This window comes from Lolium perenne, chromosome 3 (genome assembly GCF_019359855.2).
Source record: "Lolium perenne isolate Kyuss_39 chromosome 3, Kyuss_2.0, whole genome shotgun sequence".
Lineage (NCBI taxonomy): Eukaryota > Viridiplantae > Streptophyta > Magnoliopsida > Poales > Poaceae > Lolium > Lolium perenne.
The window spans coordinates 149092169-149164257 of record NC_067246.2 but is presented as its reverse complement, the minus strand read 5'-3'; the positions used below and the strand labels follow the sequence as shown (position 1 = coordinate 149164257).

The following is a 72089-nucleotide window of genomic DNA, read 5'->3' as shown; positions in this document are numbered from 1 at the left end:
AATATGTGGGAGCCATTATGGATCTCCAGATCCCGCTATTGGTTATTGGTCGGAGAGAAGTCTCAATCATGTCTACATAGTTCGCGAACCGTAGGGTGACACACTTAAGGTTTGATGTCGTTTAAGTAGATCTGGATATATGGAATGGAGTTCGAAATTTTGTTCGGAGTCTCGGATGGGATCCAGGACATCACGAGGAGTTCCGGAATGGTCCGGAGAATAAGATTCATATATAGGAAGTCATATTCCAAGTTTGGAAATGATCCGGTGCATTTATGGCAGGTTCTAGAAGGTTCTAGAAAAGTCCGGAAGAAAGGCACTATGGAAGGTGGAGTCCCGGAGGGACTCCACAAGCTTGGCCGGCCAAACCCTAAGGGAGGAGTCCCAGGTGGGATCCACCTGAGGTGGCCGGCCACCCCACCTCAAGGAAAGGTGGGAGTCCCACCTTGAGTAGGACTCCCCCCTTGAGTAGGTTTCCCACCTTTGGGAAGTTTTGGTGTTGGGGTCTTATTCGAAGACTTGGACTACAACTCTTGGGGCTTCCACCTATATAATGAGGGACAAGAGGAGGGTGGCCGGCCACTCTTGCCTCCAACCTTGGCTGCCCCCCTTTGTGGCCGGCGCCCAAGGCACCCCCTCTCCCCAAACCCTAGCGCCCCTCCTCCACTACTTCTCCCGCATATGCTTAGCGAAGCTCCGCCGGAGATCTCCATCGACACCGCCACCACGCCGTCGTGCTGTTGGGATTCCGAGGAGGATCTACTACTTCCGCTGCCCGCTGGAACGGGGAGAAGGACGTCGTCTTCATCAACACCGAATGTGTGACCGAGTACGGAGGTGCTGTCCGATTGTGGCACCGTCAAGATCTTCTACGCGCTTTTGAAAGCGGCAAGTGATCGTCTACCGCAACAACGAGAGCCTCCTCTTGTAGGCTTTGGAAATCTTCAAGGGTTAGTCTCGTTCATCCCCTCGTTGCTCCCATCTTCTAGATTGCATCTTGGCTTGGATTGCGTTCTCGCGGTAGGAAATTTTTTGTTTTCTATGCTACGAATCCCATCATAGACTCCAAGTGTCGTTGCTTGATGTCTACTCACACTTCTTTTCCTGTAGACAGTGTTGGGCCTCCAAGAGCAGAGGTTTGTAGAACAGCAGCAAGTTTCCCTTAAGTGAATCACCCAAGGTTTATCGAACTCAGGGAGGAAGAGGTCAAAGATATCCCTCTCAAGCAACCCTGCAATTACGATACAAGAAGTCTCTTGTGTCCCCAACACACCTAATACACTTGTTAGATGTATAGGTGCACTAGTTCGGTGAAGAGATAGTGAAATACAAGTGGTATGAATGTATATGAGTGGCAATAACAATCTGAAATAAATATGGCAGCGAGTAAACATGCAACAGAACAGTAAATAAACGGAGATTCGATGTTCGGAAACAAGGCCTAGGGATCATACTTTCACTAGTGGACACTCTCAACATTGCAATCATAAAGGAATATAAATAAGCACTTCACTATGCTATTCTAAATTACTCCCTGGCAAGATAACGAACTCTAATTCATCATGTAGGCAAACCTTAAAGATGTATTCCCAAGTACTAATAAACACCCCACGCTGTCACTGTGAGCATTCATAGGAGGTACTAACACACCACAATTTCATAGAAACATCCAACTCAAATCATAACCCAGTGAATAAGTATTCTGTGAAATATAGCCTAAGAGACCCACACGGTGCACACACTGTCACCTTTACACACGTGGGACAAGGAGTCTCCGGAGATCACATAAGTAAAATCCACTTGAATAGCATAACGACATCTAGATTACAAAGCTCATCATATGGATCTCAATCATGTAAGGCAGCTCATGAGATCATTGTATTGAAGTACATGGGAGAGAGAGAGATTAACCACATAGCTACCGGTACAGCCCTTAGCCTCGATGGAGAACTACTCCCTCCTCATGGGAGACAGCAGCGGTGATGAAGATGGCGGTGGTGTCGATGGAGATGCCTTCCGGGGGCACTTCCCCGTCCCGGCAGGGTGCCGGAACAGAGACTCCTGTCCCCCAGATCTTGGCTTCGCGATGGCGGCGGCTCTGGAAGGTTTCTCGTACCGTGGCTTATTCGTATCGAAGATTTAGGTCAGGGAGGCTTTTATAGGCGAAGAGTCGGAGTCGGAAGGGCCACGGTGGAGCCACACACCAGGGCCCCCCCCTTGGCCGCGCTGCCACCATGTGTGGGGCCCACCTGGCTCTCCTCTGGCCCCTCTTTGGTGCTCTGGAAGCTTCCTTGAAATATAAGATACTGGGCGTTGATTTCGTCCAATTCCGAGAATATTTCCTTACTAGGATTTCTGAAACCAAAAACAACAGAAAACAGGAACTGGCACTTCGGCATCTCGTCAGTAGGTTAGTTCCGGAAAATGCATAAAAATGACATAAAGTGTGTATAAAACATGTAGGTATTGTCATAAAACAAGCATGGAATCATCAGAAATTATAGATACGTTGGAGACGTATCAGCATCCCCAAGCTTAGTTCCTACTCGTCCTCGAGTAGGTAAACGATAACAAAGATAATTTCTGAAGTGACATGCTACCAACATAATCTTGATCCAATAATGATGTAAAGCATATGAACTGAGATCAAATCACTCAAAGCAAATGTCTATATTGATATAAGAGATGATAATGCAAGAGTTAAACAAGCTAGAAGTTTTCATGAACTATTGCTTTAAAGACATGAAACCGTACAAAGTTCATTAAAGATGTGTTAAGTATCCAGCATAGTAGTTCTATCCTTCAAGCATCAAGTAAATTTTCACAACATAAGAAGGATTCAGTCAAGTAAACATAAACATGAACGTCATGAATCAACTGTTTCGAAGTCTACTCAACCGGTGAGCGCAAGCATTTGGCATTGGCACCAGGATGTTATGGCATAAAGAACGTTAATGGGGGTTTGGAAGGCCAAATGGAAGAAATTCTTACAAAGCTATAAGTGATCATTAGACAAGAGGAAGTCTTATGATCGAAGCTATGCAAGGAGTAGTGATTGCCATGCAACGGATGCACATAGAGCTATATGTGTATGAAAGCTCTCCAATGGAACTAGTGGGGGTGCATCCAACTTGGTTGCTCACGAAGACCTAGAGCACTTTTGAGGAAGCTCATCATTGGAATATACAACCCAAGTTCTATAGTGTAAATTCCCCACATAGTTATACTAGTAAAACATGAAAACTCTCTCATGTGGAGTGTAGGTGCTAAGCATGAGCACAAATGATGACTATGAATACTGCAGGTGCTAAAACATGAGCACAAGTGTGGACAAAAGATAGTAATGCTGCCCCCTTTTCTTTCTTTTCTCTTTTTTTTTCTTTTTCTTTTCTATTTTTTTCTTTCTTTTCTTTTTCTCTTTTTGATGGCCTCCATGGCTCTTTTCACTTTTAGGGGCAACATCCTAATATGACAACACACTTTTTGGTACAAATAACTCATAATGAATAAAACATGATGTATAAAACTGTATGCCTCTGCCAGTGTAGCAGGATGTGCAATGATCTAGCGTAACATGGGTAAACCTCACATCAGCTGTATAGAATCATGCAAAGCAATATATAAATAATGAATGACAACATGGCATGTAATGTAAAATGGAAGTTGCATGGCAATATATCTCGGAACAGCTATGGAAATGTTGTGGTAGGTAGGTATGGTGGCTGTTTTGAGGAAGATGTATGGCTTATGTGTAGGAGAACAAGAGAAAGTCCTCCCACGGGTTTGGATGTACTGGCGAAGTATGCACAATTCTCAATGTGAGCAAAAGGCAATGCACAGTACCGAAGAGGCTAGAAATTTGGATGGTGGAAGTGCCAAAAACCGTAGCTTAACATTAGTCAAAAAGAATTCACAAGCTTATTGCAAACATCTAGCAGGTTCAACATTAAGTGCATGATTAAAATTTACTCCAAGGAGGGCCGTTCACGGTGGCACAAGTACCCCGCTAGCTCCCTCGACCTTCAGTACAACTTAGTTATTACGATGAACTCTCAGACATGGAAAGCTATCAAGTCCAACTACACCTTCAACTATTTAAATAGAGTTTGTAGTACGGCACAAGCTTAAAGACAACAATCCACTACTGATTTTAACTTATTTAAACAACAAGCCTTACCATCTGAATACCTCAAAACGTTTGCAAAGAATCAAGTTATCAAAGCTCAATGATCTACAAGATTATGCAAGTGTTTCATTATACCACTACCACATGCAACATTTCCTGAACCGACCAAATAACAATGAACGAAGCAGTTTCAACCTTCGCCATGAACATTAAAAGCTAAGAACACATGTGTTCATATGAACCAGCGGAGCGTGTCTCTCTCCCACACAAGCATTTATTCAGAGAATAAAAATAACAAAACTAAAATAAAAGCACACAGACGCTCCAAGTAAAGTACATAAGATGTGACGGAATAAAAATATAGTTTCAATAGAAGAAACCTGATAAATTGTTGATGACAAAGGGGATGCCTTGGGCATCCCCATGCTTAGACGCTTGAGTCTTCTTGAAATATGCAGACCACGGGGGCATCCCCAAGCTTAGACTTTTCACTCTTCTTGATCATATATCATCCTCCTCTCTTGACCCTTGAAAACTTCCTCCACACCAAACTCGAAACAAACTCATTAGAGGGTTAGTGCATAATCAAAAATTTACATGTTCAGAGGTGACACAATCATTCTTAACACTTCTGGACATTGCACAAAGCTACTGAAAGTTAATGGAACAAAGAAATCCATCAAACATAGCAAAACAGGCAATGCGAAATAAAAGGCAGAATCTGTCAAAACAGAATAGTCCGTAAAGACGAATTTTTCAGACGCACTGGACTTGCTCAGATGAAAATGCTCAAATTGAATGAAAGTTGCGTACATATCTGAGGCTCACTCACGTAAATTGGCAGATTTTTCTGAGTAACCTACAGAGAATCCTACTCAAATTCGTGGCAGCAAGAAATCTGTTTCTGCGCAGTAATCCAAATCTAGTATCAACCTTACTATCAAAGACTTTACTTGGCACAACAATGCAATAAAATAAAGATAAGGAGAGGTTACTACAGTAGTAACAACTTCCACGACTCAAATATAAAACAAAGTTGCTGTAGTAAAATAAAAAACATGGGTTATCTCCCAAGAAGTGCTTTCTGTATAGCCATTAAGATGGGCTCAGTAATTTCAATGATGCACTCCCAAGAAATAAGAGTTGAAGCAAAAGAGAGCATCAAAAAGAAAATTCAAAACAAATTTAAGTCTAACCCACTTCCTATGAAAAGGAATCTTGTAAATAAACAAATTTATGAAGCATAATGCAACAAGCATAGAAAGACTAGACAAGCGCAACTTCAAGATTTTCAGCAAAAAGAGAGGTGTTTTAGTAACATGAAAAATTCTACAACCATATTTTCCTCTCTCATAAAGATTTTCAGCAGCATCATGAACAAACTCAACAATATAACTATCAAATGAAACATTCTTATCATGAGCTACATGCATAAAATTATTACTACTCCCAACATAAGCATAGTCATTCTTAATAATTGTAGTGGGAGCAAATTCAACAAAGTAGCTATCATTATTATTCTCATCAAGTGTAGGAGGCATAGTATAATCATAATAAAATTTATCCTCCATAGTAGGCGGCACCAAAAGACCACTATCATTATAATCATCATAAATAGGAGGCAAAGAATCATCAAAGAAAATTTTCTCCTCAATGCTTGGGGGACTAAAAATATCATGCTCATCAAAACCAGCTTCCCCAAGCTTAGAATTTTCCATATCATTAGCAACAATGGTGTTCAAAGCGTTCATACTAATATTATTGCTACTAGCATGCAAATAAGGTTCCATAGGTTTTTTAATTTTCGCATCAAACAATCCATGTCTTAACTCAGGAAATAGCTTAAAAAGCTCACTGTTACTTTCCATTATGCCTAACTAGTGAAATAAAAAACAAGAAACAAAAAGATGCAATTGCAGGATCTAAAGGAAATAGCTTCGAGCACTTACAACGGCGCCAGAAAATAACTTAGTTACCTGGGACCGGAGTGTGAGTGCATTTTACCTTTCCTCCCCGGCAACGGCGCCAGAAATTTAGCTTGATGTCTACTCACACTTCTTTTCCTGTAGACAGTGTTGGGCCTCCAAGAGCAGAGGTTTGTAGAACAGCAGCAAGTTTCCCTTAAGTGAATCACCCAAGGTTTATCGAACTCAGGGAGGAAGAGGTCAAAGATATCCCTCTCAAGCAACCCTGCAATTACAATACAAGAAGTCTCTTGTGTCCCCAACACACCTAATACACTTGTCGGATGTATAGGTGCACTAGTTCGGCGAAGAGATAGTGAAATACAAGTGGTATGGATGTATATGAGTGGCAATAACAATCTGAAATAAATATGGCAGCGAGTAAACATGCAACAGAACAGTAAATAAATGGAGATTCGATGTTCGGAAACAAGGCCTAGGGATCATACTTTCACTAGTGGACACTCTCAACATTGCAATCATAAAGGAATATAAATAAGCACTTCACTATGCTATTCTGAATTACTCTCTGGCAAGATAACGAACTCTAATTCATCATGTAGGCAAACCTTAAAGATGTATTCCCAAGTACTAATAAACACCCCACGTTGTCACTGTGAGCATTCATAGGAGGTACTAACACACCACAATTTCATAGAAACATCCAACTCAAATCATAACCCAATGAATAAGTATTCTGTGAAATATAGCCTAAGAGACCCACACGGTGCACACACTGTCACCTTTACACACGTGGGACAAGGAGTCTCCGGAGATCACATAAGTAAAATCCACTTGAATAGCATAACGACATCTAGATTACAAAGCTCATCATATGGATCTCAATCATGTAAGGCAGCTCATGAGATCATTGTATTGAAGTACATGGGAGAGAGAGAGATTAACCACATAGCTACCGGTACAGCCCTTAGCCTCGATGGAGAACTACTCCCTCCTCATGGGAGATAGCAGCGGTGATGAAGATGGCGGTGGTGTCGATGGAGATGCCTTCCGGGGGCACTTCCCCGTCCCGGCAGGGTGCCGGAACAGAGACTCCTGTCCCCCAGATCTTGGCTTCGCGATGGCGGCGGCTCTGGAAGGTTTCTCGTACCGTGGCTTATTCGTATCGAAGATTTAGGTCAGGGAGGCTTTTATAGGCGAAGAGTCGGAGTCGGAAGGGCCACGGTGGAGCCACACACCAGGGGGGCACCCCCCCTTGGCCATGCCGGCACCATGTGTGGGGCCCACCTGGCTCTCCTCTGGCCCCTCTTCGGTGCTCTGGAAGCTTCCTTGAAATATAAGATACTGGGCGTTGATTTCATCCAATTCCGAGAATATTTCCTTACTAGGATTTCTGAAACCAAAAACAGCAGAAAACAGGAACTGGCACTTCGGCATCTCGTCAATAGGTTAGTTCCGGAAAATGCATAAAAATGACATAAAGTGTGTATAAAACATGTAGGTATTGTCATAAAACAAGCATGGAATCATCGAAAATTATAGATACGTTGGAGACGTATCATTGCTCAAGAGAGCATCGTACTCTTCTTGCATAGCCTGACGCCATTAGGGATCACGAAGAGCTATGAGATAATTAGAGGCAATAGGAGAGGAGGTTGTGGCTGAAAGATTGAGGCGTTCAGGTGGGTCGGTAGTTTGCTAGTAAGACGACAGGTGCGATGAATTGGTAATGGTGGTGGCAGCGTGGGAGAGGGTGTTGACAGAGGCGAGGTGTTCGGTGTGCTAGGAGGTGTATTGGGAGGAGTAGCACCATGTGTGATAGGTGAGGAAGGAGAAGTGGGTGGGGGCGAGAAGGGGCCGCGGTAGGAGTTGGTGTCGTGGTGGAAGGGCTAGGTATGAAGAGAGGGGTTTCAATGGTGACCAGATCAAAGAGATCAGAAGAAGAATCGATGGGAGGAGTGGTGGAGAGGGCATATGTAAAGGTTTTCTCATCGAATGTGACATGACGAGAGATGATGATGCGCCGGGTAGTAAGATCAAGGCAACGATAACCGCGATGACGTGATGGGTAACCGAGAAAAGACATTTGACGCCTCGAAGGGCTAATTTGTGTGGAGAGGTGAAGGAGGTGGGATAACAGAGGCATCCAAAAATGCATAGGTCGTGGTATCAAGGGTGGAATCCGTGAAGGAGGAAGAAGGGAGTGGTGGTTGGGTGCATATTGTTTGGTTGGATGTTTAGAAGATAGGTTGTTGTGTGTAGTGCTTCGGCCCAAAAGGAGGATGGAAGAGATGCTTGGAAAAGGAGTGTGCGAACTACATCATTTGTTGTACGAATTGCCCGTTCAGCCTTGCCTTTTTGTTGCGATGGGTAGGGACAGGAAAAGCGAAAGAGAGTGCCACACTACAAGAAAAGTTGCCATGGCCGACGAATTTCAAGTCGGGTCGTGGTTGATGCACCATCCCGACGATTTTTACTCTCTCTGTGGTGCATCTCAAAACTTTTTTCTCATTTTTGAGACCATCTAGCACCACGAAAACATGGAAAACGTCGTGTATGGTGGCCCGAGATGTGGTGCATGATTAATTATTGGGTGCGTTGGCCAATTCAACGCAAATCCGCACCGCCCAGGGCTGTAGGGCCCAGATGGAAGTGTCTCTAACGACAAATATTTCTTTTATTGGATTTTTTTACCCCTGATTTTTTGCTACTTATTTTTTCTTTCGATCCCGTGCCGCCTTGGAAACGTTGAGGACGCTGCTAGCTCATGGGCTCCACATGTCAGTCTCTCTGAACGATAAACCTTTTCTTTCTTGGATTTATTTTTTACCCCTAATTTCAAGCTACTTGACATTTTCTTTCGATCCCTTGCCGCCTTTGAAACATTGAGGTCACTGCTAGCTCATGGGTCCCACATGTCAGCCTCTAAGAACAATAAACTTTTCCTTTGTTGGATTTCTTTTTGACCCCTAATTCTGGCTATTTGCCTTTTCTTTCGATCCCCTGCCGCATTTGAAACGTTGAGGATGCTGCTGGCTCGTGGGTCCCACATGTCAGCCTCTATGAACAATAAACCTTTCCATTGTTGGATTTATTTTGACCCATAATTTCTGGCTATTTGCTTTTTTCTTTCGATCCCCTACCGTCTTTGAAACGTTAAGGACATTGTTGGCTCATGGGTCCCACATGTCAGCCTTTTGAATACTAAACCTTTCCTTTCGTGTATTTATTTTTGACAACTCATTTCTGGCTATTTGTATTTTTCTTTCGATCTCGTGTCGCCTTTGAAACATTGAGGACGTTGCTGGCTCATGGGTCCCACATGTCAGTCTCTATGAACAATAAAATTTTCCTTTATTTGATTTATTTTTTACCCCTAATTTTGAGCTACTTGCCTTTTTCTTTCGATCCCCTACCGCCTGGTTAACGATGAGGATGTTGCTGGCAGATCGGTCCCACATGCCAGCCTCTATGAACAATAAATCTTTCCTTTCTTAGATTTATTTTTGACCCATGATTTCTGGCTATTTGCCTTTTTCTTTGGATCCCCGACCGCATTTGAAATGTTGAGGATGCTGCTGGCCCATGGGTTCCACATGTCAGCTGATACGTCTCCAACGTATCTATAATTTCTGATGTTCCATGCTTGTTTTATGACAATACCTACATGTTTTGTTCACACTTTATGATGATTTTATGCGTTTTCCGGAACTAACCTATTGACGAGATGCCAAAGTGCCAGTTCCTGTTTTCTGCTGTTTTTGGTTTCAGAAATCCTAGTAAGGAAATATTCTCGGAATTGGACGAAATCAACGCCCAGCATCTTATAATTCCACGAAGCTTCCAGAACACCGGAGAGGCACCAGAGGGGATCCCTGGGGGCCCCACACGTGTGGGCGGCGCGGCCTAGGGGGGCGCGCCCCCCTGTTGTCTGGCCGCCTCGTCAGCCCTCCGACTCCGCCTCTCTGCCTATTTAAGCCTCCTGACCTAAAAACTTCGGGGGAATAAGCCACGGATTGACGAGACACCAGAAAACCTTCCAGAGCCGCCGCCATCGCGAAACTCCAATTCGGGGAACAGAAGTCTCTGTTCTGGCACCCTGCCGGGACGGGGAATTTCCCCCGGAAGCCATCTCCACCGCCATCTCCACCGCCATCGCTGCCTCCATGATGAGGAGGGAGTAATTCACCCCCGGGGCTGAGGGCTCCGCTGTAGCTATGTGGTTCATCTCTATCTTTGTGATCTAGTTGAATATCATCTATGTGCTACTCTAGTGATGTTATTAAAGTAGTCTATTCCTCCTCCATGATGTAATTGTGACAGTGTGTGCATCATGAAGTACTTGGTATATGCTATGATTGTGATCTCTTGTAGATTATGAAGTTAACTATTACTATGATGGTATTGATGTGATCTATTCCTCCTTTCATAGTCTGTTGGTGACAATGTGCATGCTATTGAAGGAGATATGCCCTAGAGGCAATAATAAAGTGGTTATTATTTATATCTTTATGTTTATGATAACTGTTTATATATCATGCTATAATTGTATTAACCGAAACATTAGTACATGTGTGATATGTAGACAACAAGAAGTCCCTAGTATGCCTCTTAAACTAGCTTGTTGATTAATGGATGATTAGTTTCATAATCATGAACATTGGATGTTATTAATAACAAGGTTATGTCATTGTATGAATGATGTAATGGACACACCCAATTAAGCGTAGCATAAGATCTCGTCATTAAGTTATTTGCTATAAGCTTTCGATACATAGTTACCTAGTCCTTATGACCATGAGATCATGTAAATCACTTATACCGGAAAGGTACTTTGATTACATCAAACGCCACTGCGTAAATGGGTGGTTATAAAGGTGGGATTAAGTATCCGGAAAGTATGAGTTGAGGCATATGGATCAACAGTGGGATTTGTCCATCCCGATGACGGATAGATATACTCTGGGCCCTCTCGGTGGAATGTCGTCTAATGTCTTGCAAGCATATGAATAAGTTCATAAGAGACCACATACCACAGTACGAGTAAAGAGTACTTGTCATGAGACGAGGTTGAACAAGGTATAGAGTGATACCGAAGATCAAACCTCGGACAAGTAAAATATCGCGTGACAAAAGGAATTGGTATCGTATGTGAATGGTTCATTCGATCACTAAAGTCATCGTTGAATATGTGGGAGCCATTATGGATCTCCAGATCCCGCTATTGGTTATTGGTCGGAGTGAGTACTCAACCATGACCGCATAGTTCACGAACCGTAGGGTGACACACTTAAAGTTGGATGTTGAAATGGTAGAACTTGAATATGGAATGGGGTTCGAATATTTGTTCGGAGTCCCGGATGAGATCCCGGACATCACGAGGAGTTCCAGAATGGTCCAGAGAATAAGATTCATATATAGGATGTCATTTTATGTGAATTAAAATGACGCGGAAGGTTCTATGGAAGGTTCTAGAAAAGTCCGGAAGAAACCACCAAGGAAGGTGGAGTCCACATGGGACTCCACCTCCATGGCTGGCCAACCCTAGTGGGGGTGGAGTCCCAAGTGGACTCCCCCTTAGGGGGCCGGCCACCCCCCCATATGGGAGGTGGAACTCCCACCTCTAGTGGGAGTCCTAGCTTGGGTAGGTTTTCCCACCATATGGAAGGTTTTTGGTTCGGGTCTTATTCGAAGACTTGGAGACCAACACTTGGGGTTCCACCTATATAATGAGGGGCCAAGGGGAGGGGGCCGGCCACCCAAGAACCACAAGGTGGCCGCACCCCTATAGTGGCCGGCGCCCCCTCTCCCCAAACCCTAGCGGCCTCTCTCCTCCACTAAATCCCGCACGCTTAGCGAAGCTCCGCCGGACTTCTCCACCACCACCGACACCACGCCGTCGTGCTGTCGGATTCAAGAGGAGCTACTACTTACGCTGCCCGCTGGAACGGGGAGGTGGACGTCGTCTTCATCAACAACCGAACGTGTGACCGAGTACGGAGGTGCTGCCCGTTCGTGGCGCCGGAAGCGATCGTGATCAAGATCTTCTACGCGCTTTTGCAAGCGGCAAGTGAACGTCTACCGCAGCAACAAGAGCCTACTCTTGTAGGCTTTGGAATCTCTTCAAGGGTGAGACTCGATAAACCCCTCGTTGCTACCGTCTTCTAGATTGCATCTTGGCTTGGATTGCGTGTTCGCGGTAGGAAATTTTTTGTTTTCTATGCAACATTTTCCTACAGTGGTATCAGAGCCGTGTCTATGCATAGATGGTTGCACGAGTAGAACACAATGGTTTTGTGGGCGTTGATGCTCTTGTTATCTTTAGTTTGAGTAATTTGCATCTTTGTGGCATAGTGGGATGAAGCGGCTCGGACTAACTTTACATGACCGCGTTCATGAGACTTGTTCCTCGTTCGACATGCAACTTGTATTGCATAAGAGGCTTTGCGGGTGTCTGTCTCTCCTACTATAGTGAAGATTCAATTTACTCTTCTATTGAAAACATTAGTATCAACGTTGTGGTTCATGTTCGTAGGTAGATTAGATCTCTCTCGAAAACCCTAAACCACGTAAAATATGCAAACCAAATTAGAGATGTCTAACTTGTTTTTGCAGGGTTTGGTGATGTGATATGGCCATAATGTGATGATGAATATGTATGAGATGATCATTATTGTATTGTGGCAACCGGCAGGAGCCTTATGATTGTCTTTAAATTTCATGTTGAGTAGTATTTCAAAGTAGTTGTAATAGTTGCTACATGGAGGACAATCATGAAGATGGCACCATTGACCTTGACGCTACGCCGACGATGATGGAGATCATGCCCGAAGATGATGGAGATCATGTCCGTGCTTTGGAGATGAAGATCAAAGGCGCAAAGACAAAAGGGCCATATCATATCACATATGAACTGCATGTGATGTTAATCCTTTTATGCATCTTATTTTGCTTAGATCGCGACGGTAGCATTATAAGATGATCCCTCACTAAAATCTCAAGATAATAAAGTGTTCATCCTTAGTAGCACCGTTACCATGACTTGTCGTTTCGAAGCATCTCGTGATGATCGGGTGTGTTAGAATCAACAAGTACATAAAACGGGTGCAAGACAGTTTTGCACATGCGGATACTAAGGTGGCCTTGACGAGCCTAGCATGTACAGACATGGTCTCGGAACACGTGATACCGAAAGGTAGAGCATGAATCATATGGTTGATATGATGAACACTTTGAGTGTTCGCCATTGAAATCACACCTTGTCTCGTGATGATCGGACATAGGTGCGGTGGATTTGGCTCGTGTGATCACTAAGACAATGCGAGGGATATTGTTTTGAGTGGGAGTTCACCTAGATTTTTAATTATGTTGAATTAAAATTTGAACTCAATTTGTCATAAACTTAGTCTAAACTTTTGCAAATATATGTTGTAGAGATGGCGTCCCCAATCAATTTTAACCAGTTCCTAGAGAAAGAAAAACTTAAGAGCAACGGTAGCAACTTCACCGACTGGTTCCGTCATGTGAGGATCTTCCTCTCTGGCGGAAATCTGCAATATGTGCTTGATGCACCGCTAGGTGACCCTCCTGCAGAAACTGAAACTGATGAAGTAAAAGCTGTTTACGAGACTCGGATAACTCGGAACTCTCAAGTTCAGTGTGCCATCCTGTGCAGTCTGGAATCCGATCTTCAAAAACATTTTGAGCACCACGATCCTCATGAGTTGATGAATGAGCTGAAAGCTATATTCGAGACTCATGCGGCCGTGGAATGCTATGAAGCATCGAAACATTTCTTCAGCTGTATGATGGAAGAAGGCAGCTCCGTTAGTGAGCACATGCTCGCCATGACCGGGCATGCGAAGAAACTCAGTGACTTGGGAATAGTGATTCCTAACAGACTGGGGATTAATCGTGTCCTTCAATCACTGCCACCAAGTTACAAGAACTTTGTGATGAACTACAATATGCAGAACATGAACAAGGAGTTACCTGAACTCTTTGGCATGCTAAAAGCTGCTGAGATTGAGATCAAGAAAGAGCACCAAGTGTTGATGGTCAACAAGACCACCAGTTTCAAGAAACAGGGCAAGTCTAAGGGAAAATTCAAGAAGGGTGGCAAGAAAGCTGCCACGCCTCCTATGAAACCTAAGAACGGCCCTAAGCCTGATGCTGAGTGCTATTATTGCAAGGAGAAGGGACAACCGGAAGCGTAATTGCTCCAAGTATCTGGCTGATCTGAAGAGCGGCCTTGTCAAGAAGAAGAAAGAAGGTATATCTGATATACATGTTATAGATGTTTATCTCACTGGTCCTCGTTCTAGTACCTGGGTATTTGATACTGGTTCGGTTGCTCATATTTGTAACTCGACACAGGAACTAAAGAATAAACGGAGACTATTGAAAGATGAAGTGACGATGCGTGGTGGAAACGGATCCAAGGTCAATGTGATCGCAGTCGGCACACTTCCTCTACATCTACCTTCGGGATTAGTTTTAAGCCTAAATAATTGTTATTTTGTACCTGCGTTGAGCATGAACATTATATCTGGATCTTGTTTAATGCAAGACGGTTATTCATTCAAGTCTGAGAATAAAGGTTGTTCTATTTTTATGAATAATATCTTTTATGGTCGAGCACCAGAAAAGAATGGCTTATTTCTGTTAGATCTCGATAGTAGTGATACGCATATACATAACGTTGATGCTAAGCGAATTAAATTGAATGATAATTCTACTTATATGTGGCACTGTCGTCTTGGTCATATTGGAGTGAAACGCATGAAGAAACTCCGTAAAGATGGATTACTTGAATCACTTGACTTTGAGTCACTTGATAGATGCGAAGCATGTCTAATGGGAAAAATGACAAAGACTCCATTTTCTGGTATGATGGAGCGAGCTACTGACTTATTGGAAATCATACATAACGATGTGTGCGGACCGATGAGCGTAGCATCGCGCGGTGGTTATCGTTATGTTCTAACCTTCACAGATGATCTGAGTAGATATGGGTATATCTATTTCATGAAACACAAGTCCGAAACTTTCGAGAAGTTTAAGGAATTCCAAAGTGAAGTAGAAAATCAACGTAACAAGAAGATTAAATTTCTATGATCTGATCGTGGAGGTGAATATCTGAGTTATGAGTTTGGCATGCATTTAAAGAAATGAGGAATACTTTCACAATTGACACCGCCGGGAACACCACAACGAAACGGTGTGTCCGAACGTCGTAATCGAACTCTCTTAGATATGGTTCGTTCTATGATGTCTCTTACTGATTTGCCGTTATCATTTTGGAGTTATGCATTAGAGACAGCCGCATTCACTTTAAATAGAGCACCATCAAAATCCGTAGAAACGACACCGTATGAATTATGGTTCAATAAGAAACCTAAGCTGTCGTTCCTGAAAGTTTGGGGTTGCGAAGCCTATGTAAAGAAGTTACAACCGGACAAGCTAGAACCCAAAGCGGAGAAATGCGTCTTCATAGGATACCCTAAGGAAACTATAGGGTACACTTTCTATCACAGATCCGAAGGCAAAATCTTTGTTGCTAAGAACGGAACCTTTCTTGAGAAAGAATTTCTCACTAAAGAAGTGACTGGAAGAAAAGTAGAACTCGATGAGATTGATGAATCTATACTCGTTGATCAGAGTAGCGCAGTACCGGAAGTTGTACCTGTACCACCTACACCGGCAACAGAGGAAGCTAATGATAATGATCATGAAACTTCGAACGAGGAAACTACTGAACCTCGCAGATCGACAAGGGAGCGTACCACTCCTGATTGGTATGATCCTTGTCTAAATGTCATGATTGTGGATAATAATGATGAGGACCCTGCGACGTATGAAGAAGCGATGATGAGCCCAGATTCCAACAAATGGCAAGAAGCCATGAAATCCGAAATGGGATCCATGTATGATAACAAAGTATGGACTTTGGTAGACTTACCTGATAGCCGAAAGGCTGTCGAGAATAAATGGATCTTCAAGAGAAAAACAGATGCTGATGGTAATATTACTGTCTATAAAGCTCGACTTGTCGCAAAGGGTTTCCGACAAATTCAAGGAGTTGACTACGATGAGACTTTCTCACCTGTAGCGAAGCTAAAATCTGTGAGGATTTTGTTAGCAATAGCTGCATTTTTCGATTATGAGATTTGGCAGATGGATGTCAAAACGGCGTTCCTTAATGGAGACATTGAGGAAGAGTTGTATATGGTACAACCCAAAGGTTTTCTCGATCCTAAAAATGCTGACAAAGTATGCAAACTTCAGCGTTCAATCTATGGACTGAAGCAAGCATCGAGAAGTTGGAACCGACGCTTTGATAAGGTGATAAAAGACTTCGGGTTTATACAGTGTCATGGAGAGGCCTGTATTTACAAGAAAGTGAGTGGGAGCTCTGTAGCATTCCTGATATTATATGTAGATGACATATTATTGATCGGGAATGATATAGAACTATTAAGCAGTGTTAAAGGTTATTTGAATAATAGTTTTTCAATGAAAGACCTTGGTGAAGCATCGTATATATTAGGCATCAAGATTTATAGAGATAGATCAAGACGCCTAATAGGGCTATCACAGAGTACATATCTGGACAAGATTCTAAAAAAGTTTAGAATGGACGAAAGTAAGAAAGGGTTCTTACCTATGTTACCAGGCAAGGTCTTGAGTAAGACTCAAGGACCGGCTACGACAGAAGAAAGAGAAAGGATGAGTAATATCCCCTATGCCTCGGCAGTAGGATCTATCATGTATGCCATGCTATGTACTAGACCGGATATAGCACATGCTATTAGTTTGACTAGCAGATATCAAAGTGATCTAGGAATGGAACACTGGACAGTGGTCAAGAATATCCTGAAGTACTTGAAAAGAACTAAGGATATGTTTCTTTGTTATGGAGGTGACCAAGAGCTCGTTGTAAACGGTTACACCGATGCAAGTTGGAACACTGATCCTGATGACTCTAAGTCACAGTCACAGGTACGTGTTTATATTGAATGGTGCTGCGATGGTCGGGCAAGCTCGAAGCGATTGCACGGTGGCGAAGTCTTCAACAGAATCGAGTACATAGCGGTTTCGCAGGCTTCATCAGAAGCGGTATGGATGAAGAGGTTCATTGTAGAGCTCGGTGTGGTTCCTAGTGCATTGGACCCATTAATCATTTACTGTGATAACATGGGTGCCATCGCCAATGCACAAGAGCCAAGGTCGCACAAGAGGCTGAAGCATATCAAGCTGCGTTACCACTCGATTCGCGAGTACATCGAAGATGGAGAAGTAAAGATTTGCAAAGTACACACTGATCTGAATGTAGCAGATCCGTTGACTAAAGCTCTCCCTAGGGCAAAGCATGACCAACACCAGAATGCCATGGGTGTTAGGTATATTACAATGTAATCTAGATTATTGACTCTAGTGCAAGTGGGAGACTGAAGGAGATATGCCCTAGAGGAAATAATAAAGTGGTTATTATTTATATCTTTATGTTTATGATAAATGTTTATATATCATGCTATAATTGTATTAACCGAAACATTAGTACATGTGTGATATGTAGACAACAAGAAGTCCCTAGTATGCCTCTTAAACTAGCTTGTTGATTAATGGATGATTAGTTTCATAATCATGAACATTGGATGTTATTAATAACAAGGTTATGTCATTGTATGAATGATGTAATGGACACACCCAATTAAGTGTAGCATAAGATCTCGTCATTAAGTTATTTGCTATAAGCTTTCGATACATAGTTACCTAGTCCTTATGACCATGAGATCATGTAAATCACTTATATCGGAAAGGTACTTTGATTACATCAAACGCCACTGCGTAAATGGGTGGTTATAAAGGTGGGATTAAGTATCCGGAAAGTATGAGTTGAGGCATATGGATCAACAGTGGGATTTGTCCATCCCGATGACGGATAGATATACTCTGGGCCCTCTCGGTGGAATGTCGTCTAATGTCTTGCAAGCATATGAATAAGTTCATAAGAGACCACATACCACAGTACGAGTAAATAGTACTTGTCAGGAGATGAGGTTGAACAAGGTATAGAGTGATACTGAAGATCAAACCTCGGACAAGTAAAATATCGCGTGACAAAAGGAATTGGTATCGTATGTGAATGGTTCATTCGATCACTAAAGTCATCGTTGAATATGTGGGAGCCATTATGGATCTCCAGATCCCGCTATTGGTTATTGGTTGGAGTGAGTACTCAACCATGTCCGCATAGTTCACGAACCGTAGGGTGACACACTTAAAGTTGGATGTTGAAATGGTAGAACTTGAATATGGAATGGAGTTCGAATATTTGTTCGGAGTCCCGGATGAGATCCCGGACATCACGAGGAGTTCCGGAATGGTCCGGAGAATAAGATTCATATATAGGATGTCATTTTATGTGAATTAAAATGACGTGGAAGGTGCTATGGAAGGTTCTAGAAGGTTCTAGAAAAGTCCGGAAGAAACCACCAAGGAAGGTGGAGTCCCATGTGGACTCCACCTCCATGGCCGGCCAACCCTAGTGGGGGTGGAGTCCCAAGTGGACTCCCCCTTAGGGGGCCGGCCACCCCCCCCCCCATATGGGAGGTGGAACTCCCACCTCTAGTGGGAGTCCTAGCTTGGGTAGGTTTTCCCACCATATGGAAGGTTTTTTGGTTCGGTTCTTATTCGAAGACTTGGAGACCAACACTTGGGGTTCCACCTATATAATGAGGGGCCAAGGGGAGGGGGCCGGCCACCCAAGAACCACAAGGTGGCCGCACCCCTATAGTGGCCGGCGCCCCCTCTCCCCAAACCCTAGCGGCCTCTCTCCTCCACTAAATCCCGCACGCTTAGCGAAGCTCCGCCGGACTTCTCCACCACCACCGACACCACGCCGTCGTGCTGTCGGATTCAAGAGGAGCTACTACTTCCGCTGCCCGCTGGAACGGGGAGGTGGACGTCGTCTTCATCAACAACCGAACGTGTGACCGAGTACGGAGGTGCTGCCCGTTCGTGGCGCCGGAAGCGATCGTGATCAAGATCTTCTACGCGCTTTTGCAAGTGGCAAGTGAACGTCTACCGCAGCAACAAGAGCCTACTCTTGTAGGCTTTGGAATCTCTTCAAGGGTGAGACTCGATAAACCCCTCGTTGCTACCGTCTTCTAGATTGCATCTTGGCTTGGATTGCGTGTTCGCGGTAGGAAATTTTTTGTTTTCTATGCAACGTTTTCCTACAGCTATGTTAGTACTTGGTATAATTGCGTTGGTCTATCATGCACTCTAAGGTTATTTAAATATGAACATTGAATGTTGTGGAGCTTGTTAACTCCGGCATTGAGGTGCTCTTGTAGCCCTACACAATTAATGGTGTTCATCATCCAACAAGAGAGTGTAGAGTGGTTTTATATTGTGATCAATGTTGGGAGTGTCCACTAGTGAAAGTAGGATCCCTAGGCCTTGTTTCCACACATCGAATCTCCGTTTGTTTACTGTTCTGTTGCATGTTTACTCGCTGCCATATTTTATTCAGATTGCTATTACCACTCATATACATTCATACCACTTGTATTTCACTATCTCTTCGCTGAACTAGTGCACCTATACACCTGACAAGTGTATTGGGTATGTTGGGGACACAAGAGACTTCTTGTATCGTGATTGCAGGGTTGCTTGAGAAAGATATCTTTGTCCTCTTCCTCCGTGAGTTCGATAAACCTTGGGTGATCCACTTAAGGGAAAACTTGCTGCTGTTCTACAAACCTCTGCTCTTGGAGGCCCAACACTGTCTACAGGAAAAGGAGTGTGCGTAGACATCAAGCTATTTTCTGGCGCCGTTGCCGGGGAGGAAAGGTAAAAGGCACTCACACGCTGGTCCCAGGTAACTAAGTTATTCTCTGGTGCCGTTGTAAGTGCTTGAAGCTATTTCCTTTAGATCCTGCAATTTCATCTTTTTGTTTCTTGTTTTACACTAGTAAGGCATAATGGAAAACAACTGTGAGCTTTTTAATTTATTTCCTAAGTTAAGACATGAATTGTGTGATGCGAAAATTAAAAAACCTAGGGAGCCTTACTTGCATGCTAGTAGCAATGTTATTAGTATGAACGCAATCACTGCTAATGATATGGAAAATTCTAAGCTTGGGGAAGCTAGTTTTGATGAGCATGATATTTTTAGTCCCCCAAGCATTGAGGAGAAAATTTACTTTGATGATATTTTGCCTCCTATTTATGATGATTATAATGATAGTGGTCTTTTGGTGCCGCCTACTATGGAGAGTAAATTTTATTATGATTATACTATGCCTCCTACACTTGATGAGAATAATAATGATAGCTACTTTGTTGAATTTGCTCCCACTATTACTAATAAAATTGATTATGCTTATGTGGAGAGTAATAATTTTATGCATGAAGCTCATGATAAGAATGTTTCACTTGATAGTTATATTGTTGAGTTAGTTCATGATGCTACTGAAAATCTTTATGTGAGAGGAAAATATGGTTGTAGAAATTTTTATGTTACTAAAACACCTCTCTATATGCATGTTGAAAGTTGATAAACCTTGAATTTGCTTCTTGATGCTCTCTTTTGCTTCAACTACTATTTCTTGGGAGTGCATCATTGAAATTACTGAGCCCATCTTAATGGCTATAAAGAAAGCACTTCTTGGGAGATAACCCATGTGTTTATTTTGCTACTGTTTTGTTGTATATTGGAAGTTGTTACTACTGTAGCAACCTCTCCTTATCTTTATTTTATTGCATTGTTGTGCCAAGTAAAGTCTTTGATAGCAAGGTTGATACTAGATTTGGATTACTGCGCAGAAACAGATTTCTGTCTGTCACGAATTTGGGCAGGGTTCTCTGTAGGTAACTCAGAAAAATCTGCCAATTTATGTGAGTGATCCTCAGATATGTACGCAACTTTCATTCAATTTGAGCATTTTCATTTGAGCAAGTCTGGTGCACCTAAAAAAATTGTCTTTACGGACTGTTCTGTTTTGACAGATTCTGCCTTTTATTTCGCATTGCCTGTTTTGCTATGTTTGATGGATTTCTTTATTCCATTAACTTTTAGTAGCTTTTTGCAATGTCCAGAAGTGTTAAGAATGATTGTGTCACCTCTGAACATGTGAATTTTTATTATGCACTAACCCTCTAATGAGTTTGCTTTGAGTTTGGTGTGGAGGAAGTTTTCAAGGGTCAAGAGAGGAGGATGATATATGATCAAGAAGAGTGAAAAGTCTAAGCTTGGGGATGCCCCCGTGGTTCATCCCTGCATATTTAAAGAAGACTCAAGCATCTAAGCTTGGGGATGCCCAAGGCATCCCCTTCTTCATCAACAATTTATCAGGTTTCTTCTCTTGAAACTATATTTTTATTCGGTCACATCTTATGTACTTTACTTGGAGCGTCTGTTTGTTTTTATTTTTGTTTTGTTTGAATAAATTCATGCTTGTGTGGGAGAGAGACACGCTCCGCTGGTTCATATGAACACATGTGTTCTTAGCTTTTAATGTTCATGGCGAAGGTTGAAACTGCTTCGTTAATTGTTATATGGTTGGAAACAGAAAATGCTACATGTGGTAATTGGTATGATGTCTTGAATAACTTGATACTTGGCAATTGTTGTGCTCATATAGATTATGTTTAAGCTCTTGCATCATATACCTTGCACCTATTAGTGAAGAAATACATATAGCTTGCTAAAATTTGGTTTGCATGATTGGTCTCTCTAGAGTCTAGATATTTTCTGGTAAGGGGTTTGAACAACAAGGAAGACAGTGTAGAGTCTTATAATGCTTGCAATATGTTTTTTATGTGAGTTTTGCTGTACCGGTTCATACTTGTGTTTGCTTCAAATAACCTTGCTAGCCTTAGCCGTATTGAGAGGGATTACTTCTCGTGCATCCAAATCCTTGAGCCAAAAACTATGCCACTTGTGTCCACCATACCTACCTACTACATGGTATTTCTCCGCCATTACAAAATAAATTGCTTGAGTGCTACCTTTAAACAATTCAAAATTTATCATCCCTTATTTGTGTCAATGTTTTATAGCTCATGAGGGGTGTGGTGTTTATCTTTCAATCTTGTTGGGCAACTTTCACCAATGGACTAGTGGCTTCATCCGCTTATCCAATAATTTTGCAAAAAGAGCTGGCAATGGGATTCCCAGTCCCAAATTAACTAACTTTCATAAATTTTACAAAAAAATAGACACTCCTCCATGGTATGTGATTGTTGGACGGCACCCGAGGATTCGGTTAGCCATGGCTGGAGAAAGCAAAGGTGGGGAGGAGTGTCATCTAAATAAAACTAAAATAAAAGGCACTCCTTCATGGTATGAGATTGTTGGCAGGCACCCGAGGATTCGGTTAGCCATGGTTTGTGAAAGAAAGGTTGGAAGGAGTGCCACCCAAAAATAAAAATGTTTCATGGGAGCCGCTCTTTGAAGGTCTGTCTGGCAAGGGGGTTAGAGTGCCCACTACCATTCGTTGACAACAACAAACACCTCTCAAACTTTACTTTTATGCTCTCTTTATGATTTCAAAATAAGAGCTCTAGCACAAATATAGCAATCCATGCTTCCCTCTTTGAATGGCCATTCTTTTACTTTAATGTTGAGTCAGTTTACCTATTCTTTCTATCTTAGAAGCAAACACTTGTGTTAACTGTGCATTGATTCTTACATACTTGCATATTTGCATTCATCATATTACTTTGCATTGACAATTATCCATGAGATATGCATGTTGAAAGTTGAAAGCAACCGCTGAAACTTAATCTTCCTTTGTGTTGCTTCAATGCCTTTATTTAGAATCTATTGCTTTATGAGTTAACTCTTATGCAAGACTTATTGATGCTTGTCTTGAAAGTACTATTCATGAAAAGTCTTTGCTATATGATTCAGTTGTTTAATCATTGTCTTTACCATTGCTTTACATAGTATGATCAAGATTATGTTTGTAGCATGTCACTTCAGAAATTATTCTTTTATCGTTTACCTACTCGAGGACGAGTAGGAACTAAGCTTGGGGATCCTGATACGTCTCCAACGTATCTATAATTTCTGATGTTCCATGCTTGTTTTATGACAATACCTATATGTTTTTTTCACACTTTATGATGATTTTATGCGTTTTCCAGAACTAACCTATTGACGAGATGCCGAAGTGCCAATTCCTGTTTTCTGCTGTTTTTGGTTTCAGAAATCCTAGTAAGGAAATATTCTCGGAATTGGACGAAATCAACGCCCAGCATCTTATAATTCCACGAAGCTTCCAGAACACCGGAGAGGCACCAGAGGGGAGCCCTGGGGGCCCCACACGTGTGGGCGGCGCGGCCCAGGGGGGCGCGCCCTCCTGTTGTCTGGCCGCCTCGTCAGCCCTCCGACTCTGCCTCTCTGCCTATTTAAGCCTCCTGACCTAAAAACTTCGGGGGAATAAGCCACGGATTGACGAGACACCAGAAAACCTTCCAGAGCCGCCGCCATCGCGAAACTCCAATTCGGGGGACAGAAGTCTCTGTTCCGGCACCCTGCCGGGACGGGGAATTGCCCCCGGAAGCCATCTCCAACGCCATCTCCACCGCCATCTTCACCGCCATCGCTGCCTCCATGATGAGGAGGGAGTAATTCACCCCCGGGGCTGAGGGCTCCGCTGTAGCTATGTGGTTCATCTCTCTCTTTGTGATCTAGTTGAATATCATCTATGTGCTACTCTAGTGATGTTATTAAAGTAGTCTATTCCTCCTCCATGATGTAATTGTGGCAGTGTGTGCATCATGAAGTACTTGGTATATGCTATGATTGTGATCTCTTGTAGATTATGAAGTTAACTATTACTATGATGGTATTGATGTGATCTATTCCTCCTTTCATAGTCTGTTGGTGACAGTGTGCATGCTATGTTAGTACTTGGTATAATTGCGTTGGTCTATCATGCACTCTAAGGTTATTTAAATATGAACATTGAATGTTGTGGAGCTTGTTAACTCCGGCATTGAGGTGCTCTTGTAGCCCTACACAATTAATGGTGTTCATCATCCAACAAGAGAGTGTAGAGTGGTTTTATTATGTGATCAATGTTGGGAGTGTCCACTAGTGAAAGTAGGATCCCTAGGCCTTGTTTCCACACATCGAATCTCCGTTTGTTTACTGTTCTGTTGCATGTTTACTCGCTGCCATATTTTATTCAGATTTCTATTACCACTCATATACATTTATACCACTTGTATTTCACTATCTCTTCGCCGAACTAGTGCACCTATACACCTGACAAGTGTATTGGGTGTGTTGGGGACACAAGAGACTTCTTGTATCGTGATTGCAGGGTTGCTTGAGAAAGATATCTTTGTCCTCTTCCTCCCTGAGTTCGATAAACCTTGGGTGATCCACTTAAGGGAAAACTTGCTGTTGTTCTACGAACCTCTGCTCTTGGAGGCCCAACACTGTCTACAGGAAAAGGAGTGTGCGTAGACATCATCAGCCTCTATGAACAGTAAAAATTTTCATTGTTGGATTTATTTTTGACCCTAATTTCTGGCTATTTGCCTTTTTTCTTTCGATCCCCTGCCGCTTATGAAACGTTGAGGCCGCTCCTGCAAAATAGGACCCATATGTCATCCTCTCTGAACGATAAATGTTGAGGCCGCTGCTGCAAAATGGGTCCCACATGTCATCCTCTATGTACAATAAAAGTTTCTTTTGTTGGATTTATTTTTCACCCCTCATTTCTGGCTATTTGCCTTTTTTCTTTCGATCTCATGCCGCCTTTGAAACATTCAGGACGCTGCTGGCTCATGGGTCCCACATGTCATCCTCTATGAACAATAAAAGTTTCCTTTCTTGGATTTAATTGTTGCCCCTAATTTTTGGCTACTTGTCTTATTCTTTCCATCCCCTGCCATCTTTGAAACATTGAGGAAGCTGCTGGCTCGTGGGTCCCCCATGTTAGCTTCTCTGAACGATAAACCATTCCTTTCTTAGATTTATTTTTGACCCCTAATTTCTGGCTATTCGCATTTTTCTTTCGATCAACTCCCGTCTTTGAAACATTGAGGCCGCTCCTGCAAAATGGGACCCACATGTCATCCTCATTGAACGATAAATGTTGAGGCCGCTTCTGAAAAATGGGTCCCACATTTCATCCTCTATGTACAATAAAAGTTTCCTTTGTTGGATTTATTTTTGACCACTAATTTCTTGCTATTTGCTTTTTTCTTTCGATCCCATGCCGCCTTTGAAACGTTGAGGACGCTGCTAGCTCATCGGTCCCACATGTCAGCCTCTATGAACAATAAACTTTTTGTTTGTTGGATTTATTTTTTACCCCTAATTTCTAGCTATTTGCCATTTTCTTTTGATCCCCCTTCGCCTTTGAAACATTGAGGACGTTGTTGGCTCATGGTTCCACATGTCAGCTTCTATGAACAATAAACATTTCCTTTCTTGGATTTATTTTTTACCCCTAATTTTTAGCTATTTGTTTTTTTATTTCGATCCCCTGCCGCCTTTGAAACATTGAGGACGTTGTTGGCTCATGGATCACACATGGCAACCTCTATGAACAATAAACCTTTCTTTTGTTGGATTTATTTTTGACCTCTAATTTCTAGCAATTTTACTTTTCCTTTCGATCCCCTTCCGCCTTTTGAGGACGATGCTGGCTCATGGTTTCACATGGCAGCCTCTATGAACAATAAATGTTTCTTTTGTTGGCTTTATTTTTGAACTCTAGTTTTTATCTATTTGTCTTTTTTATTTCGACCCCCTGCCGCCTTTGAAACGTCGAGGACGTTGTTGGCTCATGTGTCCCACATATCAGCCTCTCTGAACAATAAACCTTTCCTTTCTTTGATTTATTTTTTACCCCTGATTTCAAGCTACCTGCCTTTTTCTTTCAATCCCCTGTCGCCTTTGAAACTTTGATGTCGCTGCTGTAAAATGGGTCCCATATGTTAGCCTCTATGTACGATAAATATTTCCTTTCTTTGATTTTTTGGACACCTGATTTTGGGCTACTTGCCTTTTTCTTTCGATCTCATGCGCTTTTGATGAACGTTAAGAATGCTGCTCGCTCATAGGTCTCACATGTCATCCTCTGTGAATGATAAATGTTGAGGCTACGGCTGCAAGACGGGTCCCACATGTTAGCCTCTCTGTTGAATAAACGTTTTCTTTCTCAAATTTATTTTTAACCCCTGATTTATGGCTACTTTGTTTTTTCTTTTGATCCCCTGCCGCCTTGTTAACGTTGAGGACGCTGCTGCAAAATGGGTCCCACATGTCATCCTCTATGTAGAATAAATGTTTCATTTCTTGGATTATTTTTGACCCCTGCTTTTTGGCTACTTGATTTTTTCTTTCGATCTCCTGCTGCCTTGTCAATGATGAGGACGCAGATGCAAGATGGGTCCCATATATCAACCTCTCAAAATGATAAATGTTTCCTTGGTTTTTTAACCCATGATTTCCCTAAACCCTAGTACAAAAAATATGTTTAAAAAGGATTCGAACACAAGAGTTCGGTCTAGATGACGAACCGGGTGCACTGCCACTGCAGCAAAAAGTTGTGCACTGGCTAGGACTTTTTCAGAAATTTTGAAAATTTAAAATCCAGTTCGTGATTTTTTCAACATATCGTGCTCTATGGAGGTATGGAGCGATCAATGTTTTTCATATTGGGTATACACAGTTTCATAAACTGCAACACGAGAATACAAAAGAAATAAAAACACCTTGCATGTAGAATCTCCTTATTTTTTCTGGCGAATCATAGAATCCGTTTTTTATTACAAAAGGGGCCGAAAGTACATGAGTAGAAACACCCATTTGCAGTTATTGGACCGTTATCACCTGAGCTAGTAGGTCCACGTAAATTACCATGTAGATAGCCGATGACAACCCAAAAGTGGAAAATTAGGCCAAGTGGGGAATATTGTACAATACTTTTGCGCCTAAAATTAGGCCAAGTGGAAAATTAGCTGGAACCCTGATTGTTACTGAAGGCATTTACGCCTAATATGTTTTACAGCGCGAGTTTAGCTAATTTTTGAAAAAAAAATTGTTCAGCGTGGTATTCAAAACAAAGATCTTCATGTTTGCTACTCCACCAAACAACAGACCGGCGTGTGTTCATCACAATACGGGTAGAAAATTTGGGGAAAATATGTTCAGCACTGGATTCAAACAAAGATCTTCATCTCTGCTTAATTTTGATTTCACCAAAATACAGAACAACGTGTGTTCATGAAGTTAACCTATATGAATAACTTGGACTTACACATAATTATACCATAGTGTTCGTGAACTTAACCTATATAAAATAAGGTCATCGTCTGTCTCTTATTTATCAAGGAAAAACAGGTGGAAGTGTTGGGACGAACCACGTGGGTGCTTCGGCTTTATGTTCAACCTTCTCATTTTTCTACTCCAACCTTGAGCCTATTGCAGGACCTCCATTGACATTCATTCTGCTCCAACTTGGCACTAGCTTTATCCATGAATCTCGGGCGATACTGTGGGTAGCAAAGACACAGTCAGGTTTGAACAATTGGAAAACTGGTTTTGCAGCCTCTGCATCGATTTGCTGGGGTAGGAGGAAAAATGAGTGGTTGATTCCAAGAAATAAAGAATGCCCCTTCAAATTGTTCAATCTGTCCCACCTTGCCTCATCTACAGGGTCCAACTTATGGGCAGATCGCAAGAAAACGTGACACCATAGCGAAGGATAAGACATCAGATTGTTACCCATATGTAATTGTGGAGGACCGTAGGTGCCTCGTAAACCCTTAACCTGAATCCACGCGAGATCAGATTCACCGGTAATTGACTCTACTCTCATTGGTGCCAGGAACCAAGTGCGCTAGTCAGAATATCCAAGAAATATATCATCTTCATCATCATTCTTCTTCTTCAGCATCTTCATCATCATCATCTTCTTCTTCTTCATCAACATCATCTTCTTCATCAACATCTCCATCGCGTTGATCCACATCTGTTGCTTCATCTTCAATGACAGCATCTCCATCGACTTGAGCCACATTTGCAGCTTCATCCACAATGACAGCATCGCTAGCGCCTTGAGCCGCATCTGCCGCTTCATCTTCAATGACATGGGCGGCATTGAGACGCGGGGCTGCATGTGTCCCTGAAATGCATAAAGATCAACCACAATGCAACAAGTAGGAACTAAACTGTAAATTATCTCTTCTCTTCTATCTTGTACTACTATAATGTACCGGTTTTGAACAAGACATGTAGCAGCAATTCTAACTGTTGGGTCCAAAATCTAACGGTTGGGATTAGAGGTATTCGCGTGAAAAAATACCACATCACCGTCCACATGTTTCTAGAACTGTCATGTATCTGTTATGTAGAAAAATCAAAGCAGGCTCACACCGATATCACATGTATCACTTGATAGTGATTAAGAAAGGTTCTAAGTTTTTGTTCCTATTCTAAATTGCATGCTCACACCTATTTTGATGGTATAACCAAATTATTAGTTGTACTGAAAGTTTGAACAACATTTAGAACGCAAGTTTTGTACATCAATATTGGAAATCGTAATTGGTCCAACATGTGATGCATATGCCATTTACTAGTTAAGACATAAAACAAGACTCACCCTAGGTATACGGTTCTCAAACCAAAACATCTCCTTTCGGATATATAACTGCGTATACACGATGCATGTGTGAACTTGTACCATATCCACGAATGCCGATGGCATCGACATAGTGTCTTCTTTCAAAGTCGGGGTTTGATAGGATATTCTACTCGTTGTCTAGGGGTGCTTGTACTATAGCAATCAAGTTGGGAAATACAACGATTATCTCGTAACGCCATGGCCCTGCTACTTCATCTTGGTACGACCTCTTGACGATCCGTATTTTAAATAGTTCTATTTTTCAAATTTGTATCTGAAGAGAAATGGTGGGCTACGCAACCAGCATGCACCAGGAGAGCACAAAGAAATTCCTACAGCTTCCAGAGATGGAAGAGATATATTAATATCTGATTTGTATATGTTGCGGATCATTAAGTGCCCCTCCCGCTGGACAAATGCCACCCAGTCACCATTACAGCCTAGTGCATGGGTCCATGTCCATCAAGTTCCTTCTTGGTATGGATAAATGTTGGAACCGTCAGCTTATCTAATGGCATCAGCAATGCCTTAATGCCCTGCAAATAGGATTTGTTTCAAAATTATTTATGCATGCAAGGTATTCGATAGAATAAAGAGCGGATTGCGCAGAACTGAAGCACACATGTAATGGATAAATAAAGCAATTATGAAGAGTCTATGTGCATAGTGAAGGCAGCAAACCCTACAATACTCCCAAATTAGGTGATGTTGAGCCTAAATACATGCATGATGTTTGGCAGTAAGGAAAGTTGATTGACACAAGCTAAAACGAGATGACTAAATAAATAAATACTCTTACAGTATTGTCGCGGTCGTCTGGCCATGTCTCGGGGCCGTAGTGGAGCAGGCTCGGTACACCGAACGGAAGCTTATGCGCTCTGCGCATCGCATGCCGCATGTCGATCATGCCTCGAGCGATGCGACAGTGTTGAGGATGTCTGCTCGCCCGGCTATGTTCTCCACGACTGGGTAGTGGAGGTTGCCCCACCCCCATGGACTGGTGGTAGCAATCAGGAATCTCCTCAATCTTACGCTTCTGCTCCATTGGAATCATTAATCTGATGCAAGGGAGAAAGGCCGGCCCGACAAAGCTTAAAAGACCTTGCATGGGTTGGCCTTTTAACAGTAGAAAACCCCAAGTGGGCTAGCACATCAATGCAAAGCAGGCCGGCATGGCAAGGCTTAAAGGGCCTTAGGTGGATCGGCCTGCTATTCTTAGCACGTTAACCAGCCCAGTTACGCTAGCAGACCTTTGATGGGCTGTCATATTTAAACTCAGTAGGTCGTAGATGGGCCTGTAGCTAGGTTTAGATGGATTGGTTCGACTAAGCTCATAGGTGGTCTTTGATGGGCCAACCCGATTAAGCTCGTATGCCCTTGATGGTTTGGTCTTTTAAACTTGGTTGAAATTAGGCATGATGGCATGCTAGGAGACCTTAATTGGGCCGGCCTCTTAAAGCCTAGTATGTCTAAGATGTTCTGTCATGTTTAATTGTTACCAGGCCTTATGTGGGTCTCTATCAACTATGGATTTTCACCTAGTTAACGGCGTTACCATCCAGCTAACAGTGGTTGACATGTGTCAATTGGCATTATGCCCGAAAACTCTTCCGCTAAGGTCTGATTTTTCGTGGCTAAAGGCCCCTCACCCGCCACGGACAGGAAAACCCATGGTAGATCTTTAAAACACGCGATAAGTTTTAACCATGGTAAGTAACGATTATTTTTGTAGTGAGCCTTTCAATTCCTAATTGTCAAAGTTTGTCAGGTGGGTACCATGGTTTAAAACGTTCCTAATTCTGCCAGCGGGACATGTTCCTACCACAATACGAGTGAAATTGTGCGATGGGATGCCGAATTGCCGATGTTGTGCTGGACCTTTTTCGCTGAGGACATGGCAACACGCACACGCATTCAGCTAGTTTAATTGCAGCAAACAAATGCGAAAATGGTGAATGGAACCTGGGTGCACGCACACCCATTTACGAAAATTTCAAAAAAATGTATTTTAAAAGTTTCCAAAAAAATGTGAAGTAAATTTTTGCATGTAAATATTATGTTGATACTTACTCGTGTGTGTTTTCACGGAAAAATACCATTGTGTGTGACCTACACAAAAATGACAAAATGCAAATTTCTATTCCTGTGAATAGTACAAATTCCTGTTCACTATTCTCATTTGGACATTTTGTCATTTTTATGTAGGTCACACACAATGATATGTTTTCGTGAAAACTCACACGAGTAAGTATCAACATAATATGTACATGCAAAATTTTACTTCACATTTTTTGAAATTTTTAAATAGCATTTTTTTAAACTTTTCGTAAATGGGTGCGCGCGTACCCAAGTTCCATTCATCCGGGTCGCAAACAAATGTGCTTATTAAAATTTAATATTTGTGGCTTTTATTACAGCAAACAAATCTATTAAACTGTTTGGATGTTCACATTTAAATGGAATTCGAGATCATTTATTTCCTCCAACTTTCAAAGATTTCAACGATGCAAAATACTCCTGGTATAGCGTGACCTCTGAGCCTCGCATGAGATGGCACACAAAATCTTTTGTTCAAATTATAGACATTGGCACAATCGCAGCAAAGTGCAACATAAAAGTGAACTTGTAGCTGGAAAAATTCAGTGCTCAAAATAGTTGTTTAAACCTCTTACAAAATTTAGCACCTGATCCTATACAGGTTTCATATATGCATTGACGAATTGTATCTGGCAGCTTCAAAAGGTGCAATCACGTTGATTTCTCAAACATTCTACAAAAAGAACTGGATCTTCAATTTACAGACATTCTACTGCCAATAAAGAATTTCTATATATTCTACAGTTAATATCCCAAGGGTCATCAGCATGTATCACTGCATGATCAAGCAGGAATTACAGAACGTTATGAAGTTATTGTGGGATCGATTGCAGTATCGTGAACAATTCACCAACCGTGAACAATTCCATGATCGACCCACAGGTAATAGTTTACAACACCAGTGTACCAACCGTGAACAATTCCATGATGGCGTGTACAGCCTAAATAAGGCAAAACAAAGTAAGAAAGCAGTATTAGTGTCGTGTAATGGTCCATTCTACAAACAAAAAGGATACGATAGTTTAATATGTGGGGGCGATGCTACTTGAGAGATGTACTTCTCAAAACACCTATCTTGTCTGAAACACCCATGAACTGCAATTTCCAATACTATATTATTCATGCGAACAAAAGAGGAATATTGAGATTTGCAGGGGTAGTTTCAGCCATATAGAGAATAAGAAAGGAATAACGAGGTGGGTGAACTAAAATGGTCATATACGTTTGATGTGTACTTGCCGAGTTAACAAGACTTAAGTGACAAGTTGAACTAAATAAAAAGCTAATAGGAGCTACTTATGCAAATTGTAAGCTACCAAGCACATTCCTGATCAGAATTCGGCTGTGCGCTATATACAGCACAATTCATACTTTAGCTTCTCATTCGGTGAAGCTTCATTAGGGGCAAAACAAAAATACTACCGTTGTGGAAAAATTGAGAAGCCCCAAATGTTTCTCCTTTGCGAATGCCCTCACTAGTGGTTTTCGTGTCATAGGATGTGTAAGTGCCCTACTGCTAAAACCGCTGACACCTTCCCCAGCTCCACCCATGCTCAGTTGCCCCTTCTCTTCGTGTAACGTAAGCCATCACCCCCCTCACTCCTTCCCTCATTGTCCTGGTGTGATCGATTCTGTGGTTGCATGACTGTAGCGTCATGCTCTCGGGAAACCAATGCCACCATTGCGTGTCCTCGCAGCAGCTGCGACTGGTGCAACACCAGATCCTCGCATCCCCTTGATGTGCAAGTAATCCAAGATCAAGACTTGCTATGCTCCTCAGTTATCGTGCTCAGTTTCTTGGAAATGGCTACCTACCTGACAAACTTTGCTGTGCTGCCAGGTTATTTCCTAATTCTGAAACAGAACAGAGGGAGATGGGGTGTAGGAAGAGAAAGAAAGAGGGACAATACTTTTTCCTATTTTCAGTTTGATGCGGCTAAAATACTCTAAATGCTCACGTCAGCTAAACAGGGGAGTTAAACAAGGATAAGGGGATAAGGAACCCGTATTGAAACTTGGTACAGTAAAGAAAAAATAGACCAGAGGGTTCTCCGAACAGCTGCGGTACTTGGTGGGGGGTATAGATGACTTCTTAGTAAATAACAGCAATTAAAATGTCAGGTCGGTGTATACTCACACCTCTTATATATCATACTGCTGAGAGACTGCCGATCTTTCCCATCTCATAGGTATCAGCGTAGTAATACAGCTTGACCTTATTTGACAAAGATAATCCAGAAGCTAAAGGAAGATTTCGCAAGTTTAAGCCATCAATGTCAGCAATATCATCAACAAAGGCGGTGACATCCCCAAGTAATCTAAAGATAACACAACGGCAATCCTGCTGTAAATCCAGAAAATCAAAATATAGTGGTGTGTTTGCTTTAACTTCTGGTAGACGGTATTCCTCTACAACCAGCTTGCCAGACTCCTGTAGAAAAAACATAAGCACATTGGCACACAAAATACAAAATAGGCAAGCAAAAAACTATATATCCATGGCAAGTGTGGAAAAGAGGTTGGAGTGGACATTGAAGCGACTATGGAACTAAGGCATAGGAAACAAATTCATACGAAATCTTGTAGCACCATTACATTGATCCAAAGGACATTTGAAGGGCAAAAATCCTAAGGATTGGGAACCTATGAAGATCCTACAATCCAAAGTGGTCATAATTACTTCTCAAACTCAACTCCTAAAACTTTAAATCAACTCCCTTAACCTTTTTCACTCCCAAAAGGGCTCCAAAGAACAAGTGTTAGAAAGACAGAATACAAGTGATGTAAACAAACATCTAACTAGATAAAAATAACTGTAAAACTATCAATTTTAGTCACCAAATCAGGAAAACTTGGCCACATAGGCAGTGCCTTATTTTACCTGGACAACTGTGACTTGTATATGAAGAATTGCAAGATTTACATGTCTATCTTCCATACGTGTCAATGAAAACTCTCTCATATCCGACTCTGATGGCAAAGGTGAATGGGTTACTCGAGGCCTTATAACACTGAATGAATCAAGGCGGAATCCAGCTATTCCAGGAGAATTGGGTAAGAGATATTGCTCAAGAACAAGATCATTGTCTGTCAACCTCTCCGCCTCAACTGGAATCTGAAAAACAGGAGGGGAAAGTTTTAGCAAACAACTTGAAATAGAGCTCAGAAGTGCTCAGTAAAAAAGCAGGATTTACCCTAAATCTGCCCAACGATGGTGATCCATCTAAACAACTTCTCATCCTCATTAATCCCGCAGATGTGTCAGGACCCATCTCCTTTGGCAAAGAGCTACCAAAAACAACAATCCTTTTTGCATGGATGAATGAATTCTGTGCACTTTTTGGCTTAGATTCAATAAACGAGCTTTCATCCAAAGAAAGAAGATCAAATTCTTCATTAAACATGGTTGAGCGAGAACCATTCGGGGGAAGTGTCATTTTTATTGTAATTATGCGACAGCGGATAGGATTTGGGAAGTGTAGTTTAATGTGTCTTGGTGCCTTATCCAAGCTACTCGAATTTTCTCGTCCACAAAGCTGCGGAGATGACACTATCATGTCTTGCACATCCCATTTTCCTATGAATGTGCGATCATCTCGCTGTATTTTATTACTAGCCCATATCTCCACCTGCACAAGCAGCACGATTATCAGCATATGAGGTAAATAATTGCACTAAAAGAAACAACCAACCAGTGGAAGTGAATATAGCTCAATAGGCTAGTTCAAATACTCTTCTTGTTTCGTACAGGTAGCTAACACCGTCACTATAGAAAATGATCTCTAAAGCACATGAACATTTGTGTTACGTCCATACCAGAATATGGCGAATAAACTAGATGAATTTGCATCAGTGCTAACTGATACAATATGGAATACGGACAGAAAGGCATAGCAAGTAAAGAAATTTCTCGCTGAGTTAGTTGGTACCACTTATGTAGATAAATGAAGCATCCCATGAAAAAGAAAGAAGACTGCAAATTAGGACATCTTACAATTGGGCAGTCAGATGATGAGTAACCACAGGAACTGACAATTATTGCAACTCCAGAAACATCTGATAAACCGCTAAGAACAACCGGCAACTCCACAGTTGTGTTGCCCTGTGGAGCTTTCCAGTAGGACCTGTACGCTCCACTGCCAAGTGGTGCCAGTAATGAAAACAGTGGTGCAGAGTCACCAGCAGTTTCTACCTGGAAAAATAAAACAGGGCAGGATCAGAGCAATACTCTGCGGCAAAAAAATACAGAGCAAGGACAATAAGATACAGCTTCACACCAAAAGAGAAGACTTATTTTGAAATGATTATGTTAGACTCAAGTGTAGTGTATTTGAGTGTCTTTCCATGGTCCATGTGCAACAGTGTCGTCGCCGCAGCAGTGTTAATATAGATACAAAGTGGCAGCAGATCATAAAGGGTATAAGCTAACCATAAATTAGTACAATGTCGAGGAATACCATATGTAAAAAGCTTGCATGTGGAAATTCTGCAAGAGATTCTTCATCATCGAGGATCTGCTTCAATTGTTCCTGACAAGATTGAGCACTATGTGATGAATCAGCTACTCTACTGGGCTCAAGTTGGCAGACCTGATTCACCGCTCTCAGAGCTGCTTTCTCTGCACGACCTTTTCTTCGCAAACTATGAAGAACTCTGATATAATCCACATACAGTGCATGTTTGATCACCTCACTGCAGCATGATTTGCACACAGAACTATCTGCGAGGGCTGAATAGCCACCACCTTGACTCCCACCATACATCTTCAGATCTCTGTAAGTATTGCTAAGCAAAAGAAAAGCCCCTTTCCCAGCACAGCAAGCCTTGCAAGCTGTTCTTTCACACTGGGAGCACTCCACAAATAGAGATGCATTTCCACTAGTAGCTGAAGCTTTTAACGAAGATACAGTACAGACTTCGCATGCCCCACCAGAACATGATTCACCATTTTCACTGATATTCCAGAAGTCTATAGCATGGCCACTGACTTTTTCGAGCCCTATTGAAGCATTAGCACGATCCTCGAAGACAGCATGCCCCAGCAATGCTAGCCTATCAGCAAAGGTGGACAGCTTCAACAGGTAGGAGTAATCAACTGAACGATTTGGATCTACTGTGGCAGGAATTACGCCAATCGATAACAATGCACGGTCCCTTTCAGCAGCAGAAAGATCAAGATAAAGACGTTTTATTTCAAGCTTCATCATCTGCTCAAAATTAAGGCTCTTCCCCTGAAAAGATGAATGCAATTTACATCCCTAAGATCATGATTTATACTTAACACATTTACAACAACAGCAACAACATCAAAGCCTACAACAGAAACATGTGGAAACCAAACTGACACATTTTTCAAAAAATATCATTTTCACTTTCTTGTTTCGAAATAAGCAATTGTTATTGAGAACAGGATCATTGTATAAAGCATGGCAAGTAAGCACTAAGCAGTGTCAAGCACAATATATACTGTATCTTGTAATGAGCTATAATCATAAGTTGGTAGGGTCTTTTCTCGGTTTCAAACGTTCTAAAAAAATCAAAGCATGAGAATACCAATTTCAAATATCACTTGCAAACAAAATTAGCTCAACGATGATTTAATGAAAATCAATCAATGAACTAGTTAGGAAGAGAATGAAAATGAATTTGTACCAAGAATTACCTTATTATTTCCAGAAAGTAATTCCAAATACTCGAGATAAAACTGTGTGCTGCCACGATCTTCAACCTGGCTATTCACTTCAGCAACAGGCTCTTGTGATGTACTGGCAAAAGGGTTAACATCAAATTCATCGTCAAAGAAGTTTGCCCCTTCCTCGTAGCCAAATGATGTATTTGCAGTGACTTTTGATTGGTTTGATATGACAATATCACCAGTGAGAAAATCCACGAAGTTTCCAGAACCACCTGGTTGAACTGATAGCGAACTTCCAGTACAAGTTCTCTCACTACCACGAACATCACTCTTAGGAGAGGAAGAATTTGCAACATCCTTCAAACCTAGATCGTATGTTTTTTCATGAGTGAGCTCCAAAATTTGAGCAATATATTTACTGTTGGTCAACATATCCTCCCATGGAAGAGAAACACCAAGTACTTCAATCTGTTTCAAAAGATTACTCATCTAGTCAAATAAAATGTACACAGAAGAAATATTTCAAATTGTGAAAAGCTTCTTGATAAAACATCTACAACCCAATGACTCCGTCGACCTTTTACCTCACCAAGCGTGATGGGTGTTCTCGACATGGCAGACGGATGAAAAGATAATGCGACCACCCGATTTAAAAAGTTGACTTCTCCTTCCAGCTCTTCAAAGTCGTATAACAAAGGAAGATAAGTGCTCTCTTGAACGTCCGGTCGAGCACTTTTACCTGTAACAGCCAAGTCCTCTGGATCAATTCTTCCAGTGAGAGGGATCAACAAATTTGTTCCATTTGAGCACTGTGGAATGCAAGCGCCCTAATAAACAAGTAAAGTCACAGTTAGTTATACATAAGCTTGCCAAACAAGACTTCTACAAAATGAAAGGCAGCAAGGAACAATTGTAATTATTTGATTAAGAGAGGTAACTTGCAAAAAAAAAAACTAGCATACAGCAAATAAGCCGCCAGTATAGTATCAGATTGACATGCCCAGATTCAGATAGCAAAGCACAAAACAGCCATAAAACAAAGAGTCCCTCTCAAACATTAAGAATAGTTCAATGCATACAGATGCTTTAACTGGAATTCATACAGAAATAAATATCAATTCAAAGCAGATGGGTACATACTGAAATTGTCACAGTAAACAAGTGAACTGATGAAAATACAAAATTGTAATGACGACCATTCAGCATGGGCTCATGTGTGCAGATAAAACCTGTACTCGTAAAGAAATAAAACAGATATAAAACTATAGGATCAAAGCCGGGCTCAGCAGCTCAAATTAGCTGAGCTTGACTTAGCACCGCTCATTCAAAGTTAAGGAATACACTGTTTAGATTTGGCTTAAAACCAATCGTCCTGCCTCCATCAGATTGTCAGAATTGCAACATAGCATGTCGGTACTGGCAAATCTGATGCAGCTCAATATTAGCAAGGACTGCAGTTTTACTATGTTTCAGTCTTGACCCATTAAGTACACATGTCAGTCCATCAAGCCCAATCCTATAAATGAGCCAACTTGCTATTAAAAGTGAAACTGATGAACACACCTGGCATAAAACAAATATAAGAATATACCAGTAAGATATAAAGACAAACCTCAAGAACAAGCTTAAGGGCATCTATGCTGGAACCAACTCTAACATCTACAGTAGCTGGATACGAAGAATCCTCAACACCGTGGGAGACAGTAAGAAGAAGCTGAGAAACTTGACAAGGTTCTCCAAGGTATATAAATAGCTCAACATAGTCTGCACCTTGCTGGCATACCTGCATGTAAAGTGTCTTAGAATGCTATATGGAAAGCATTGAGATGTTAAGAGTATGAACGTCACGTATATTTATATCACACAACTCAAAATTTTACACCATTTAGACTCTTCCAGCCATCAAGTCATCAACTAATTGTCTTCCAAGTGAGAGTGGTGGGGTATGTTAGGGAAAAATAGTTAATGTACAATAGCTACCCCCTAATTCAAATAAATCAGGTCACTATCAGGAATTAACTCGACATCAATCAACTATATAAATAAATAAGCAATATACCCAAGTAAGATTCTTCTTTTTGAAGCTGAGAAGACTGGAGCCACCATCAGCCATTGGAGTGATACTAGGGACTGGTTTCAGCATGCATCCAGATGGCCTTGACAGCACCTGAATAACACGAAGATGAAAATCTAAATTAGAAACAGAAACAGCACGTATTAAGCCTATGCATATAAATTGTTGCTTATATAGTCATCGGTACCAATAGATCCCGTAAACATATATAAAGAAAATAACGGCATGAAGCCATGAATATGAACTGCGGTCACAGCATCTGTGATGTCGCTTCAAAGGGGGTCCTAAGAAAATCTTTTGTATATGGTACTGGTCGCATATCAAGGCAAGTGCAAAGCTAGAAGGCCGCTCCTCAGATAATGACTGACTTCATGGGAGAAACTCTTATGTTCTTTCCTTGGGTTGCCCATGTTATGATGCCAGAGGTTGGAAAAAATCAGAGCACGTGTCAGATGGAACCAATACAAACTTTGTGGAGTTTTTACCAAGGATAAAGATGGTATGTGGGGCCCACCTTAGGTATGCCAGCCTAACCAAACTATACACTGCCCATGCTCTCAGATAGCAAATACTATCAAGTACATAATGTGGAGAAAAAACAATAGGAACAAACTGTGGTCCAAACGTGTAAAACTGTTTTTTCTTAAAATGCATAACTCAACCCAGATACATCGTGATTTTTTTATAAATACAGATGTAGATAGCGTTATGCTCTGAATAATAATACGAGTATTCATGATCAATTTCAAAGAATTATGCTGTCTTCGGTTCTGAGTTATATATTTCTTACCAGTGAAAACTTAGCAATTAACACTTAAATTAACAAAATAGGGTTTACTAAATATAGTTTAAGATCAATGATTTGTTCTCTATAAATGAACTTCTTTTTTCTCTAACACTGGTGACCCTACTATTTTAGTTGTTATGGTCAGAGGTAGATGATTGCAACTGGTATCCGCAAGAGGCAGCTGGACAGGGTTTGGCTGTTCTCCTCGTCGTACTTGGATGGTCATACACCAGAGACTATGGTAAATATGGGTACTTGGGTAGTTGGATGAGAAGAGAGAATGGAATGAGATAATGACTGATATCTTTCTTAACTTGGTCAAGAGATGTCGCAGTGCTTATATAATTTTATCCTGACTAATTGAAAGATAACAGATTGATATGAGAAGACAACTAGAGGATTTCCTCACTGAGTTGTAGCTGGTGCAGCTACGCCCGGATGGCCATGCTTAGCCATGCGGTAGCATCGGTAACCCTGGACCCACATGACATAATTACCATGGTGGATATAATTGCATCAGTACCGAGGTATGTATCAGAAAATGCCACTAAAGGAAACGGCAAAAGTACCAATTGATTTTAATTTTCAGGTCAAAATAATGCTCAACAGCAACACGCACAACCTCATAAAATCCACAGATAATTTAAGAGGCTAGTGGTGGCATCTTTCTCCCTCTGTCCCAATATACAGTTAGTTTCTCCCATTCGGAATACCTCTTTGTTTTTTCCCTCAGGTATGGAATGCATAGAAGGAACCAAGAGCGAGGAGCCAATGCGAGCTTTATCAAGTGTCTGGTATTCTATTCAAAGTAATGAATGTTGAACAATAAGAGCAAGGTGCATTGAAGGGAAATGCATTGCTGGTTAGTAGTGAAAATGAGATGTAGAAAAAAATTAACAACTAGCATGCCGCTAAATCTGATAATTACAGCGCACGGAAAATTTTCCCAAACAACGGTCCAGAGATATTAAAGTCAAACTAAACTGGGAAATTATATCTTATATATTTTAATTATATAAATTGGTTCCATTCTAATTGTGATAATGCATCTAGTTAAGTTAGAATAGAATGTTTGCATAGTTCATGCAGAGACTTGACTATTCAGCTACCCTATAGAACTGAAATAAATATTAATAAAATAAACTGTAAATATTATACTGATAATGAATAAATCCACCTACTTTGAGAGGAAAAATAGGGATGGATGGGAGATGCTTATATAGCCTCAATCCAAGAAACATCTCAAACTGTTTTTGACGAGAACTATCATTCATATAATTGTGGAACCTTCTTTGCAGTGTAATCTTGACATTCTGAGCAGCTGAGAATTTACCAAACTTTCCAGTCTCCTCCTTGAATATGTTCAGAATCTCGCTGTGCATAGCTTTTGAGCCAGTGTACAACGTGGCATGGATATCACCAGCCAGAAGAAAAATCTCCGCAAGGTGGTTCACTGGGGTAAGCATTGTTGAGCTCTTGAACTGCTCAAATGTCATATCAAATCTCTTCCAGGGCTTTTGTGGAGCCTCCTGGCATGGATGCTCCCACGAGGTACTACGCGTATTATGATCAATGTAAAATGATTTACCTGTTACAGAATCAAAGCGTTCCTCCCATCCAGGGGGCAAAGACCGAGCACTCCGACCGTTATGTTCAGAATATCTGCTGGCGGACAATCCAAACATTGCATCTATATCAAGGGAGATACCAAGTCGACTACACTGTTCAACAAAAACTTGAAGTGCACCAAAATAGCTAGCGGCATTGGTGCGATCAAGCGAGTCTGCACAATTAAAGCGTACGACCCCATTTTGAATTGATTCCATGCAGAACCCACCATCATCATTGTAGATAATCGATCCTTTGCATTCCTTAAGCTGCTGCTTTACACTATAGTAATTACCTTCACTGAAGCCAATGGCCATTGTCGGTGCTTTAAGATGTCTCCAGAGGCCCTCAACTGTCTGCTGTTGCCCTTTTGACTTCACAGTGGCATGCCAGTCATAATTTATCAACTGAATCCAGGTGTTTCCAAGCTTGCCAGTAGACTTGAGGTGCTTGAGAGATTCTTTGAAATGCTCAACTAGAATTGTCTCAGGTTTTCCTTCAGCATATCTTAGCAAGTTGACACACACAATGGGAACCATTCCAGGTTTCTTCTGCCTCGTCGCACTGACTTCATCAGAAGATTTATTACCGTATCTTCTACCCAAGCGCTGGTAGTACTGCAAAGTCCCATTATAAGGATCATCAGCAACATAAATTTCTGCTTCAACTGACACAGCATTTTTTATTTCTGCGCCCCACCATATGGGTATAGTTCCACGGCGCCAGATGTATGAGCTAAAAGGGATTATTTGTCCACCCTTGTGAGGGGCCCAAACAAGCTGCTCGCACTCTACTTCATTGCCGGTGCCAGAACATGCATTTAGGCCACGAGCCAAGTAGCGGGTTCCAGGGTGTAACCGGCTACGGCGTGCAAGGAGAGCAACCAGCCCGCCTTGCTGGCCTGTGCCTCCAAAACTGCGGCACTCGGCGAAACCCTGCAACAGAATGACACAGTGTCCTGGCAAACCAATGTCCTTGAAAGGCCTTGATAACCAACCATTCCACACGAATTCCTCATCTGGTTCCCGAAGAGTCATCCGACTTGGAAACGGCCTCGTAACATCCCTTGTTTCACAAAAGTAGTATTTGCCATCAATGTCAAGATCAGCCAATTCCTTGACATTCTTGAGCTCTCCGTTCCCCTGGGCCTGAGGGTTCTGCAGCTGGATCTTTATCCATTGGCTCTCCACCACGGTATATATACAGCCACCTCCAGGTAGGCCTGGGACAGTGGCACTAAGCTGCGTTGCGACGAGAAGCAGAGCATAGCTTCCTAACACAGCATACCCTAGCACAGCTTTAGCATACGTGGTGCTCTTGGATAGAAATCTCGATCCGTTGGTGATGTGGTTCAAAGCCGCTGCCTCGGAATCAAAGAGGTCCTCCCCCCGCTTCCCCCGGTAGTGCAGGGCGCCTGTGGTTGGGTCGACGCAGATCACCTGGGTGTCGCCTGCTGTGGACAAGCTAACCACAATGTACACCTCATTTGTGTCTAACACGACGACAACGGCCGACGTGCTCCCCCGGGCGGACTTGGTGCGCAGCATGGAGGTTTTCAGTTCAACCCCCAAATCTGACTGTGGACATAATGAAGTGATGTTAGTTGAGATTAATGCGGAGCTTTAGATTAGAGCCGCATTAGGATAGGGCATAACACGAGAGAGGAAGGTGGGTCAAACTCAGGTCGATCTTGAAGAAGAGAGATCTCGCTGTGATCTTACCAGCAAAATGGATCGCGCGTCGGTGGATCTCCACTCCACACAGATCCTAGGGGGGAGAGAACCTCCGCGTCGAGGTAGCAGGCGTGCTTTGGTGCGAGGACGGGATTGAGGCGGCTTTGGTCACGGCGGACGGCGGCGAGAGACGAAGGGCGTGGGGGCGGCAGCCACGCGTGAGGTGAGCTTTGTGTCTGTGTCCCCGTCGCCGGAGACCCGGAGAAGGATCAAATTAGGGTGCGAAGGCGAGAGATTGGGGATCGGAGAGGAAGAAGACACAACTGGCCTGGGTAGTCGGTAGTCGTGTTTCTTCCTGGGTTGGGATCTCTCCCGTTTCTTCGCTTGGTTTGCAAAGACAAGCGAGTCCTGTACTAGCATGGAATAGACACTGGCAGGTGGGACCCACGGGTTGCTCCACGGCACCACACGTTGTTCTTTGCTTCCCAACCAACTGCTTTGAGCATAGGTTAGTTTCTTTTTAACACGTAAAGGTGCCGGAGGACCTAGAGCTGCATTAGTATTACAAAAGGTGGATTTGTATTTTATATCGAGGCTCGTAAAGCAAAGAAAATAGTAATCAGGACCAGGAATTCTACATAAAGGACCTTTTAATATAAATGAAAAACCGATCTAGTCCTTGTGCATCTTGTAGACGAATTCCACACCACGCTCGAGACAGCACTCTGGTTGCCAAAACACCACTTGATAGGGCAAAGGTGTCCGATTTTTCGATGAGAGTACGATAACGTCTATTTGTTGGTGGAGTTCGTGCTTGACGATCCGACTACACGTGCAAAGCTCTTGTGCCAATGCAATCGCTAGGACAATCTTCGGAAGTTACTGATCTTACGGATGCACGATCAGCCTGACCAGCGAGGGTCTTAATTCCTACCTGAAATCGATAACAAATAAGAACTAATATTGCAATCAGAATATTGTGGATGAAAGAGGGAAGCTTTATTGAATAAAGGTGGGATTCCGAATAGTCAGTCTTGTTCTGGGTGTTGGCCTCAAAAGAAATACATGAGAGTTGCAACAATTGCTAACTTTTAATCTAATCAAAATCCGAGTCTAAACGTGACGGCTATGGGAGTATTTAAAGGAGGAAAAAATGGGGTTTCGGCCAGCCATGCATATGGTGGCCGAACCAAACCCTAGAAGGCATTTCCCCCTTCAATACGAACTCTAAACGGGGGCTGACTTAATTCCTGCGAAAATCACATGGGCCTGGCACAAATTTAAAAGTGACGCACCCATATAAATATATGAATGAAATTATAAATTGGAAAGCTCTATATTTCGTCCATGTCTTTATCTTTCAAAGTTCTGAAATCTCCACTTGCGGCGTTCTCTTCAATCGTCATATGTTTGCTGCCATCTCCATGCACGATCATGCTCCAATGCTTGTCCTTCTTGTCTATGCTAGGTCCATCATTCTTAAGAGTAACAAATATATCTGATTTAGGAAGCATCATCTCATGTATGTGAGGAATAGTTCCAAGAAACGAAAGTACCTGATAGTTAAGTTGTTTGGCACGAGCTCGAGTGATTGATCCTTGTATTTGTGTGGTTGTAGGTACAGTGGTTGTATCAATAGATGGGATGTCCTCATCACCACTGCAACACGCTATGATGGAGTGGACAAAGATCCTCCGCATCGGTCTTACGCCTAGAGGAAGAACAACCACCATCGTGTGGCTAAGGAGGGTCATCTTTCGGCCATGGGGAGGGGGTCCAAGATGGCAACGCCCATCACAAGTCCTCTGCTAAGCTTCCACTCGGAACAAGACCATGGCATCTTGCAGATCCGACATATTGAGTTGTTTTTTCCTCCCACTCGGCTCCACAACCGGCTAAGAGAAAGAGCCGGAGATGGTCGAACTTATTGAGAGAGCTCGCACGGATCTCCTCCTTCAACTTACCCCATGGAAACTGGATGGAGAGGATTGAGGACGACCGCCCGACGACAACGAAGCCACCGGAGCAACATAGCTATGAATCCCAGCTTTATTATCGTAGATCCCTAAGATATGCACTCCCTCCTGCTTTTGCTCTTGCCACCAGAGCACCACAACGAGTAGCACAAACCCTAGGCCGCAGTGGAACCAGCTGAGGAGCTCCAGGGACCTACTCGTTAATGCCCTATAGGCAGCACCAAACCTAAATTCTACATTACTGACCACGTCACTGCGCCTTGGTCTTGTGTGAGCGGCATCACCACTAGAGAGATCCTCGGTTCACCCCCTAGTTGTACAACTCGGTTCGGCACCTAGTTGTACAACTAAAAATAAAACTATTCGAAGCACATAAGTGTGTTCTCTGGATTTAAAAAATGAAAATATGAGGATCCAACTTATGTGTTGCCTTTTTCTATTTGTGGATGGCCTTGTATTGTGCCACATGGGTTCAACTTTTGTGTGCTTGGTTTGGTTAGTAAAAAAATGTTGCCTCTTTAATGGAGTGATGAGGGTGAACCTCTAGAGTTGGTTCAATCTTCATTGATTCATGGTGTTTCGCGGTGGAAGGCGGGAGGGGAAACGAAGAACGAATGCACGCCACGTGATAACCACGATGAATACGTGCAAACAACCCAATACATGGCACAGTTTCTTATGCCGGTTGACCATGGATGTAATATCATCCTCACATAGAGGACTTTGGCGTAAAGTGCTCCCTCAAATCCCAATTAGAGAGGGAAGAGAACCCCGAGAAGATCTTGAGAGCTTGCCACCGATCACACCGGCAAGAACCTTGTACAACTTTAGAATCAAATCTAAGAGAGGGGGTTCCCATGTGAAGGAGGTGAGACAAGATAACAATAAGCTTAATTATTCATCTCTGGTTTACAAGTGGAGGTGGGGCATATACCAATTTTTGAAATCAAAATGACCATTGGATCAAGTAGGTGAAGGAGTATTTATACTAGGAACAGCCCTCCTAGTTTAGGTGTGCAACCACTCTCAAATGAAGCTTCAAATTCATGGTAACCTAGGCGGTTGGGGAGCAGAAGCGTGGGCGCACCATTAAATGACCTTGATAGGTTGCAAGTTGCATTGGAACTCTAAGATGTTTGACTTATGTCTTCAAAATGGTGCACCATTTGTTTTTGCTGAAAAGTAGACTTGATTTTCTATCTAATGTGACCTTTCATACGTGGTGGATATGTTCATAATCACGTGTCATGGTGCAGCAAGGCCAGGGACAAATATTGGAGTTGTGTGTGCGTTGTTTGTTGATCACGGCAGCTTGCTAGCCATCTTAGACTATCTATAATGGGGTATCATATATATGTAGTATCATGCATTTCATGCATGCAAAAAACTGATGGGCCACTGTAATTAATGACAAGAAGTGATATCATATATGCATGTCGTATCATAGCACGTAGAACAAAATAGATCAAATACATAACTTTGCATTGAGATACTACAAAATCAACAAATATAAGAAAACTATGATACTACCATACATATGATATAATGTAGAGATGATATCATACACTAACATAATATGTATGCTACCCGGTGTGACTAATCTTAATGTAAACCTTGGCCTTCTCATTCCACTAGACCCATGGATCATAGGTTGAGGTCCTCAAGCAGTGCAATTCGTTTAGGAAGTCTACTTGCAAATTTCGTTTAAATTATCTCATCTTGGTTCGTGAAAACTGGAGCAAAAGCAACACACAAGACTTAGCCTTATACTTGCTTTGTTTACATATATAAAACATTTTAGACATTTCAAAGTTGACTAAATACATGTCATATGAGTGAATCTACATTAAAAGTAGAGTGGATACATATCAAAATAGATGAGTCTACAAAAATTAAAATATATTATATTGGTGAGTGGAGGGAGTATAATATAATTTCATTGATACTCCGTCACCTCTTGTTGTGTTTGCTTTGCACGGCTATTGTCATGAGACTCGAATATATTTTGTTTGTAGAAGATTCAACTTGCAGTGATGTTCATCTTGTGGAGGAGAAGATGAATGAGGTGAATCAAAAATATCCTCATAAAAGCTTCTAATGAAATCTTGTTTAGAAATGAGTTCTTGTTTTGAAATAAAAAAAGTTCAACCAACTCCACAGTGATTCGAAAATTTAGAAAATCTTAACAGTGTTCCGTTAGATCAGCTTTTCTTTTAAAGTTGACTAAATACACATCATAATGAGTGAATCTACACATTAAAAGTAGAGTAGATACGTATCAAAATAGATGAGTCTACACATCATAATGAGTGAATCACCTCTTGTTGTGTTTGCTTAGAACGGCTATTGTCATGAGACCCAAATATATCAAGTTTTGCAGTGCATGTTCTTCTTGTGGAGGAGAAGATGAATGAGGTGAATCAGAAATATCTCATAAAAGCCTCTAATGAATTTTTTGTTTAGAAATGAGCCCTTGTTTCGGAAAAAAAATGTTCAACTACACAGTGATTCGAAAATTTAGAAAATCTTAACAGCTGTTACGTTAGAATGTTTTCTTTTTTCATTTGCACATGAAAACATAAAGAGAGTAGCGTGCCACCTCCTTTTACATAAAAAAATGATTGGCCGTACTGGGGAAGAAATCCAGCAGAGCTGTGTATTGATAGATGTGCAACAGGAGCTTGGCCGTGTCCAGGGCTCGCATGGAGGCGGGCACGGTGGGCTGGGGGAGTTCGATGGGAGCGGAGGTGACAATGGCGGAGGGGGCCAGGGCGGTAGGCCTCGAAGAACCTCCAGGATCCTCGAATGGCGCCGGGGTGTCCCTGATCAGAGACGCGGGCCGGGCGGCGCGGTTCATCGTGCTTCCAGCTGGAGTTTGGCGGCGGCCGCGGCCACGCCGGCGCCGGAGATGAGGGGGCACCTGCCGGGCATGGCTAGCCCTGCTCCGTTGGTTCAAACTGCGGGTGCCAGTCAACAGGCGGGCCTGGACGTTTCTGCCAAAGGAGCTTTGGCTGACGGTGCGCAGCAGGAGTACTCTGAAAATGGGAAAAAGAAAGTGACTTTTGACCCACAAGAGACAGAGATGGGACAGACCAAGCTGCATGCAGCGGTGCAGGTGGGCCAGGCAGAGGAGAGAGAGCCGCTGAGTGTGGAGAGCGTGGCAGTTCCGCATACGCGTGCGAAGGAAGTGGACCAGGCGCGTGTGAGTGCGTTGCGGGACGGGGGTGACGTGGCAGTTCCGGACTCGCGCGCGGCTGTGGTTGAGTAGGTGGAGTGGGCCGACGCGTCAGACCATCTGCCTGGCGCCGATCCCGAGGCTGGGGGACCGGTACGGCCGGCGCTTCTGGACAAGGAGATGGAGACAAGAGGGAGCTCCTGGTCTCCGACCGTTTCGGCTAGCGGGCCCAGCCTTTTGTCGCCTGGTGTGAGATCTGTCGCGGGAGCAGAGGAACGTGGCAGCGTTGCTGAGAAACGGCAGGAGGCTCCGGGTGGTTTTTTCTATGTCTCTGTTTCAAACGGGAGGCCACAAGAGGAATTTGGTTCAGTCCCATCTGATAGCGAGACTGGGCGGTCAGCGATGGACAGCAGTCAGGAGGCACCGAGCAAAGAGACCACGGTCTATACAGGGCCTAATAGCCAGATGCAGATGTACCCTAGGGATCTGGGTCGCCAGTTGGAGGAAGCAGAGCGGTCCACGTCGACACCGAGCGAGGAGGAGTCGCTGAGGATCCATACCGAGCCGGTACAGGAGTGTGTGGAGGCAGTTGAGGTGTGTCAGGGGGAGGGGTGCTGCGCGTGGTTGACGTATGTCTTTCCCGTTCAACACGCGTCCGTTGGGAACCCCAAGAGGAAGGTGTGATGCGTACAGCAGTAAGTTTTCCCTCAGTAAGAAACCAAGGTTTATCGAACCAGTAGGAGCCAAGAAGCACGTTGAAGGTTGATGGCGGCGACATGTAGTGCGGCGCAACACCAGGGATTCCGGCGCCAACGTGGAACCTGCACAACACAACCAAAGTACTTTGCTCCAACGAAACAGCGAGGTTGTCAATCTCACCGGCTTGCTGTAACAAAGGATTAGATGTATAGTGTGGATGATGATTGTTTGCAGAAAACAGTAGAACAAGTATTGCAGTAGATTGTATTCGATGTAAAAGAATGGACCGGGGTCCACATTTCACTAGAGGTGTCTCTCCCATAAGATAAATAGCATGTTGGGTGAACAAATTACAGTTGGGCAATTGACAAATAGAGAGGGCATGACAATGCACATACATGATATGATGAGTATAGTGAGATTTAATTGGGCATTACGACAAAGTACATAGACCGCTATCCAGCATGCATCTATGCCTAAAAAGTCCACCTTCAGGTTATCATCCGAACCCCTTCCAGTATTAAGTTGAAAACAACAGACAATTGCATTAAGTATGGTGCATAATGTAATCAATAACTACATCCTCGGACATAGCATCAATGTTTTATCCCTAGTGGCAACAGCACATCCACAACCTTAGAACTTTCGTCACATCGTCCTGCATTTAATGGAGGCATGAACCCACTATCGAGCATAAATACTCCCTCTTGGAGTTAAGAGTAAAAACTTGGCCAGAGCCTCTACTAATAACGGAGAGCATGCAAGATCATAAACAACACATAGGTAATAGATTGATAATCAACATAACATAGTATTCTCTATCCATCGGATCCCAACAAACACAACATATAGCATTACAAATAGATGATCTTGATCATGTTAGGCAGCTCACAAGACCTGACAATGAAGCATAATGAGGAGAAGACAACCATCTAGCTACTGCTATGGACCCATAGTCCAGGGGTGAACTACTCACTCATCACTCCGGAGGCGACCATGGCGGTGAAGAGTCCTCCGGGAGATGATTCCCCTCTCCGGCAGGGTGCCGGAGGCGATCTCCTGAATCCCCCGAGATGGGATTGGCGGCGGCGGCGTCTCTGGAAGGTTTTCCGTATCGTGGCTCTCGGTACTGGGGGTTTCGCGACGAAGACTATATGTAGGCGGAAGGGCAGGTCAGAAGGCGTCACGGGGGCCCCACACGCTATGGCCGCGCGGGCCCCCCTGGGCCGCGCGGGCCCCTCCTGGGCCGCGCCGCCCTAGTGTGGCGGCGCCCCGTGGCCCCACTTCGTCTTCCCTTCGGTCTTCTGGAAGCTTCGTGTGAAAATAGGCCCCTGGGCGTTGATTTCGTCCAATTCCGAGAATATTTCCTTACTAGGATTTCTGAAACCAAAAACAGCAGAAAACAAAGAATCGGCTCTTCGGCATCTCGTTAATAGGTTAGTGCCGGAAAATGCATAAATATGACATAAACTATGCATAAAACATGTAGATATCATCAATAATGTGGCATGGAACATAAGAAATTATCGATACGTCGGAGACGTATCAGCATCCCCAAGCTTAGTTTCTGCTCGTCCCGAGCAGGCAAACGATAACAAAGATAATTTCTGGAGTGACATGCCATCATAACCTTGATCATACTATTGTAAGCATATGTAATGAATGCAGCGATCAAAACAATGTAAATGACATGAGTAAACAAATGAATCATATAGCAAAGACTTTTCATAAATAGTACTTCAAGACAAGCATCAATAAGTCTTGCATAAGAGTTAACTCATAAAGAAATAATTCAAAGTAAAGGTATTGAAGCAACACAAAGGAAGATGAAGTTTCAGCGGTTGCTTTCAACTTGTAACATGTATATCTTATGGATATTTGTCAACATAGAGTAATATAACAAGTGCAATATGCAAGTATGTAGGAATCAATGCACAGTTAACACAAGTGTTTGCTTCTTAAGGTGGAGAGAAATAGGTGAACTGACTCAACATAAAAGTAAAAGAATGGCCCTTCGCAGAGGGAAGCATCGATTGCTATATTTGTGCTAGAGCTTTGATTTTGAAAACAAGAAACAATTTTGTCAACGGTAGTAATAAAGCATATGTGTTATGTAAATTATATCCTACAAGTTGCAAGCCTCATGCATAGTATACTAATAGTGCCCGCACCTTGTCCTAATTAGCTCGGATTACCGGGATTATCATCGCAATACATATGTTTTAACCAAGTGTCACAAAGGGGTACCTCTATGCCGCCTGTACAAAGGTCTAAGGAGAAAGCTCGCATCGGATTTCTCGCTATTGATTATTCTCAACTTAGACATCCATACCGGGACAACATAGACAACAAATAATGGAATCCTCTTTTATGCATAAGCATTCGACAATGATTAATTTTCTCATATGAGATTGAGGATATTTGTCCAAAACTGAAACTTCCACCATGGATCATGGCTTTAGTTAGCGGCCCAATGTTCTTCTCTAACATTATGCATGCTCTAACCATTAAATGAGTGGTAAATCTCCCTTACTCCAGACAAGACGAACATGCATAGCAACTCACATGATATTCAACAAAGAGTAGTTGATGGCGTCCCCAGGAACATGGTTATCGCACAACAAGAAACTTAATAAGAGATAAAGTGCATAAGTACATATTCAATACCACAATAGTTTTTAGGCTATTTGTCCCATGAGCTATATATTGTAAAGGTAAAGGATAGAAATTTTAAAGGTAGCACTCAAGCAATTTACTTTGGAATGGCGGAGAAATACCATGTAGTAGGTAGGTATGGTGGACACAAATGGCATAGTGGTTGGCTCAAGGATTTTGGATGCATGAGAAGTATTCCCTCTCGATACAAGGTTTTAGGCTAGCAAGGCTATTTGAAACAAACACAAGGATGAACCGGTGCAGCAAAACTCACATAAAAGACATATTGTAAATATTATAAGACTCTACACTGTCTTCCTTGTTGTTCAAACTCAATACTAGAAATTATCTATACCTTAGAGAGACCAATTATGCAAACCAAATTTTAGCAAGCTCTATGTATTTCTTCATTAATAGGTGCAAAGTATATGATGCAAGAGCTTAAACATGAGCACAACAATTGCCAAGTATCACATTATCCAAGACATTTTAGCAATTACTACATGTATCATTTCCCGATTCCAACCATATAACAATTTAACGAAGAAGAAACTTTCGCCATGAATACTATGAGTAAAGCCTAAGGACATATTTGTCCATATGCAACAGCGGAGCGTGTATCTCTCCCACACAAAGAATGCTAGGATCCATTTTATTCAAACAAAACAAAAACAAAAACAAAAACAAACAGACGCTCCAAGCAAAGTACATAAGATGTGATGGAATAAAAATATAGTTTCACTAGAGGAACCTGATAATGTTGTCGATGAAGAAGGGGATGCCTTGGGCATCCCCAAGCTTAGACGCTTGAGTCTTCTTGAAATATGCGGGGGTGAACCACCGGGGCATCCCCAAGCTTAGAGCTTTCACTCTTCTTGATCATATTGTATCATCCTCCTCTCTTGATCCTTGAAAACTTCCTCCACACCAAACTCAAAACAACTCATTAGAGGGTTAGTGCACAATCAAAACTTACATGTTCAGAGGTGACACAATCATTCTTAACACTTCTGGACATTGCACAAAGCTACTGAAAGTCAATGGTATCAAAAAATCCATCAAGCATAGCAAAACAGGCAATGCGAAATAAAAGGCGGAATCTGTCAAAACAGAACAGTTCATAAAGACGAATTTTATTGAGGCACCAGACTTGCTCAAATGAAAATGCTCAAATTGAATGAAAGTTGCGTATATATCTGAGGATCACTCACGTAAATTGGCATAATTTTCTGAGTTACCTACAGAGAATTTGGCCCAGATTCGTAACAGCAAAGAAATCTGTTTCTGCGCAGTAATCCAAATCTAGTATGAACCTTACTATCAACGACTTTACTTGGCACAACAATGCACAAAACTAAGATAAGGAAAGGTTGCTACAGTAGTAACAACTTCCAAGACTCAAATATAAAATAAAAGTACTGTAGTAAAAACATGGGTTGTCTCGCATAAGCGCTTTTCTTTAACGCCTTTCAGCTAGGCGCAGAAAGTGTATATCAAGTATTATCAAGAGATGGAGCATCAACATCATAATTTGTTCTAATAATAGAATCAAAAGGTAACTTCATTATCTTTCTAGGGAAGTGTTCCATACCTTTCTTGAGAGGAAATTGATATTTAATATTACCTTCCTTCATATCAATGATAGCACCAACAGTTCGAAGAAAAGGTCTTCCCAATATAATAGGACAAGATGCATTGCATTCAATATCCAAGACAACAAAATCAACGGGGACAAGGTTATTGTTAATGGTAATGCGAATATTATCAACTCTCCCCAAAGGTTTCTTTGTAGAATTATCAGCAAGATTAACATCCAAATAACAATTTTTCAATGCTGGCAAGTCAAGCATATTATAGATTTTCTTAGGCATAACGGAAATACTTGCACCAAGATCACATAAAGCATTACAATCAAAATCATTGACCTTCATCTTAATGATGGTCTCCCAACCATCCTCTAGCTTCCTAGGAATAGAAGTTTCGCGTTCTAGTTTCTCTTCTCTAGCTTTTATGAGAGCATTTGTAATATGTTTCGTGAAAGCCAAATTTATAGCACTAGCATTAGTACTCTTAGCAAGTTTTTGTAAGAACTTTATAACTTCAGAGATGTGGCAATCATCAAAATCTAAGCCATTATAATCTAAAGCAATGGGATCATCATCCCCAATGTTGGAAAAAAATTCAGCAGTTTTATCACAGGCAATTTCAGCAGTTTTAGCAGTTTCAGGCAGTTTTTCACGCTTTGCATTAGAAGTGGAAGCATTGCCAACACCAATTATTTTACCATTAATAGTAGGAGGTGTAGCAACATGTGTAGCATTAGCATTACTAGTGGTGGTAATAGTCCAAACTTTAGCTATATTATCTTCTTTTTCATTTTCTTCTTTTTCCCACCTAGCACGCAATTCGGCCATCAATCTTATATTCTCATTAATTCTAACTTGGATGGCATTTGCTATAGTAACAATATTATTATTATGGTTTTCATTAGGCATAACTTTCGATTTCAAAAGATCAACATCAGCAGCAAGACTATCGACTTTAGAAGCAAGTATATCAATTTTCCCAAGCTTTTCTTCAACAGATTTGTTAAAAGCAGTTTGTGTACTAATAAATTCTTTAAGCATAGCTTCAAGTCCAGGGGGTGTATTCCTATTATTGTTGTAAGAATTCCCATAAGAATTTGAAGGAGATATGCCCTAGAGGCAATAATAAAGTGGTTATTATTTATATCTTTATGTTTATGATAAATGTTTATATATCATGCTAGAATTGTATTAACCGAAACATTAGTACATGTGTGATATGTAGACAAACAAGAAGTCCCTAGTATGCCTCTTAAACTAGCTTGTTGATTAATGGATGATTAGTTTCATAATCATGAACATTGGATGTTATTAATAACAAGGTTATGTCATTGTGTGAATGATGTAATGGACACACCCAATTAAGCGTAGCATAAGATCTCGTCATTAAGTTATTTGCTATAAGCTTTCGATACATAGTTACCTAGTCCTTATGACCATGAGATCATGTAAATCACTTATACCGGAAAGGTACTTTGATTACACCAAACACCACTGCGTAAATGGGTGGCTATAAAGGTGGGATTAAGTATCCGGAAAGTATGAGTTGAGGCATATGGATCAACAGTGGGATTTGTCCATCCCGATGACGGATAGATATACTCTGGGCCCTCTCGGTGGAATGTCGTCTAATGTCTTGCAAGCATATGAATGAGTTCATAAGAGACCACATACCACGGTACGAGTAAAGAGTACTTGTCAGGAGACGAGGTTGAACAAGGTATAGAGTGATACCGAAGATCAAACCTCGGACAAGTAAAATATCGCGAGACAAAGGGAATTGGTAATTTATGTGAATGGTTCATTCGATCACTAAAGTCATCGTTGAATATGTGGGAGCCATTATGGATCTCCAGATCCCGCTATTGGTTATTGGTCGGAGTGAGTACTCAACCATGTCCACATAGTTCTCGAACCGTAGGGTGACACACTTAAAGTTGGATGTTGAAATGGTAGCACTTGAATTATGGAATGGAGTTCGAATATTTGTTCGGAGTCCCGGATGAGATCCCGGACATCACGAGGAGTTTCGGAATGGTCCGGAGAATAAGATTCATATATAGGATGTCATTTTATGTGAAATAAAATGTCGCGGAAGGTTCTATGGAAGGTTCTAGAAGGTTCTAGAAAAGTCCGGAAGAAACCACCAAGGAAGGTGGAGTCCACAAGGGACTCCACCTCCATGGCCGGCCAGCCCTAGTGGGGGTGGAGTCCCAAGTGGACTCCACCATAGGGGGCCGGCCACCCCCACATGGGAGGTGGGAATCCCACCTTTGGGTGGGAGTCCTAGTTGGGCTAGGTTTCCCCTCCTATGGAAGGTTTTGGTTTCGGGTCTTATTCGAAGACTTGGACACCAACACTTGGGATCCACCTATATAATGAGGGGCCAAGGGAGGGGGCCGCCACCCCAAGACCATAGCTTGGCCGCCCCCTTGAGTGGCCGGCCACCCCCTCCCAAACCCTAGCTTTGCTCCTCCACTTCATATTTCCCGCGTAGCTTAGCGAAGCTCCGCCGGACTTCTACACCGCCACCGAGCACCACGCCGTCGTGCTGTCGGATTCAAGAGGAGCTACTACTTCTGCTGCCCGCTGGAACGGGAGGTGGACGTCGTCTTCATCAACAACCGAACGTGTGACCGAGTACGGAGGTGCTGCCCGTTCGTGGCGCCGGAACCGATCGTGATCAAGATCTTCTACGCGCTTTTGCAAGCGGCAAGTGATCGTCTACCGCAGCAACAAGAGCCTCATCTTGTAGGCTTTGGAATCTCTTCAAGGGTGAGACTCGATACCCCCTCGTTGCTACCGTCTTCTAGATTGCATCTTGGCTTGGATTGCGTGTTCGCGGTAGGAAAATTTTTGTTTTCTATGCAACGTTATCCTACAAAGTGGTATCGAGCCGTGTCTATGCATAGATGGTTGCACGAGTAGAACACAATGGTTTGTGGGCGTTGATGCTCTTGTTATCTTTAGTTTGAGTACTTTGCATCTTTATGGCATAGTGGGATGAAGCGGCTCGGACTAACTTTACATGACCGCGTTCATGAGACTTGTTCCTCGTTCGACATGCAACTTGTATTGCATAAGAGGCTTTGCGGGTGTCTGTCTCTCCTACTATAGTAAAGATTCAAGTTACTCTTCTATTGACAACATTAGTATCAACGTTGTGGTTCATGTTCGTAGGTAGATTAGATCTATATCGAAAACCCTAAACCACGTAAAATATGCAAACCAAATTAGAGAGCGTCTAACTTGTTTTTGCAGGGTTTGGTGATGTGATATGGCCATAATGTGATGATGAATATGTATGAGATGATCATTATTGTATTGTGGCAACCGGCAGGAGCCTTATGGTTGTCTTTAAATTTCATGTTGAGTAGTTTTTCAAAGTAGTTGTAATAGTTGCTACATGGAGGACAATCATGAAGACGGTGCCATTGACCTTGGTGCTTCGCCGACGATGATGGAGATCATGCCCGAAGATGATGGAGATCATGTCCGTGCTTTGGAGATGAAGATCAAAGGCGCAAAGACAAAAGGGCCATATCATATCACATATGAACTGCATGTGATGTTAATCCTTTTATGCATCTTATTTTGCTTAGATCGCGACGGTAGCATTATAAGATGATCCCTCACTAAAATCTCAAGATAATAAAGTGTTCATCCTTAGTAGCACCGTTATCAAGTCTTATCGTTTCGAAGCATCTCGTGATGATCGGATGTGATAGATTCGATAAGTACATACAACGGGTGCAAGACAGTTTTGCACATGCGGATACTAAGGTGGCCTTGACGAGCCTAGCATGTACTTACATGGTCTCGGAACACGTGATACCGAAAGGTAGAGCATGAATCATATGGTTGATATGATGAACACTTTGAGTGTTCGCCATTGAAATCACACCTTTTCTCGTGATGATCGGGTTTTAGGTGCGGTGGATTTGGTTCGTGTGATCACTAAGACAATGCGAGGGATATTGTTTTGAGTGGGAGTTCACTTAGGTTTTTAATTATGTTGAATTAAAATTTGAACTCAATTTGTCATAAACTTAGTCTAAACTATTGCAAATATATGTTGTAGAGATGGCGTCCCCAATCAATTTTAATCGCTTCCTAGAGAAAGAGAAACTTAAGAGCAACGGTAGCAACTTCACCGACTGGTTCCGTCATGTGAGGATCTTCCTCTCTCGCGGAAATCTGCAATTTGTGCTTGATGCACCGCTAGGTGACCCTCCCGCAGAAGATGAATCCGATGAAGTAAAAGCTGTTTACGCGACTCGGAAAACTCGGTACTCTCAAGTTCAGTGTGCCATCCCGTGCGATCTGAATCCGATCTTCAAAAACGTTTTGAGCACCATGATCCTCATGAGTTGATGAATGAGCTGAAAGCTATATTCGAGACTCATGCGGCAGGAATGCTATGAAGCATCGAAACATTTCTTCAACGTATGATGGAAGAAGGCAGCTCCGTTAGTGAGCACATGCTCGCCATGACCGGGCATGCGAAGAAACTCGATGACTTGGGAATAGTGATTCCTAACAGATCGGGATTAATCGTGTCCTTCAATCACCGCCACCAAGTTACAAGAACTTTGTGATGAACTACAATATGCAGAACATGAACAAGGAGTTGCCTGAACTCTTTGGCATGCTAAAAGCTGCTGAGATTGAGATCAAGAAAGAGCACCAAGTGTTGATGGTCAACAAGACCACCAGTTTCAAGAAACAGGGCAAGTCTAAGGGAAAATTCAAGAAGGGTGGCAAGAAAGCTGCCACGCCTCCTATGAAACCTAAGAACGGCCCTAAGCCCGATGCCGAGTGCTATTATCGCAAGGAGAAGGGACACCGGAAGCGTAATTGCTCCAAGTATCCGGCTGATCCGAAGAGCGGCCTTGTCAAGAAGAAGAAAGAAGGTATATCTGATATACATGTTATAGATGTTTATCTCACTAGTTCTCGTTCTAGTACCTGGTATTTGATACCGGTTCGGTTGCTCATATTTGTAACTCGAAACAGAACTAAAGAATAAACGACAACCGCTGAAAGATGAAGTGACGATGCGCGTTGGAAATGGATCCAAGGTCAATGTGATCGCAATCGGCACACTTCCTCTACATCTACCTTCGGGATTAGTTTTAAGCCTAAATAATTGCTATTATGTACTGCGTTGAGCATGAACATTATATCTGGATCTTGTTTAATGCAAGACGGTTATTCATTCAAGTCTGAGAATAATGGTTGTTCTATTTTTATGAATAATATCTTTTATGGTCGAGCACCACAAAAGAATGGCTTATTTCTGTTAGATCTCGATAGTAGTGATACGCATATACATAACATTGATGCTAAGCGAATTAAACTTAATGATAATTCTACTTATATGTGGCACTGCTGCCTTGGTCATATTGGAGTGAAACGCATGAAGAAACTCCATACCGATGGATTACTTGAATCACTTGACTTTAAGTCACTTGATAGATGCGAAGCATGTCTAATGGGAAAAATGACAAAGACTCCATTTTCTCAGTATGATGGAGCGAGCTACCGACTTATTGGAAATCATACATACCGATGTATGTGGACCAATGAGCGTAGCATCGCGCGGTGGTTATCCTTAAGTTCTAACCATCACAGATGATCAGAGTAGATATGGGTATATCTATTTCATGAAACATAAATCCGAAACTTTCGAGAAGTTTAAGGAATTTCAAAGTGAAGTAGAAAATCAACGTAACAAGAAGATCAAATTTCTACGATCTGATCGTGGAGGTGAATATCTGAGTTATGAGTTTGGCATGCATTTAAAGAAATGCGGAATACTTTCACAATTGACACCGCCGGGAACACCTCAACGAAACGGTGTGTCCGAACGTCGTAATCGAACTCTCTTAGATATGGTTCGTAGTATGATGTCTCTTACTGATTTGCCGTTATCATTTTGGAGTTATGCATTAGAGACAGCCGCATTCACTTTAAATAGAGCACCATCAAAATCCGTAGAAACGACATCGTATGAATTATGGTTTAATAAGAAACCTAAGTCAGTCGTTCTGAAAGTTTGGGGTTGCGAAGCCTATGTAAAGAAGTTACAACCGGACAAGCTAGAACCCAAAGCGGAGAAATGCGTCTTCATAGGTTACCCTAAGGAAACTATAGGGTACACTTTCTATCACAGATCCGAAGGCAAAATCTTTGTTGCTAAGAACGGAACCTTTCTTGAGAAAGAATTTCTCACTAAAGAAGTGACTGGAAGAAAAGTAGAACTCGATGAGATTGATGAATCTATACTCGCCGATCGAGTAGCGCAAAGACGAAGTTGTACCTGTACCGCCTACACCGGCAACGAGAGGAAGCTAATGATAATGATCATGAAACTTCGAACGAGGAAACTACTGAACCTCGCAGATCGACAAGGGAACGTGCCACTCCTGATTGGTATGATCCTTGTCTAAATGTCATGATTGTAGATAACAATGATGAGGACCCATGCGACGTATGAAGAAGCGATGATGAGCCCAGATTCCAACAAATGGCAAGAAGCCATGAAATCCGAAATGGGATCCATGTATGATAACAAAGTATGGACTTTGGTAGACTTACCGATAGCCGAAAGGCTGTCGAGAATAAATGGATCTTCAAGAGAAAAACAGATGCCGATGGTAATATTATCGTCTATAAAGCTCGACTTGTCGCAAAGGGTTTCCGACAAATTCAAGGAGTTGACTACGATGAGACTTTCTCACCGTAGCGAAGCTAAAATCTGTGAGGATTTTGTTAGCAATAGCTGCATTTTTCGATTATGAGATTTGGCGTATGGATGTCAAAACGGCGTTCCTTAATGGAGACATTGAGGAAGAGTTGTATATGGTACAACCCAAAGGTTTTCTCGATCCTAAAAATGCCGACAAAGTATGCAAACTTCAGCGTTCAATCTATGGACCGAAGCAAGCATCGAGAAGTTGGAACCGACGCTTTTATTAGGTTATAAAAGACTTCTGTTTTATACGGTGTCATGGAGAGGCCCGTATTTACAAGAAAGTGAGTGGGAGCTCTGTAGCATTCCTGATATTATATGTAGATGACATATTATTGATCGGGAATGATATAGAACTATTAAGCAAAGTTGTTAAGGGTTATTTGAATAATAGTTTTTCCATGAAAGACCTTGGTGAAGCATCGTATATATTAGGCATCAAGATTTATAGAGATAGATCAAGACGCCTAATAGGGCTATCACAGAGTACATATCTGGACAAGCTTCTAAAGAAGTTTAGAATGGACGAAAGTAAGAAAGGGTTCTTACCTATGTTACTGTGCAAGGTATTGAGTAAAACTCAAGGACCGGCTACTACAGAAGAAAGAGAAAGGATGAGTAACATCCCCTATGCCTCGGCAGTAGGATCTATCATGTATGCCATGCTATGTACAAGACCGGATATAGCACATGCCGTTAGTTTGACTAGCAGATATCAAAGTGATCCAGAATGGAACATCGGACAGCGGTCAAGAATATCCCGAAGTACTTGAAAAGAACTAAGGATATGTTTCTTTGTTATGGAGGTGACCAAGAGCTCGTTGTAACAAGTTACACCGATGCAAGTTGGAACACCGATCCCGATGACTCTAAGTCACAATCTGGGTACGTGTTTATATTGAATGGTGCTGCAGAAGCTGGGCAAGCTCGAAGCAAAGTGCACGGTGGCGAAGTCTTCAACAGAATCGCAGTACATAGCGGCTTCAGAGGCTTCATCGAAGCGGTATGGATGAAGAGGTTCATTGTAGAGCTCGGTGTGGTTCCTAGTGCATTGGACCCATTAATCATTTACCGTGATAACATGGGTGCCATCGCCAATGCACAAGAGCCAAGGTCACACAAGAGGCTGAAGCATATCAAGCTGCGTTACCACTCGATTCGCGAGTACATCGAAGATGGAGAAGTAAAGATTTGCAAAGTACACACCGATCCGAATGTAGCAGATCCGTTGACTAAAGCTCTCCCTAGGGCAAAGCATGACCAACACCAAAATGCCATGGGTGTTAGGTATATTACAATGTAATCTAGATTATTGACTCTAGTGCAAGTGGGAGATCAAGGAGATATGCCCTAGAGGCAATAATAAAGTGGTTATTATTTATATCTTTATGTTTATGATAAATGTTTATATATCATGCTAGAATTGTATTAACCGAAACATTAGTACATGTGTGATATGTAGACAAACAAGAAGTCCCTAGTATGCCTCTTAAACTAGCTTGTTGATTAATGGATGATTAGTTTCATAATCATGAACATTGGATGTTATTAATAACAAGGTTATGTCATTGTGTGAATGATGTAATGGACACACCCAATTAAGCGTAGCATAAGATCTCGTCATTAAGTTATTTGCTATAAGCTTTCGATACATAGTTACCTAGTCCTTATGACCATGAGATCATGTAAATCACTTATACCGGAAAGGTACTTTGATTACACCAAACACCACCGCGTAAATGGGTGGCTATAAAGGTGGGATTAAGTATCCTAAAGTATGAGTTGAGGCATATGGATCAACAAAGTGGGATTTGTCCATCCCGATGACGGATAGATATACTGGGCCCTCTCGGTGGAATGTCGTCTAATGTCTTGCAAGCATATGAATGAGTTCATAAGAGACCACATACCACGGTACGAGTAAAGAGTACTTGTCAGGAGACGAGGTTGAACAAGGTATAGAGTGATACCGAAGATCAAACCTCGGACAAGTAAAATATCGCGAGACAAAGGGAATTGGTAATTTATGTGAATGGTTCATTCGATCACTAAAGTCATCGTTGAATATGTGGGAGCCATTATGGATCTCCATATCCCGCTATTGGTTATTGGTCGGAGTGAGTACTCAACCATGTCCACATAGTTCTCGAACCGTAGGGTGACACACTTAAAGTTGGATGTTGAAATGGTAGCACTTGAATTATGGAATGGAGTTCGAATATTTGTTCGGAGTCCCGGATGAGATCCCGGACATCACGAGGAGTTCCGGAATGGTCCGGAGAATAAGATTCATATATAGGATGTCATTTTATGTGAAATAAAATGTCGCGGAAGGTTCTATGGAAGGTTCTAGAAGGTTCTAGAAAAGTCCGGAAGAAACCACCAAGGAAGGTGGAGTCCACAAGGGACTCCACCTCCATGGCCGGCCAGCCCTAGTGGGGGTGGAGTCCCAAGTGGACTCCACCATAGGGGGCCGGCCACCCCCCACATGGGAGGTGGGAATCCCACCTTTGGGTGGGAGTCCTAGTTGGGCTAGGTTTCCCCCCTCCTATGGAAGGTTTTGGTTTCGGGTCTTATTCGAAGACTTGGACACCAACACTTGGGATCCACCTATATAATGAGGGGCCAAGGGAGGGGGCCGGCCACCCCAAGACCATAGCTTGGCCGCCCCCCTTGAGTGGCCGGCCACCCCCTCCCAAACCCTAGCTTTGCTCCTCCACTTCATATTTCCCGCGTAGCTTAGCGAAGCTCCGCCGGACTTCTACACCGCCACCGACACCACGCCGTCGTGCTGTCGGATTCAAGAGGAGCTACTACTTCCGCTGCCCGCTGGAACGGGGAGGTGGACGTCGTCTTCATCAACAACCGAACGTGTGACCGAGTACGGAGGTGCTGCCCGTTCGTGGCGCTGGAACCGATCGTGATCAAGATCTTCTACGCGCTTTTGCAAGCGGCAAGTGATCGTCTACCGCAGCAACAAGAGCCTCATCTTGTAGGCTTTGGAATCTCTTCAAGGGTGAGACTCGATACCCCCTCGTTGCTACCGTCTTCTAGATTGCATCTTGGCTTGGATTGCGTGTTCGCGGTAGGAAAATTTTTGTTTTCTATGCAACGTTATCCTACAGAATTACCATAGCCGTTGCCATTATTATAAGGATATGGCCTATAGTTGTTATTAGAATTGTTCCGGTAAGCATTGTTGTTGAAATTGTTATTTTTAATGTAGTTTACATCAACATGTTCTTCTTGAGCAACCAATGAAGATAATGGAACATTATTAGGATCAACATTAGTCCTACCATTCACAAGCATAGACATAATAGCATCAATCTTATCACTCAAGGAAGAGGTTTCTTCGACAGAATTTACCTTCTTACCTTGTGGAGCTCTTTCCGTGTGCCATTCAGAGTAATTAATCATCATATTATCAAGAAGCTTTGTTGCTTCACCAAGAGTGATGGACATAAAGGTACCTCCAGCAGCTGAATCCAATAGGTTCCGCAAAGAAAAATTCAGTCCTGCATAAAAGGTTTGGATGATCATCCAAGTAGCCAGTCCATGGGTTGGGCAATTTTTAACCAAAGATTTCATTCTTTCCCAAGCTTCTGCAACATGCTCATTATCCAATTGTTTAAAATTCATTATGCTACTCCTCAAAGATATAATTTTAGCAGGGGGATAATATCTACCAATAAAAGCATCCTTGCATTTAGTCCATGAATCAATACTATTCTTAGGCAGAGATAGCAGCCAATCTTTAGCTCTTCCTCTTAATGAGAAAGGAAACAATTTTAATTTTATAATGTCACCATCTACATCCTTATACTTTTGCATTTCACAAAGTTCAACAAAATTATTGAGATGGGCAGCAGCATCATCAGAACTAACACCAGAAAATTGCTCTCGCATAACAAGATTCAGTAAAGCAGGTTTAATTTCAAAGAATTCTGCTGTAGTAGCAGGTGGAGCAATAGGTGTGCATAAGAAATCATTATTATTTGTGGTTGTGAAGTCACACAACTTAGTATTTTCAGGAGTACCCATTTTAGCAACAGTAAATAAAGCAAACTAGATAAAGTAAATGCAAGTAACTAATTTTTTGTGTTTTTAATATGGAGATTGCAAACAAGACAGTAAATAAAGTAAAATTAGCAACTAATTTTTTTGTATTTTGATTTAGTGCAGCAAACAAAGTAGTAAATACAACAAAGCAAGACAAAAACAAAGTAAAGAGATTGGATTGTGGAGACTCCCCTTGCAGCGTGTCTTGATCTCCCCGGCAACGGCGCTAGAAAATCTTCTTGCTGCGCGTGGTTGACGTATGTCTTTTCTGTTCAACACGCGTCCGTTGGGAACCCCAAGAGGAAGGTGTGATGCGTACAGCAGTAAGTTTTCCCTCAGTAAGAAACCAAGGTTTATCGAACCAGTAGGAGCCAAGAAGCACGTTGAAGGTTGATGGCGGCGAGATGTAGTGCGGCGCAACACCAGGGATTCCGGCGCCAACGTGGAACCTGCATAACACAACCAAAGTACTTTGCCCCAACGAAACAGCGAGGTTGTCAATCTCACCGGCTTGCTGTAACAAAGGATTAGATGTATAGTGTGGATGATGATTGTTTGCAGAAAACAGTAGAACAAGTATTGCAGTAGATTGTATTCGATGTAAAAGAATGGACCGGAGTCCACAGTTCACTAGAGGTGTCTCTCCCATAAGATAAATAGCATGTTGGGTGAACAAATTACAGTTGGGCAATTGACAAATAGAGAGGGCATGACAATGCACATACATGATATGATGAGTATAGTGAGATTTAATTGGGCATTACGACAAAGTACATAGACCGCTATCCAGCATGCATCTATGCCTAAAAAGTCCACCTTCAGGTTATCATCCGAACCCCTTCCAGTATTAAGTTGAAAACAACAGACAATTGCATTAAGTATGGTGCGTAATGTAATCAATAACTACATCCTCGGACATAGCATCAATGTTTTATCCCTAGTGGCAACAGTACATCCACAACCTTAGAACTTTCTCACATCGTCCCATTTAATGGAGGCATGAACCCACTATCGAGCATAAATACTCCCTCTTGGAGTTAAGAGTAAAAACTTGGCCAGAGCCTCTACTAATAACGGAGAGCATGCAAGATCATAAACAACACATAGGTAATAGATTGATAATCAACATAACATAGTATTCTCTATCCATCGGATCCCAACAAACACAACATATAGCATTACAAATAGATGATCTTGATCATGTTAGGCAGCTCACAAGACCCGACAATGAAGCATAATGAGGAGAAGACAACCATCTAGCTACTGCTATGGACCCATAGTCCAGGGGTGAACTACTCACTCATCACTCCGGAGGCGACCATGGCGGTGAAGAGTCCTCCGGGAGATGATTCCCCTCTCCGGCAGGGTGCCGGAGGCGATCTCCTGAATCCCCCGAGATGGGATTGGCGGCGGCGTCTCTGGAAGGTTTTCCGTATCGTGGCTCTCGGTACTGGGGGTTTCGCGACGAAGACTATATGTAGGCGGAAGGGCAGGTCAGGAGGCGTCACGGGGGCCCCACACGCTAGGGCCGCGCGGGGCCCCCCGGGCCGCGCCGCCCTAGTGTGGCGGCGCCCCGTGGCCCCACTTCGTCTTCCCTTCGGTCTTCTGGAAGCTTCGTGTGAAAATAGGCCCATGGGCGTTGATTTCGTCCAATTCCGAGAATATTTCCTTACTAGGATTTCTGAAACCAAAAACAGCAGAAAACAACAACTGGCTCTTCGGCATCTCGTTAATATGTTAGTGCCGGAAAATGCATAAATATGACATAAAGTATGCATAAAACATGTAGATATCATCAATAATGTGGCATCGAACATAAGAAATTATCGATACGTCGGAGACGTATCAAGGGGCTGGAGCTGGCACGAGTGAAGCTCCGTTGTTGAGCGAGTTCGAGAGGACCACTGGTCTGAGGGTGGATGCGGAGCCCTTCACGCCGAAGAGGGTGACGAGAAGGTCGGTAGCTGCGAAGGCGGGCACGCAAGTCAAGATGGCCTCGACGGCGGAGAGTTCTTTGCTCAAGGCTTTGGGTTTCTGCCCAGAGAACCTCTCTGTTAGTGATGATGATCTTCGGCGCTTCAAGGAGTTCTTTGACTCGCCGATACGGGAGGCACATCTTCGAGTCCTAGCGGCCATTTTTGGCAAGGAGTTGCCCGCGAGCTTCGAGAGGGAGTCGCACTGCATGAGGGTGCTGCCGGTGCAGTAGTGTGTAGAGGTTGGAGGAGTGTAGCTAGTTTTCCATGGATTGTCTGTTCGAGATTCTGTGCTGGAACGTTCGTGGTCTGAACGACCCAGCAAAAAGAGATGTGGTTCGTGAGTTCATAGCTAGTCTTAGAGTTAGTATAGTTTGCCTCCAGGAGACCAAACTGAATGTAATCGATGACTTTTTGGTTATGCAATGTTTGGGACCATCGTTTGATGGTTATTTGTATGTGCCTACGGTGGAGACAAGAGGAGGGATCCTTCTTACTTGGAATAAGTCCATTGTGGACATTGAGCGAGCGAGTTTCGATACCTATGCGATCACTGGGGAAGTGATTCCTAGAGATAATAATAGATGGTGGATCACCACCGTCTATGGGCCACAAACGCAAGAGGAAAAGGTTAACTTCCTTCGTGAACTTGGTGAAAGGAGGAGCTTATGTCCGGGGCCATGGTTGTTGCTTAGAGACTTCAATATGATCATGTATGCGGAGGAGAAAAGCAATAATCGGCTAGACAGGTCAATGATGTCGAGATTTAGACACTTTGTACAGGAGCATGAGATCAAGGACCTCTACCTCCACGGCAGGAGATTCACTTGGAGTAGCGAGAGAGAGGTGCCAACTCTTACGCGCATTGACCGGGCCATAGTTTCGGTGGATTGGGACCTTTTGCACCCGGACGCCTTCTTGCAGGCGATGTCCTCATCGGTCTCGGATCACGCCCCGATCCACCTTTCTTTGAGTGCGGCTTTTAAGCCAAAGAGGAGGTTCAAGTTTGAGGCTTTCTGGTTGAGCCTTGAGGGTTTTGATGAGGCTCTGGAGGAGGCTTGGGTATGCGACCCTGGCATTGTAGATCCTTTCATACGGTTGGACGCTCTGTTCCGTAACGCAGCGGAGTATTTCCAGGCTTGGAGTGAGAGGAAAATAGGAAACATTAAGATCAAGATGGCCATGGCTAACATCCTGATTTTAAGATTGGATGTGGCGCAAGAGTCGAGGAATTTATCGCCGGCGGAGAGGTGGTTCAGGAGTACGCTAAAGCATGCAGTGCTGGGGATGGCGTCCCTTGAGCGCACTATTGCTAGGCAGAGGTCGAGGATAAGATGGCTCCAAGAGGGGGACGCAAACACCAAACTCTTCCACGCAGTGGCGAATGGTAGGAGAACCAAGAACTTCATTGTGGCCGTGAGGGTAGAGGACGAGATGGTAACAGCGCAAGAGCGAAAGAATGAAGTGTTCACAGAGGCCTATGAGGAGCTGATTGGGAGCATCCATCTTAGAGAGCACACTATCAATCTGGAGACTCTAAACATCCCTGTCGTGGATCTGAGTGAGCTAGATTCCATGTTCACCGAGGAGGAGGTCTGGAACACGATACGTGAGATGCCTAGCGATCGGGCGCCGGGGCCGGATGGTTTCACCGGAGCCATCTACCAAAGGGCATGGCCAGTTATAAAACATGATATTCTAGCAGGCCTGATGAAGCTTGGAGTGGGAGATGGGAGAGGCTTCGCCAGGCTTAACCGAGCGCTGATCACTTTGATCCCCAAGAAACCGGATGCCTTAGAGATTAAGGATTATAGACCCATTAGCCTTGTGCACAGCTTTGCGAAGCTTTTCTCGAAGATCATCGCGAATAGGCTCCGCCCTAGGCTGGGAGAGATTGTGAGCATGAACCAATCGGCTTTCATCAAGTGTCGGAGTTTGCATGATAACTTTGTGCTCGTTAGGCAAGTGGCCAGGAAGATTAACATGAGGAGGCAAACCGGAGTGCTCCTAAAACTTGAAATTGCACGAGCTTTTGATTCCATCTCTTGGAGTTTCCTCTTTGAGATGTTGAGGAGAATGGGTTTTGGAGAGATGTACTTGAAGTGGGTGGCGATGTTACTATATACGGCCAACACAAGAGTGATGGTAAATGGAGTGCCAGGCGACCGCATATATCATGCTAGGGGCTTGAGACAGGGCGACCCCACATCACCCATGCCTTTTGTGGCGGCCATGGAGGCCTTGACCGTGATGGTCACTAAGGCCGTGGAGGCAGGCTTATTTGGGGACCTGGCCTCCATCTCTCCCATACAGAGGATCTCCGTATACGCGGATGATGTGGTCCTCTTCCTCGGGCCGGAGTGCAGGGAGTTGTGGGCTGTGAAACACATCTTGAGTCTGTTTGGAGAAGCTTCAGGTCTGCATGTGAACTTTCGAAAAACTACCGCCACTCTGATTCGTGGCGCTAGAGAGGAGGAGGAGAGGACGGCTAGGATCCTGGGATGTGAGCTGGCAGCCTTCCCGATACGATACTTGGGGCTTCAGCTTGCACTCCGACCTCTCACCAAGGCAGAGTGGCAGCCGATGCTAGATCAGATCACCAAGAGCGTACCAACCTGGCAGAGGGGGGTGGTGAGGAGAGAGGGGAGGCTTGTTCTGATTAATTCAGTAGTGGCGGCAAGAGCGGTGCACCAAATGGTGGTCGCGGAGGCTCCAGTTTGGATGTTGGAGGAGATAAACAAATGGATGAGGGCGTTCTTTTGGGCGGGCAAGGATGAAGTACAGGGTGGTCAGTGTTTGGTTGCTTGGAGGAGCATTTGTAAGCCAAAGAGGTTTGGTGGTCTGGGGGTCAAGGACCTCAGATTGCAGGGCCTTGCCCTTAGAGTGCGGTGGTTTTGGCTTAAACGCACAGACCCGGAGAGGCCATGGCAAGGGTTACCTGGGCCGAATGATCCAGAAGCAGCAGGAGTGTTCCAGAGCCTCGCAAAATTCACAGTGGGAGACAGACGTTTGACCTGTTTTTGGAGGGACAGATGGATTAGTGGGTTCACAGCGGAGGAGCTGGCGCCGGAGGTTTTTGCCTTGGTGCCCACCAGGAGGAAGAACACCCGCCTAGTGGCGGAAGCGCTACATGAGGATGGGTGGATCGATGACATACAGGGGGAGATGACTGCTGAGCTTTGGAGGCAATGTCTAACCCTATGGGAGGCCGTGGAGACGGTGGAGAGGGATGACACGAGGCCAGACCGCATCTCTTGGAAAGGGGTGGAGTCGGGAGTGTATACGGCGAAGGGCACATATAAGATGCTCTGTCTTGGGAGTATCCGGTGGAGTATGAGCGAGCCGGTGTGGGGATCCTTCTCTCCCATGAAGTGCAAGATGTTTGCTTGGCTGGCTCTGAAGTATAGGCTTTGGACTTCAGACAGGAGGGCAAGACATGGGCTCCAGGAGCACCCGGACGCGTGCTATACCTGTTTGCAGGAGGAGGACAACGTCGATCATATCCTAGTCAATTGCCCCTATGCAAGACAGGTGTGGTGCAAGGTCTTACGAAGCGCGAACCTTCGGATAGCGGATCCAGGGTACACAGGGAATTTGCAGCGTTGGTGGACGGAGGCCCGCAAACGAGTGCGGAGGATCGACAGGAAGCGTTTCGACTCGATGGTCATTAGCACAGCATGGACGCTCTGGAAGCAAAGGAACGCTGGAGCTTTTGGGAATGTGAGGGAGCAGAAAACGATAGACCAAATGTTAGCGGAGATTAGAGAGGCGTTTCTTCTTTGGGAGAGAGCGAAGAGAGGAGGGAGGCTAAGTCTAGCGAGAGAGTAGGCCTAGGCGGAGCGAGGAGTGTGTGCGTGTGTCTTAGCACTGGAGTGCTCTCTTGTACTTGTTATGCTTCTTCTTCTATAAAGATAAGGCACGCTTTTCGGGTGCTCTCAAAAAAAAAAGATAGCGGTAATTGTGTGCACGGTAATTGTGTGCACAACACTGAGAATGCGAATACCGACACTCGAACTCGGGCGGGCTGGGAGCTAGCCACCAGGCTATGCCTTGGTTCACACCTCCTTTTACATAGAAATGTAAATTTTTTAATGTTATCTGTAGAAAATTGCAGCTCTCCAGTTATTCCCCATTGTTTTCCCTGTTGGCCCCCTCTTATTTCTGGTGGACGCGAACGGCGAAACAGCTAGCGAGACACACCACGAGGAGCTCCTTCCTCGCCGTTGGTGGTAACGAGACGAGCCCCAGGAGCAGGCGCGAGATCGGAGCTTCCAGCGACCGATCTACTCTGCAGTCGTAACCACGTCGACGTTGCCGCGGCGACCGTTTTGGTATCTCTTTGGGTGGGATCCGTCCGAGCAGTGGTGGGGAACGCGGCAAGCGCCGCGATGGGCGCCGAGGAAGAGGAGGAAACGGCAGGCGAGGCAGACGGGTCTGTACCAGGCGGGGATGGGGAGGGTGGCGATGGTGCCGCCGAGGAGGGGGAGAGGCCCGCGGCTGTGGTGTCGTGCTCGATCTGCCTAGACGCGGTGATCACCGGGGGCGAGGAAAGGTCCACAGCGAAGCTGCAGTGCGGCCACGAGTTCCACCTCGGTGAGTGTCTTGTTGCCTCTAGTCTCTGGAGATATCTCACTTGGTCTTAATGCTTCCCTGTTTCATTGGAAAGTAGTAGGATTTAGTGGATGAAGGTTGTGGTCCTGAATCCTTGGAACGGGCAATTTAGTGTTCTATCAATAGGGCTATAATTGCAAAAGTAGAAACTTTAGAAATGGGTTAGGTCTGGGCAAATGATCTGGGTACGCTCGTGTTAATTGTGACCATATTTACAGGATAATGATAAGGCTTTCATGGATCGCGAGTTTGATTTTAGTGCCGACTTGTGAGCATGTATGGAATATACATGGACATAGGATAAGTTGTGCATTTACAGTACACTGTAACTTCGAAAAGGTAGGGATTTCATTGTGTAACCCGGGACAATGCAATTTGGCCCATTCTTTTTCTCAATCCATGTGGAAATATATTTTTCCATGGCTTCTTAAAAATAGAACGCAATGAGAAATATTGCATCCTCTGCTGCCGAATTGAGTGATTTAGAGGCTATTTTGCAAGAAAACACACAAGTTGTCAGCTGGTGGTATCTTTACCTTTGTCTGCCATATGAAAAGCTTGTTATAGTTTAGGGTCAATTTTGGGCTAATGTTGGGATTCATAACTTTGCAGGGTCTCTGTTTTCTTTTGGGTTTTTGGTGGACTTATATTTGGGGAGTTTGTGGAATCATATTCACGCTAGAATTTGGTAAATATGAACATAAGTGCACTATGGTGATACCATGCAAGTCCTATAGATGTATGCTTGCCCATTGAGATCTCGAGTCAATGCAATATATCTCTTTGGGATAATTTTGTTATGTTCACCTGCCGTTGTTCTAGTAGTTCTTCGTGCTTATACTGTCATTACTAAATTAATTATGCATTTACAAAAAAATGTTCTTCCTGATTGTAAGCTACTAAGCTCCGATAGTATTCAATTACTGAAAAACTTGTTATTATGTAGTGTACTAGTTTATGCACAATTAACAAGATGTTGTTCTGTAAATCTCGGTTTGGTATCATTGTCATTAAAAGCTACGTGCCTATCTATTGGTGAGTAAGTAGATAATGAAGAACGTTATCTACGGTCAGGGGCATATCTACAGTGCCTCTCACTGAGCATATCAATGTATGAAGCACGTCAATGGCAATTTATCCCTATAGGACACGAAGTTCGTTTGTTTGCTCTACCAATTTTATGGTACTTAAGACTCACGAGAGGGAATTAGTTACTAAAATATAGCACAATATTTGTACTGCCATCAGTTAGCGAGAACAGCTGACTGTAATAGACTTGGTATGTACTTTATAGCTTTGCACCATTCATCTGTACTGAACTTGTGCAGAAGATGCACTTAAGGAATATTCCCGTGTGTGAGGTGTGAAATCCTGTGCTATTATAGTGTCTGGAAAAGCATCGACTCGTCGAGGCTATTCCATGTCAGGGGGAGCTTTCAGACCAACAGGTTGCCACTTAGGCGCCTTGGTCAGTGCTGCTCATTATAGTAGGACTATATAATGAATATGATTAACACTTTACTATCATGACCCATAATTGCTTTGCAGTATACTAGAAATCTGATCCATCAGGCGCCACCTGATTGAATTGACTCAGCCGGCAACCTAGGCCCACACGTGTAGGCGATACCCCTGCATAACAGTATCCTACTGAGTCCATTATGCTGTTATAGTTGAACATGCTTAGTTTATTGAGTGGCATTGTGCGTGTGTGGCATTTTATTGATATTAATGATGGATATCCATTTCATAACCAGACTGCATTGGTTCAGCATTTAATGCCAAGGGAGTTATGCAATGTCCTAATTGTCGCAAAATTGAGAAAGGGAATTGGTTCTATGCAAATGGTTCCCATCCATCACAAGATCCAAACATTGATGAACATGGTGAAGACTTTCCTGATGTTGGTTATTCAGAAATGGGAAGGGGTATCTTTCTGGTAAGGGAGTTCAACTTTCTTAGTTATTGGTCTTGCTATTACCTTATAATGCGCCAATCCATTTGCTTCT

The 72089-nt window shown here is 42.9% G+C and overlaps 2 protein-coding genes across 3 annotated transcripts in view; one reads left to right on the top strand and one right to left on the bottom strand.

The window, feature by feature from the left end:
- Nucleotides 1–31320: 31320 nt before the first annotated feature.
- On the bottom strand, nt 31321–42976 carry LOC127327097 (probable phosphoinositide phosphatase SAC9). The gene is made up of 12 exons (XM_051353878.2): nt 42638–42976; nt 40490–42493; nt 38507–38614; nt 38060–38230; nt 37032–37274; nt 36475–36915; nt 35270–36043; nt 34807–35004; nt 34007–34441; nt 33694–33927; nt 32952–33243; nt 31321–31753 (listed from the first exon to the last, which is right to left on the bottom strand). The coding sequence occupies exons 2-11, from the start codon at nt 42461–42463 to the stop codon at nt 32962–32964; spliced, it is 4860 nt and encodes a 1619-aa protein (XP_051209838.1). The 5' UTR covers nt 42464–42493; nt 42638–42976; the 3' UTR covers nt 31321–31753; nt 32952–32961.
- Nucleotides 42977–69603: 26627 nt separating this feature from the next.
- Nucleotides 69604–72089, top strand: part of LOC127327075 (E3 ubiquitin-protein ligase IPI1) — a 5227-nt gene continuing 2741 nt past the window's right edge. The window contains exons 1-2 of one of the 2 annotated variants that reach the window (XM_051353858.2): nt 69604–70062; nt 71838–72019. In XM_051353858.2, the coding sequence (XP_051209818.1) occupies nt 69858–70062; nt 71838–72019 (387 nt within the window). In that variant the 5' untranslated portion in view covers nt 69604–69857. The remainder of the gene's footprint in view (nt 70063–71837; nt 72020–72089) is intronic. The other variant, XM_051353859.2, reaches the window with a different exon arrangement.

Excerpts from the sequence above, each read along its gene's own strand:
- LOC127327097 (XM_051353878.2), bottom strand. The coding sequence starts at position 42,463 with ATGCTGCGCACCAAGTCCGCCCGGGGGAGCACGTCGGCCGTTGTCGTC. Across the intron at positions 36,044-36,474 it reads TACTTTCTGGAAATAATAAG|GGGAAGAGCCTTAATTTTGA; the intron begins GTAATTCTTGGT and ends TCATCTTTTCAG. Across the intron at positions 34,442-34,806 it reads CATCATCTGACTGCCCAATT|GTGGAGATATGGGCTAGTAA; the intron begins GTAAGATGTCCT and ends CTGCTTGTGCAG.